Source organism: Octopus sinensis, linkage group LG22, assembly GCF_006345805.1.
Source record: "Octopus sinensis linkage group LG22, ASM634580v1, whole genome shotgun sequence".
Lineage (NCBI taxonomy): Eukaryota > Metazoa > Mollusca > Cephalopoda > Octopoda > Octopodidae > Octopus > Octopus sinensis.
In genome coordinates this window covers 14,518,947-14,576,446 of record NC_043018.1, presented here as the reverse complement: position 1 = coordinate 14,576,446, position 57,500 = coordinate 14,518,947, and the positions used below count along the sequence as shown (strand labels likewise).

At 38.9% G+C, this 57,500-nt stretch overlaps 2 protein-coding genes across 4 annotated transcripts; both read right to left on the bottom strand.

Moving 5' to 3' along the window:
- Positions 1-4,891: 4,891 nt before the first annotated feature.
- On the bottom strand, positions 4,892-25,177 carry LOC115223146 (TATA box-binding protein-associated factor RNA polymerase I subunit B). 2 transcript variants are annotated; one of them, XM_036512143.1, is made up of 13 exons: positions 25,018-25,056; positions 22,971-23,053; positions 21,473-21,554; positions 20,687-20,790; positions 19,259-19,368; positions 17,658-17,870; positions 15,660-15,759; positions 12,907-13,036; positions 11,771-11,933; positions 10,603-10,646; positions 8,363-8,453; positions 6,981-7,072; positions 4,892-6,103 (listed from the first exon to the last, which is right to left on the bottom strand). In XM_036512143.1, exons 1-13 carry the CDS (start codon positions 25,028-25,030, stop codon positions 5,433-5,435), a joined length of 1,896 nt encoding a protein of 631 aa, XP_036368036.1. In that variant the 5' UTR covers positions 25,031-25,056; the 3' UTR covers positions 4,892-5,432. The 2 variants fall into 2 exon arrangements, with proteins under 2 accessions (XP_036368036.1, XP_029649429.1); XM_029793569.2 differs by having other exon boundaries at positions 4,893-6,103; positions 22,971-23,059; positions 25,018-25,177.
- Positions 25,178-28,001: 2,824 nt separating this feature from the next.
- LOC115223148 (leucine-rich repeat-containing protein 27-like) lies at positions 28,002-43,823 on the bottom strand. 2 transcript variants are annotated; one of them, XM_029793571.2, is made up of 10 exons: positions 42,912-43,823; positions 41,055-41,247; positions 40,404-40,535; positions 37,929-38,235; positions 35,576-35,725; positions 34,398-34,471; positions 32,527-32,609; positions 31,640-31,710; positions 29,257-29,383; positions 28,002-28,241 (listed from the first exon to the last, which is right to left on the bottom strand). In XM_029793571.2, the coding sequence occupies exons 1-10, from the start codon at positions 43,269-43,271 to the stop codon at positions 28,161-28,163; spliced, it is 1,578 nt and encodes a 525-aa protein (XP_029649431.1). In that variant the 5' UTR covers positions 43,272-43,823; the 3' UTR covers positions 28,002-28,160. The 2 variants fall into 2 exon arrangements, with proteins under 2 accessions (XP_029649431.1, XP_029649432.1); XM_029793572.2 differs by having other exon boundaries at positions 35,612-35,725; positions 42,912-43,821.
- Between the last annotated feature and the right edge of the window lie 13,677 nt (positions 43,824-57,500).

Below are 57,500 nucleotides of genomic sequence, written 5' to 3'. Positions count from 1 at the left end.
CAGTGAACTGTAATGGTTTAATGAAACTTGGTTATTATTATACAACCAGGTTGAACGATCATGTAGGAAATACGACCGTATGTGGAGGTTGGCGACGTAGGTAAGTCACGCGGTCACATCCCTAACGAAATAAGATAAGCCATAAATACAATTTATACAATGCAGTGCCAACAGAATATAGATGAAAGACGACAAGCCGTTCCACTGTTTGAGAGATAGATAAGATTTTATTTACAATGGTGTTAAGGTTAGAGGGTTGTGAGTGCTAGCAAGTGTTGTGTATGTGTGCATGCAACGCGTGTTTGTGTCTGTGTGTTCGTGTGTGTGACAGATACAATAAGGGTGAATGCGTGTGACATAGAAGATACAGAGCATAGAGCTAATAATGGAAATTGGTTTACAGTTCATGAGGTACACGAAATGTAAGAGTTCAATATCAAGATGTGTCTCGGGCGGAGACCGGTTGGGCGAATTATTGTCGAGCCGCGGTCGTGGTCTCAATCGCCGAGCTGGTTCTCTTAATATAGAATTCTTCAGATGGACTGTTTCTACTTGGTGAAGGGATTCACTCTAACAGCGTGGATCTGTAAAGTTGGTGTGTACACGTCTGAAGTGGACGATGGTGATGGCGACGATGGTAGAGACGACTTGAAGTTGGTACAATGATGGTGACGACGGCGGCGGAGATAGAAGGCGTTCTGTTGCGGGTGTACATTAGCGTCGTCGTGGCTGATTGTCTGTCGCTGTGACTGAAACATGTTGAGTAGCTCTGAGGTCAGAGGTTAGTCCTTAGAAGGACTAGAACCAAAGACCCAAGTATACTGAGAACACTCCTTTATATACAAGTAAGGTGGCTCAACAGAGCCTAGGAAAAAGGGACCTTAACCAAAGGCCGTGATTGGTTGGCTTTGGCCAGTGGCGCGAAATAAGTAGAGACAAATCGCGCTACATGTCAACCAATCAGGTCAGTGGTCACAACAGGAACAACTCGACCAAAGATGGCTGTAATCTCAAACGAGATCATTCCTGCCGTGTCTCTCAAACAGTGAGGATATCAGAGACCGCTACAATCATATTGACGGAGCTTTCATTCTTGCTTGCGTCTTACAACACCAAGCAGAGAACATTTTTGTGACCTTAGAGGTAATTATCCTCTAATCCGGATTAAGAGTCCTCTTGTTATCAGTATAAATTTTCAGTCCTTCAAGGACAACTAATCCGGACTAGTAATCTGGTTTCGTGGTCCTCTTTTTTATCAGTATAGACTTTCAGTCCATCAAAGACATTGCTTTTCCCGATGATGAAATTCTGATTTTAAAATATGAATTTTCGTGACACATTAAATTTAGTTAGCGTCAGGATTAACATAATTTAATAATCACCAATCAGGTGTCTAAATTAATTTCGCGACTTCAATTTTGCGATTTTCAGCAACACACTAAAAGCCTGGAAAGCTTTGATCAAAGGGTAACGCTGCTGTTGTTTAACCCGGGACCAACCCGTATCAATCAAACCACAAAAATCTCATCTTTTGCAACATTATTGATTGTGTTGTTTTCATTTTTTAAAGAGAGTAGGGTCTACGATTCAAAAGAATTATGATTTGAGGGAGATTTACCTGCTATTTCTGGCAGTAATATCTACCACGCTGAGTCTCTCTCGTTCGTTTCAGAATGTGATGTTGCTTAACAAGAGATACATTAGTGCGGTTGGGAATCAAGCTAAACCAACGGTTGTTTTGGTTTGTAAGAGTTGGGTGAGGAAATTGCATAGAAGACACCCACGTGCAAAGAGGCTGTGTGTGTGTGTGTGTGATACAGCCGGCTTCAAGCTATACCGACACACAGACACAACAGAAAGAAGCAATGGATGTTAAACAAAGGCCCATTAGGTCCATACAGTTATTTACACAGGTTCGCCTTGAAATGTCATAAAGCATTTGGTAAGGTGATGCTACACCCGACGGCAGTGGTTCACGTGAAGTTGTGATAGGTGTTCCCCTATGGGCAACAAGGGGAAGGGAAGGGAAGGTGGCGGGTTAAGAAAACCGCGCGTAACACATCCACAACTACGCGCTGCCCCATTCGCTGTTATTTCAAACATCATCACTATCGTCACTACTAGCACAACAATGCCGTCGCCACCGCCTTCGAAAATTCTATCACTGCCTCTACAAATACTGGTATCACCACCCCACCATTACCAACATCTCTACCACCGTTGCCTCCATCACCACCACTGTCAGCTCTGGCAATACTACAAACATCACTGTGAGTGTGATGGATCAAATAACGAAACTTTAACATTTCACTAATTTCCAAGATAACTACATATACATCCATGCATACATACACACACACACACATACATACATACGTACGTACGTACGTGTGTGTATGTGTGTGTAGAAGGTTGAAAAGGAACACACGAGTTGATATATATGTGGAAAAAAAGTCAAGGTAGAAAATGCTAAAATAATTTTATAAAAAAACATTTCAGTACCGGTTTCGGCCATTGAGACTTTTTCAACTGTTAGTATGGAAAGAAATTCAATTTTGGAAAAATTAAATGAAGTTTTTTAAAAGAACATTTGCATATTATAAATTTTCCTTGTTTCTGCCTGTCTCTGTCTCTCTTGTTAGAGAGACAGAAACAAGGAATACACCATTTGTATTTGAATACTATGCAAATATTCTTTTAAAAACTTTTCATTTAATTTTTCCAAAATTTAATTGTTTTCCAAATTTAAATCTGAAAAAGTCTTAATGACTGAAAACGGTACTGAAACGTTTTTCATAAAATTATTTTAGAATTTTCTACCTTGACTTTTTTCCATATATATATATATATATATATATATATATATATATATACTCTGTTACTTGTTTCAGTCATTTGACTGTGGCCATGCTGGAGCACCGCCTTTAATCGAGCAACTCGACCCTGGGACTTATTCTTTTGTAAGCCCAGTACTTATTCTATCGGTCTCTTTTGCCGAACCACTAAGTAACGGGAACATTAACACACCAGCATCGGTTGTCAAGCAATGCTAGGGGATATATATATATATATATATATATATACATATATACGACGGGCTTCTTTCAGTTTCGTCTACCAAATCCACTCACAAGGCTTTGGTCGGCCTGAGGCTATAGTAGAAGACACATGCCAAGGGTTGTCAATTAAGCTAGTTGTATTAAGATATAAGGATGGCGATATAATGGAGAATGAGAAAACAAATGATGGAAGGCAATCAACATCTCATCAGTAAACATTGTATTTATTATTCACTTTTACACTTTTCATAGAAATTTCCTTTCTTTCAAACACACTCTAAATCACTTCATTTATTCCTCCTCCACCGCTTTCATCCGGCTGTATTCGGCCCATTACTTACGAATATGACACTATTTCTTTTCCACTTCACCTCCATTGTCTAATAAACACTACGTTTAATGTAGTTTGATGATGATATAATCTGTCTGTATATGTTGCCAAAGATCTTTTAAAATTCTTTCCAACCGCCAGAATGTTTTTCCAAAATTTTTACCAGATTTGTTTTAATGTTCTACATCAATGTACTTTTGCATTCGTTTCTCTAGTAATTAATAAGTAGAAAAGTTACAAGCCTGTAAAATCATGAAATTTTAACCAATCGAAAGCCTATATTGCCAACATACTGGAATTGCAATAAGAAAATGAAAACTTTACGGAACATTGATTTTTTTTTTCAAATGAAAAGAATTTAATGAAAAAAGTAATGTAGCAATTCTCTTGTGGTTTGATGATATAATCTGGCTGTGTGTTTTCTAACATAATAATATGCATTTAGAAGAAAAGATTAAATCAGATCGAACTAGCCAAAAGTGAGTATGTTCTTGGGTTATATAAAACGCTGGGCCAGATTGGAGCAATCTCGAGTATAACCAGCCGAAATTGCAAAGATAATCTTTAACTCGACTGAGGAAAGAAAACTCCGAATGGCCCGTCCTTGTTTTCTTTGTATCGTCTGTCTGGATGTTTTGTTGTCCCTTTTTTGTATCACATGTCTGGATGTTTTATGTTCTTGTCCCATTTTGTATTATAACTACTGAAGTCACTCCAGTTGGCAAAAATGCCTGTTGCCATCCAAAGGATCATAAAGACTAGGCCCACAATCCTCACACCTGTAACTGAAAATGGAACAATTATCTCTGATGTTATATTCCAACAAGAATATTCCAAGGTGAGAATCTGAGCTTCTTTTTTTTTCCTTATTTTAGCCTTAAATCCACTGTCATTTCTTCTATGAACACTTTTGGTTATGTCCTAAAGTCTACAACAGCAAAAGATACGAATATAAACCATAATTTCTTTGTGGATGTTCTAAAGATCTATGCCTGAAATACTTACAATGCTGAAAAACAGCTGGATTTAATCATATCTTCCACTGACATATAAAGTTTAAAGGCACAGGAGTAGCTGTGTGGTAAGTAGCTTGCATACCAACCACATGGTTCTGGGTTCAGTCCCACTGCATGGCACCTTGGGCAAGTGTCTTCTACTATAGCCTCGGGCCAACCAAAGCCTTGTGAGTGGATTTGGTAGACGGAAACTTAAAGAAGCCCGTCGTGTGTATATATATATAAATATGTTTGTGTGTCTGGGTGACAAACACACACACATACATATGTATATACGACATGCTTCTTTCAGTTTCCATCTACCAAATCCACTCACAAGGCTTTGGTCGGCCCAAGGCTATGGCAGAAGACACTTGCCCAAGGTGCCACAAGAAAAGTATGAATGGCAAAAAAAAAGGTTTACTTATCCATTGAGAAAAGCAAGTAAACTAACTGGTAACAGATCCAATGTCACCATACACCTGTTCAGTTTAATTAAAAAAAACTCGTCACTGCATTTCAGACAATGCACATTCCAATTTTTGTTATCAAATGTGTAGGAAATCCTTCCTTGCAATCATCATCATCACCACACATCCTCAGTAGTCACAGCCCATGTCTCACTGCCATATAGCAAAGCTGTTTGTACACAAGCATCATACAATCTGCCTTTCGCTCTGAAGGAGAGGCCCTTCATTACCAACAGAGGTAGCAGCTCTCAGAACTTTGCCCAGCTTATTCTTATTCTAGCAGCTATGCTTTCAGAACAACCTCCATCACTGCTCACTTGGTCACCTAAGTTAGAAACTGTCCACTACTTCTAAGTATCCCCACTGACATTTGAGGGAGTCAATTTTTTTGTACATTTCTGGTTTTTAATGAAAAGAAAATTAGGAAAAGAAAAAAAAGTTGTTTCTAAAGCCTTGTAAGACGATGTTTTAATTTTTTATTTGTTTTGGCCCACAAGGACATAGAAACATATCTATCAGGCCCTCCTCCAAAAAAAACTTTACCAACCCCCTGCTCTACATTTTTAATTTTGTTCATTCACTGGCTTCTGGCCTTCTCGAAATACTGATAAATATTTATCAATGAAGCCTTTCTGGATCTCGAATAGGGTTGCAATTTAAGAAGGCACTCAAGGTTGCAGACTTGGTTGTTGAGAGCAAGCTTATTCTCTTCAATGAGATAACTACAAACTGAAACCAGCCATAGGTACGTCCGATCTGGGTATTCTGTAAACGTTGCAGGGTCAGCTGGTAAGTATGAGTTGTCGATGTTGAGTGACTCCAATTTCCTTTGTAAGTATTTGCAATTGCTTGTATCGATTGATCTTCTCCTGCCTTGCTTCAGAGTGTTTGCCACAACTTTGCAGGCAAGGAGTCGAGGTTTCTTCTGGACAGGTTCCGTGGTAAAAAGATCCATCTGACTGGACGGAATCTCAGTATCCTCATCGCTGCTTTCGTATTCTGTTGCTGACTGAATGGTAGAGTCTGATAATTTGTAACGGTTTTGGTGAAGAAAGACTTTGGGTTGCGTTCTGTAAGTGATGGAGCTTTGCCGAAATTTTAGTTTGTGATTAACAGGAATGCTGAAAGGCTCTGAGGAAAGAGAAAGATCTTTTGAAAGGCCAGAATCCAGATCAGAGACCGACTCTTTCCAGTGGTCAGTAATATTGAGGAAAAGACTATTTATAGACTGGTGCAGATCCGTTTTCCCTGTAAGAAAAAAAAAAAAAGACTTAGAGAATGAGATTACAGCGAAAGGTGAAATAAAAATTTAAAATGGCACAGGAGTGGCTGTGTGGTAAGTAGCTTGCTTACCAACCACATGGTTCCGGGTTCAGTCCCATTGCGTGGCATCTTGGGCAAGTGTCTTCTGCTATAGCCTCGGGCCGACCAATGCCTTGTGAGTGGATTTGGTAGACGGAAACTGAAAGAAGCCTGTTGTATATATGTATATATAAATATATGTGTGTGTATATGTTTGTGTATCTGTGTTTGTCCCCCAACATCGCTTGACAACCGATGGTGGTGTGTTTACATCCCCGTAACTTAGCAGTTTGGCAAAAGTGACCGATAGAATAAGTACGAGGCTTACAAAGAATAAGTCTTGGGGTCGATTTGCTGGACTAAAGGCGGTGCTCCAGCATGGCCGCAGTCAAATGACTAAAACAAGTAAGAGAGTAAAAAGAGAGTACCCAGGCTCTCACACCTACTCTACAATGTTATTCTCCATTAAACCATCACACCATCAAAATCTCAAAGCTACGAGATAATCTATGATTAATTCAAAACAATGTGAATCAATAAGCATTGTGCTGGTGGCACATAAAAAGCGCCCCCTACACTCGCGGAGTGGTTGGCGTTAGGAAGGGCATCCAGCTGTAGAAACACTGCCAGATCAGACTGGAGCCTGGTGCAGCCTCCTGGTTTCCCAAACACCAGTCGAACCGTCCAACCCATGCTAGCATGGAAAGCGGACGCTAAACGATGATGATGATGATGATGAATAATCAAACTAAAGGTTTAAAACCAAGTTTGATTTCGGTCTAAACAAGAAGAATAAAAGAAAGTGGAAAACCTTGGAACTTACTGTTTGAGTTGAAAGACATCCGGGTTTTATAAAAAGATGTTTCTTTGCAGTGATCCAAAAAGTGTTCTAAATCTTGGATGATAGTCGTAGCACTAAAAAAGAAACAAAAACATCATTGATGGTTATCTAAAAAGTGGGACATAAATACAACAAACTAAGTGGCTTGTTATTGTTTAGTTCACCTGGTCAACCAAGATCAAACAGGCCTATGGACAAAAACACTCTACTCCAGACCAATCCATTGTTTTTCTTATGTAGAGTACAGAACTCAGGACTACATCATTCAATGTATCAGCTTTCCTAGAGAGTAACATGTGAGTTAAGAGTGATTTAGCTGGAATATGTAACAGAGTGAACTCATAGGGGCTCCTTCGCAAGATAAAAAAACAAAATAGCAACATCAAAAAATAAAAGTTATATTTGAGGGTCAAGTGCATTTGGGCTTAATAAACTGAAATGCCAACCGCACAACTGTAAATTCAGACCTTACTACTACATGGAACAAGGGAAGGAAAACCTCTACATGGAAACTCAACATGCTAGAAGTAGCAGCTAAATGCCCACCCTACCACCTTAAAAAAGGGAATGACATATTTTAACAATATGGATCTAAATACACAATGTCTGGGGGAAAAAAAAATGGGGTGGTCATGGTTCGAATACCTTTGTTAGGGGACCTGTCCAATCAGTGCTGAACAGAGACTAAACAACAAGACCTAACTATGTTAACTAATAAGAAAACCTCCAGGCAGTTGCTTAATCTCTAGGAAAAGTAGTCAAATAAATTTTACATCTCAAATCATACCTGATTATTTATTAAAAAAAAAAATCTCACTGGACAATGTAGTCACTTGAGTAATAAAATTTTACAGAATGGTCATAAGTGGAGTGGTCAGGATTGACCAAGGACAACAATAAAATATGCCACTGTTTGTTCCAGTTCATTGAATTGACACACAAAACAAATTTCACCTTTTAACATCAAGACTGATTAACCACGGGTCTTTTAAGCATCGTTATCATATCAATGCAGACCATTTAATTGTTAAGAGTTGGTTGTAACTTTTACAGAAGTCTTATTATTGATTTCTAGCGATAGGAGGTGAGACTTGTAGTCAAAGAATGCACAGAATGGAACAGACACTACAGGCATCCCATCCAAAGCTCTCAGTTCCACCAATTGATCTTACCCTAGATTGGTAATATTTTTTTTTTATCAACAACTGCAAAAGACGAAAGAACAAAGTGGATATTTGAATCCAGAACAAATCTGGCGCAGAGAGGAGAAAAGCAGAAAGAGATGGAAAAGAAAACATTAAGAAGACTGGAGGAGGAGTTAAGACGATACACAGAAGAAAACTGAGTGAAATAAGTTCCGTTACCATGGTTTGTGGGTTTCTTGTTGCAGTTTTAAATTGTTTGCAACTGCAGTCAGGTGATTCGCCCAGTTTTCCCAAATGAATATATTATCATCTGAAAATGTGAAAACAAGTTTAAACGTCTCTAAAAAGAAAACAGAACATTAGATGTCAAGAGTGAGGGTGGGCGTGTGTGCAATGTGGGGTGTTGATTGTTTAACACCAAGTCAGACCTGATCATCATCATCGTTTAACGTCTGCTTTCCATGCTGTCATGGGTTGGATGGTTTGACATGGAGCTGGCCAGCAGAGAGCTGTCCTGACTCCAACTGTCTGTTGTGGCATGGTTTCTACAGCTAGATGCCCTTCCTAATGCCAACCCCATAAGAGAGTGTGCTGAGTACACTTTATGTACCACCGACACAGGTGCTTTTACAAAGCACTGGTACAGGTGCTTTTTCAGTGGCCCCAGCACCTGAAGGACATACCTGTATGTGTGGAAGACAGCAATTTTATTTAGCTTGATGGGTCTTATCAAGTAAAGCAAATCCCCTCATCTCCCGGTCCCTTGTCATTTCCTCAGCGAGGCCCAGCATCTGAAGATCCTTTCTCACCACTTCATCCCACATCTTCCTGGGTCTACCCTGATTTAAGGCGGCGAGCTGGCAGAAACGTTAGCACGCTGGGCGAAATGCATAGCCATATTTCATCTGCTGTTACGTTCTGAGTTCAAATTCCGCCGAGGTCAACTTTGCCTTCCATCCTTACGGGGTCGATAAATTAAGTACCAGTTATGCACTGGGGTCGATATAATCGACTTAATCCGTTTGTCTGTCCTTGTTTGTCCCCTCTATGTTTAGCCCCTTGTGGGTAGTAAAGAAATGGGTCTACCCTGATATTATATGAATAAGGTTGCAGATACAGTAATTACAACAAAAAAGATTGGATGTTTTGTATTATCTCATCTTTTTCTCAGAATTACTGTAACTACAACCTTATTTTTTAAAAAATGTGTTCCTTGATTTTGTAAGATGTTGTGGTGTCATTTGAGGAGAATTTGGCTTCTATTTCAAGCAGGATGGTAGACTTAATCCATCAATTGTTTTAATACCTCTACTAAGCACTTTCTTTTCCAAGTTTTTATTTTCAGGTCAGGAGGAAGAACAATACCTGTGACTCTGAAACAGGTAGGAGAATGGTAGTCGCAACCAGAGGTCAAAGTATTTACAACAAAGCGAACTCTACAAAAGGCATCTAGAAACCAGGCGGTGCTTTTTAATTTGGGAACTTTAAGAACTTTATTTTATGTAAGAGAAAAAAAAATAAAGTTAAATATGCACGTTATTTAGTTTAACCTAAAAGTAATTAATTAAAAATTAAATAAATATGGTCTTTCATTCCACCTAGAAGTAATTCTCTCCCCTTAATAGTAAATTCACCAGAGGCAAACCCACGTATTTGTAATGAGTTACAATTATAATGAGTTACAATTATAATTAAGCTATTAACCACCTCTTTCAGTGCTTTTCAATATTTACATTTACAAAATCATAAGAGAAATGGACCAGATACCTGGTAATTTTTAGTTACAGCCCTTATTCTTAGTAAGCCTAGTACTTATTCTATCGGTCTCTTTTGCTGAACCGCTAAGTTACAAGGATGTAAACACACCAGCATCGGTTGTCAAGCGACGTCGGGGAGACAAACACACACACACACACACATATATATATATGACGGGTTGTTTCTTTCAGTTTCCATTTACCAAATCCACCCACAAGGCATTGGTCAGCCCAAGGCTATAGTAGAAGACACTTGCCCAAGGTGCCACGCAGTGGGACTGAACCCAGAACCATGTGGTTGGTAAGCAAGCTACTTACCACACAGCCACTCCAACGCCTATATATACATATATTTATTGAAGGAAGTTAGGGTAACTCCCAGCTGTTTCCTTATGAAGCACATCTGCTTATTCCACTATTGTAATCCAACATGTAGACTCAGTTGCTGTTGTAAGTTAGTGTAAAATACATATCAAAATTAAGAATTATGGAAATATTATTTGCAATAAAATAGGAAATTTTCTGGCATTATTTATTCACCACTATTAATGAATAATACCAAAAACTTTCAAATTTCCTCTCTCTCTCTTTCTCCCTCTCTCTGTACACATGCACGTGCACACACACACACACACACATTGTATTGTAGCTCTAAAACTGAAGTTAACCTTCGAGACATTTTAAGTATTTCAAAACCCTTACCTTCTACTAGTTTGGCATATTCTGCAGCAAAACTGGACACTTTCCTAAATTTGATGTGAGAAAAAAAAAGAAAATAAGCAATTATTCAACAGTCTGAAAGTCAGAACCCTTCTTCCTTGTGGTGGTCACAGGGTGATAATGAAAGGATTGGAGACCCCAATGAAAACACTCATCTTTTAGCTTCTTTACATAGGTGAGAGAGAGAGAGGGGGAATCTAGCACATCATCATTAGCACCATTTAAGTGAAAGACCGATATTGTTTATTCTCTCTCCAGTAAACAAATGTTCCAGAGTACAGCAGACTTGTGGTGGAATGAAAAAATGCCTTAGTTGGAAAACAAGAAGGACCGACAACAGTAAGAGCATGAGGCCACACAGAATCTGCCTTTGTAGAGTTTCACTTGACCGATGCCAGCATGGAAAAAAGTTGGACGTAAAAAGTAATGATAATGATGAACAACGGAAGAGAATTAGTGTATAGAGTATATCCCAAAGGTAAACTGCAAAATTAAGAATGCAGTCTATAGAGCAGTGGTTTTCAATCAGGGTTCCGCGGAACCTTAGGGTTCCGCCAGTACAGTCCAGGGATTCCACAAGAAGTTACAAAACTGCTAAAATCGGCAGTAATTTTTAAGTCTCCTGTGCAGATATGTGTGCATAAGACTATTAAATTATTGCACAGGGGTTCCTCGAGCCAGTGGAATGTTTCCTTGGGGTTCCGCTCCAGCAAAAAGTTTGAAAAGCACTGCTATAGAGTAAGGTGAACAGAGGGACAGTGTGGAAAGAAGAGAACAATGCACATTAGAGAGACAGTTCATAGGATAGGAGAGAGGGTAAGTGGACACTGGCAGTAATATGAGGAGAAAAGCTCAGCAGTGCTAAAATAGAAGATGGGGAATTGAGACACAACACCCAGAGATTATGGAAGTCACACACATAATAGAAAATAGACCGAGCCTCAACAGTAAATGTGACTGGAGTTATAACACCTTCTGTCTCCACCCTGTAACCTGATGACTGAAAAATAGGAAAAGAAAAAAGACACGGGTGCAAATGGGGTAATACAGAAATCTATACACACGCTTGCAAGACATGCATCCAAACACATCGACACATTATTATTATTATTGAAAAAAACAAAAAATAAATTCTTTTAAAGACACTTACCTTTCGTTGATTCCATCGAGACGAAATAAGATTTTTATAAGGATAATCACATAAGCCATTGCAAAGAGTTCCATTGGAGGTAAAGATTGCAAAGATTTGTGATTAATCCGGAAAAATTGTGTCCTTTGAGAGATTATATTCCCAGCCAAACCATGAAAATGTCCTGTAATGAAAGTAGGAAAGATAAGAGAGATGGGGTGGGGGAAGGAGACGAACAACAAGAAGCAGGCAGTCATTGAAGTTTTATCAAAAAACAAGAATGGAAACAGCAGCAACATTTTAAGTCTTCAGAAGGCTGACCTCATAATTACACCTGAAAAATTCCTTTCCAAAGTGAAGGCCTACTCTTTTACTCTGTCTCTCTCTCTCTTTACTCTTTTACTTGTTTCAGTCATTTGACTGTGGCCATGCTGGAGCACCGCCTTTAGTCGAGCAAATCAACCCCGGGACTTATTCTTTGTAAGCCTAGTACTTTTTCCATCGGTCTCTTTTGCCGAACCACTAAGTCACAGGGACATAAACACACCAGTATCGGTTGTCAAGCAATGCTGGGGGGGGGGTCAAACAAAGACATACATACGCACATATATATACATATATACGATGGGCTTCTTTCAGTTTCCATCTACCAAATCCACTCACAAAGCTTTGGTCGGCCCAAGGCTATAGTAGAAGACACTTGCCCAAGATGCCACGCAGTGGGACTGAACCCGGGACCATGTGGCTGGTAAGCAAGCTACTTACCACACAGAAACACTAGCAGTTGTGCATTCAGGCAAATCTTGACACGAGTAATTTTTCCCCCAACAGTAAGGCAGAGTTGATGCAGCTTGGTACCAGTGATACTGCAAGGCATTTGCAGTCAGACTGCAGAGAACCAGAACAAATAGTCAAAGGCAGCTTTACAGATGCTCTACTAATTTTGCCAATCCACTGTCCTGGACTGGTACCTTTTTTTTCTCCTTAAAAGATTAAAAAATAAAGGGTCAGATATCAGTAGTTCCCTGTATTCGACTGTTTCATTTCATTTCATTCCGTTTTGCATTTCTTTTGTTTTCCATGCATAAAACCCTTCTGTTTTACCCTGTGTGCAGCAAAAAAAATAAATCCTTATAATTGTTATGAAATATACGCACCTGGCAAATGTAACCGACAAATGCATTTGTGGACTAATTTCAAAACTGGTATCCTTGGAATATCACTAAGTTTCAAAAAGTAAATCAGCCGACCACACAACAAACGAATTCTTTTTGTGCTTGGAATATTCTAGAAAGAAAGAGAAGAGGTTGATAAATATGGAGACCTGAGGGTGGAGATTGCTAAGATATGGCAGCTACGAGAGTCGAACATAAAAGTTATCCCTATTGTCATCAGAGCATTGGGTTCGATACCACCCAACCCGAAAAGACATCTGAAAACCTTAGAAATACGTTACAATCTAGGTGTATTGCAAAAGTCAGCATTACTTCGAACTGCACGCATATTGCGTAAAGTACTGTCAGTCTGAAGTCCTTGTTGTGACTTGATAAACATTACAAACCCCATCGGCAGACACAATATCTTCAATCAACAACATCACGATATTGTATACTGTGCGACATCTATAATAATAATAATAATAATATCAATCTAAATGAAGTAGATTGACAGATTTATTTTTTCAACCAGTTGAAGACACACATCATCATCATCATCATCATCATTTAACGTCCATTTTCCATGCTAGCATGGGTTGGACGGTTCAACTGGGGTCTGGGAAGCCAGAAGGCTGCACCAGGCCAGTCAGATCTGGCGATGTTTCTACAGCTGGATACCCTTCCTAACGCCAACCACTCCGTGAGTGTAGTGGGTGCTTTTTATGTGCCACCGACACAGGTGCCAGATGTCAAAATATCATTCACTAGATAACAATGGCACTCTTCTTTTAATTTTGACTCTATATCTTCAGGAGGAGTTACCTCAATCCTTTCTATATTAATAATAATAATAATAATAATAATAATAATAATAATAATAATCCTTTCTACTATAGGCACCAGATCTGAAACTTTGGTGGGAGAGAGCAAGTCGATTAGATCAACCCCAGTGCATAACTGGTACTTATTTCATCAACCCCCAAAAGGATGAAAGGCCAAGTCAACCTCTAACAGAATCTGAATCCAGAACATAGAGATGGACGAAATGCTGCTAAGCATTTTGCCCAGCATTCTAATGATTCTGCCAGTTCACCATCTTAATATTAATCATAATAATTACATGGTCAGTTCCACTGTGAAAGTAACAAGTTAATAATAAAACAGGAAGCATCTGAGCTCAGAAGACTGAAAACCTAATCATTGCTGCCCAAGACCAGGCATTGAACACCAACTGAGTGAAAAGGGATATATACGACACAAGTGCAACGAACCTCTGCAGAACGTATGGGAAGAAGGTTGAAAGCATGGCTCACATTGGCAGTGCTTGTGAAAACCTTGTGCAGAAAGAATACTAGTGCAGACTCAACAAGGTAGTCCAAAACCTTCACTGGCTACTATGCCGGAAGTATGGATACAAGGGAACAGGCGCTTGGTACCAACATACACTGGAAAAGGTAATGGACGAAAAGGGGAAGGCAAAGATCCTCTGGGACTTTGACTTCCAGACTGACAAGGAGTTAGAACACTGATGGCTAGATATAGTAACCTTTCTCTGTCAAAAAAAATTGGTACGACCACAAACCAGCACTCAGAATGTAAAGACCAACGAAATGCTTTTGGCCCAAGGTGCTAATGATTCACTTTTTATCCAGCCTGAAATAAACTACATCAGAATAACAGTTGGGATTGTCCTAGCTGGAGTGTCTTCAATCATAAGTTTAATGAATCAGTGCTGATAAGGGACTAGACAACAACACAGAGTAGAAGGTTAAAAGCAACATTCACTCAAAGATTAACCCTTTCATTACCAACCTGGCTGAAACCGGCTCTGGCTCTGAATACAAATGTTTTGTTTTCATAAGTTCTGAATTAAAATCTTCCACCAAACCTTAGTCACAATTTATGTTCCTAACACTAGCTTAATGATAACGAAGTTATTTTAGTAAATTCTTTGTTATATTTAAAGTAACTGAAAGAAACACAGCAATATGGTAACAAAATGGTTATAATATATAATAGAGAAACAATTCTTAACCCTTTTGATACCAACCCGGCTGAAACCACCTCTGGCTCTGTAGTACAAATGTCTTGTTTTCATAAGTTCTGAATTAAAATCTTCCACCAAAACCTTAGTCGCAATTTATGTTCCTAACACTAGCTGAATGATAATGAAGTTATTATACTAAATTCTTTGTTATATTTAAAGTAACTGAAAGAAACACAGCAATATGGTAACAAAATGGTTATAATATATAATAGAGAAACAATTCTTAACCCTTTTGATACCAACCCGGCTGAAACCACCTCTGGCTCTGTAGTACAAATGTCTTGTTTTCATAAGTTCTGAATTAAAATCTTCCACCAAAACCTTAGTCGCAATTTATGTTCCTAACACTAGCTGAATGATAACGAAGTTATTTTACTAAATTCTTTGTTATATTTAAAGTAACTGAAAGAAACACAGCAATATGGTAACAAAATGGTTATAATATATAATAGAGAAACAATTCTTAACCCTTTTGATACCAACCCGGCTGAAACCACCTCTGGCTCTGTAGTACAAATGTCTTGTTTTCATAAGTTCTGAATTAAAATCTTCCACCAAAACCTTAGTCGCAATTTATGTTCCTAACACTAGCTGAATGATAATGAAGTTATTATACTAAATTCTTTGTTATATTTAAAGTAACTGAAAGAAACACAGAGCATCTCAACAGAAATAGGGTAACAAAAGGGATGACAGTGATACTCACAGGAGGGTTAAAAGTGACAGTGTCTTCTGCAAAAAACTTGAATCTTTCAGGAAACTGAGAAGACACGTGTAAGTAAGGAACTTTACCATTCTGAATCCACCTAAGATAAAACATTGGTAATTTATCAACATGACATTTTAAGTGCAAGTTTCAATTGAAATAATTTTTAAACACAAAGTTTGTAATGAAAAAAATCAAAATCAGTCTCATAGGCGCAGGAGTGGCTGTGTGGTAAGTAGCTTGCTAACCAACCACATGGTTCCGGGTTCGGTCCCACTGCGTGTCATCTTGGGCAAGTGTCTTCTGCTATAGCCCCGGGCCGACCAATGCCTTGTGAGTGGATTTGGTAGACGGAAACTGAAAGAAGCCTGTCGTATATATGTATATATATATATGTGTGTGTGTATATGTTTGTATGTCTGTGTTTGTCCCCCTAGCATTGCTTGACAACCAATGCTGGTGTGTTTACGTCCCCGTTACTTAGCGGTTCGGCAAAAGAGACCAATAGAATGAGTACTGGGCTTACAAAGAATAAGTCCCAGGGTCGATTTGCTCGACTAAAAGGCGGTGCTCCAGCATGGCCGCAGTCAAATGATTGAAACAAGTAAAAGAGTAAAAGAGTATACAGGTTAGTATCAAAAGGATTAACAGCAAAAAGAAAATAAGATCTGATGAAAGATATTAATATTGAAGAGAGTGATTATTCCCCCTGGTGAATTTGTAGCAGTAGCTAGGTAATTGAATAGCTCGCTCTCTCCCTCTCTCTGCAGTTATTCATCTTTGAATAAGTTAAAACGTATGACTAATATCATTTCCAAAGAGGACAAGAGTGTGGGTGGCTGTGGCTTCAGTAATTTAAAACAACTGAATCATTGAACGTTTCAAAAGATACAGTCTCTAACATATTGGCATTCCAAAACCAAAGTCTGGCAAGTATAATTCTGGATGGAAGGCAAAGCTTGGGGGGTAGGGGTCTGTGTCGCTTCATCTTCACATCATATGATAGTCGTAAATGATTGTCCCTGTCACACAAGCAGTGTCATTCATTTCCAATATTCTACAGGAACGTGTTCAAGCCACTGGGAAATATTACCTGGTTTGGAAACAGGTGAGGATTAGCAACAGGAAGGCCATTCAGCAGGAGAAAACCTGCCTCAGTAAACTCTGTCCAAGCCATACGAGCATGGAAAAGTTGAAGTTATGATGATGATGATGATGATATCTCACATCTGCTATGAAGTCCCAAACTAAAGTCCTCACATCAAAGTAGAACTAACATTGAATTTCTGGGGAAGGCAACAACAATAAAAAGACAAAAACATACTATATAAAAACAAAGAACACTCGTCATCAGTTACCCATTAAAATATCTACATACTTTGAAACATACATATAAGTTCATAACTGCCTTTACATACAAAGAGAGGATGGTGATGACAGGAATGTCTTTAACCGTAGATCTACTCCAACAGTTCTGACCGTGCAGTTATACAACAGCAGCAGGAGGCGCAATGGCCCAGTGGTTAGGGCAGCAAACTTGCGGTCGGAGGATCGCGGTTTCAATTCCCAGACCAGGCATTGTGTGTTTATTGAGCGAAGCGAAAACACCTAATGCTCCATGAGGCTCCGGCAGGGAGTGGTGGCGACCCCTGTTGTACTCTCTTGCTCCAACTTTCTCTCACTCTTTCTTCCTGTTTCTTGTCCCCGACTTCCTACGTAACCGCTGAGCCTAGATGCGCATTTATCCATCCGTCGATGCTCTCGGTGTCGGGGGTTGACCTGATTTCTCTTCTGCGGGTCTTACGAATAGCAAAGGACCACGTTTCGGACTTCTCTCACTACTTGCGAGTTCTGGGATGAAGACTGCTTTGCTCAACAAACAAACCAACAAACAAGCAGCAACAACAAAAACAACAGCAGTAACAATAACAACAATGTTCTTTCCATTTTCTCTTTCATATTCAGAAGGTAAAAAAGAAATTCAAAAGACAAACTAACCTGACAATATCAGAGGGCATTGTGAGATCGTTGGTATAGAGAAGGCCCACGTAACAGAAAGCAATAGTTTTCGCCATAGACATCCGCTCAATATTGCTGTATGTACTTTTGGTGAACCGGTGAGAACAGAACCTTTGTGAAGACTCAGGGGTCTCCTTGCTTTGAGACATGTGCTTCACAACCGGTGATCCACCTTTGGTCTGTACCACATCTCTGAAATTGTAAAAGTTTGCACAATGGGTTATATATCAAACGACGGTGCCCCAGCATGGCCGCAGCTCTGAGCTGAAACTGCAAAAGAACAAAAAAAAGAATACATATCATCACCATCATTATCATCATCGTTTGACATCCATTTGCCATGCTGGCATGGGCTGGACAGTTTGACAGGAGCTGGCCAACCAGAGAGCTGACCAGATTCCAATTGTCTGTTTTGGTATGGTTTCGATGGCTGGGTACCCTTCCTAATGCCAACCACTTTACAGAGTGGACTGGGTGCATTTTACATGACACATTCTGTTATTGGAACCAGCACAATTGCTTTTTATGTGGCATCAGCACTTGTATCAATTCCGCTGTGGCAGATGGGATCTTCTTGAGTACAACAATGCACCGGATATCTCGAGGAAAAAAGAAGATGCTTTCTGTGTTAGGAAGTTATTTGAAGAAGATTTGTACATTACATGAGGCAGCTTGGCTGGATACGATAAGGTTTCCTTTCTTGACTGTATGACATACACTAGGGAGTTTATAGAGGCAGACATAGCTGCTATATTGACATTCCCTTTCTTGAGTGTATGGTCTGCAGCAAGAAGTTAAACCCTTTTGATACTAAACCGCCTGAAACCGGCTCTGGTTCTGTAGTACAAATGTCTTATTTTAATAAGTTTTGAATTAAAATCTTCCACCAAACCTTAGTCACAATTTATGTTCCTAACACTAGCTGAATGATAACCAAGTTATTTTACTAAATTCTTTGTTATATTTAAAATTAATTGAAAGAAACACTGAGCATCTCAAAATAAATACGGTAACGAAAGGGTTAATAACAGAGGTCTAGAGGAAAGGTATGTCACAAATCTAATAAAGGTTCCTTGTTCAAATCCTGTCTGGTATGATGTACATATCCAGAAATAAGATTTGTCTGAAAGTGGTGGAGGAAGAAAGGCAGCCTCGAACAAGAGATCTAAACTAAATGCTTAAAACCGATTGGAACCTGCTAAAAGTACCCAAAATGCCAGGTGATGGTTTTGAACCAGGTTATGGATTAAGTTTACCAACCAAGTAGGTCATAATGGGATTTGAATGCAGAATGCTGAAACAAATACCAGAAGCATTGGCACTTTTCTCTCAACCCAAAATAATATAAAAGATAAAGTTGACCCTGATGGGGTTTGAACAGAGAACCAGAACAAATACTAAGAGGCATTATATCAGATGTTCTAAGGACTTGGCCAGTTTACTGGCTTCAGAGCACATTCCGATGGCTGTCAGTTATTCAAACCAATTGAAATATAGATGAAAATACTGGAAAATCTTTCGTCTCTTTCGTTTAATTAGTAAATTAAGTTTCAAAATTTATAATTTTATTTAGCACTTACCGAGATCTTGTTGGAAATTTTATAATGAAAGGCTTCTCTTCCTGGGTATTGTTATGGAATGCAACTTTGACCTTGGTCAGGTACTTAACCCACAAATCGAAGACTACTTCCTAAAAGTGAAGAGAAACAGTTTTTTAAAAATAAGAATTCTTCACAACTGAGCATCACAAATGCTGGCATGGGTTGGACAGTTTGACTGAGGACTGGCAAGCTGGGAGGTCGTACCAGGCACCAATCTATTTGGCAAGATTTCTATAGCTGGATGCCCTTCCTAATGCCAACCACTCTGAGTGTAGTGGGTGCTTTTTACGTGCTACTGGCACGGGGGCCAGTCAGGCAACACCAGCATCATGTGTGTGTGTGTGTGTGTGTGTGTGTGTGTGTGTGTGTGTATGTATGTATGTATGTATGTATGTATGTATGTATGTATGTATGTATGTGTGTGTCTGTGTTGGTGTGTTTACGTCCCTGTAAGTTACTGGTTTGGCAAAAGAGACCGATAGAATAAGTACTAGGATTACAAAGAATAAATTTTGGGGTCAGCTTCATCGGCTAAAAATCCTTTAAGGTGGTGCTCCAGCATAGCCACTGTCAAAAGAATAAAAGAATACATATATATACCATAAATCCTCGAGTATAGTCCGCCCTTGAGTATAATATGCAGGGGATTTTAATGGGGCTGTACCTCTGAAAAACCTAAACCTTGTGTATAATACGCACCCCTTCTCTAACTTGAGTCAAGGAGGTCTATATAACGTCCTTGGTTTGTAAAATTGTAAACGGTAACGCCCTTCATTATTATTGTATATATAACATAATGCAAACGTGAAGCTTTTTTGTGCATTTTGTTTGCAGAAGATAAAGAAATAACAGTAATAACGTTTAATGAATGTTGCTTATTGCAAGTTATGGATGATTCTTTTATGACTTCATTGCTTTCAGGCTTAGCTTAAGGTATTTTCGCGCCTGACATCACAAAATGCGTCTGAATAAACATTGCCGGACAGCAAATAGAAACTCAGACATTGCTTAGAAAATATTTTTCATTTTTAATCTCGTATATAGTACGCACTAGGGATTTTGACCTTTAAATTTTTGGGGGGAAAATGCGGATTATACTCAAGGGTTTATGGTATATAAATCCTCATCATCATTTTAATATCCATGTCCAATCAAAATTCAATCAAAATGGATAAAAACGGATTTTCTGTAGCCTGGTGCCTTTCCTGTTGCAAATCCTCGTTTGTTTCCCAGACCCAAAAAGACAGTGTGATCAAGGCTGAAATGTCTTTGATCCAAGGATGTACTTGATTTAGCACTGATTGAGGATTAAACAAGAACAATAATAAGCATTTAAGATGCATCACATGACAATAATACAAAATTTCTTTTACACCTTTACTTTGGTTTGGATATGTAGATAGATACCTTTAGTCTGGGGTCAGCTCCTAATGCTATCAAGGCCTTCACTTGCTCCTTTATGACAAACTGGAAACCTTCGATAGTTGACCATTTGCAACCATATTTGTCAACTGGAAGAAAAAAAAGTGGAAATGGAAAATCAATTGAATAATTATGTGAAGGGAGAATATTTTGAACCCTTTTGCACTCAGAATACTCTGTGAAATGTGATGCTAATTTATTCACACTGATTTGAATTAGTCCTGCATTATCTTGTAGCTTTGAGATTTTAACAAAGTGATTGTTTATTTCTAGAACAATATTGTAGGGTAAGTGTGAGAGGCCAGATGTGGCCAGCTTGAACATGAAAAAAAACAGGCAGAATATTTTGGCCAGATATGGCTGGTTTAAATACTAAAGGGTTAATGTGGTTGAATATCAAATCTAATTAGGATTCTAAATTTGAAATCAAAGCCTTGTGAGTGGATTTGGTAGACGGAAACTGAAAGAAGTCGGTCGTATATATGTATATATATATGTACATGTGTGTATATGTTTGTGTGTCTGTGTTTGTCCCCCCCCCCAACATCGCTTGACAACCAATGCTGGTGTGTTTACGTCCCCATAACTTAGCAGTTCAGAGAAAGCTAGAGCACTGCCTTTAGTCTAGCAAATCAACCCCAGGACTTAGAATAAGTACTAGGCATACAAATAATAAGTCCTGGGGTCGATTTGCTCGACTAAAGGCAGTGCTCCAGCATGGCCACAGTGTCAAATGACCGAAACAAGTAAAAGAGAGTAAAGAGTACATACCGTCAGCCTGTGATTTCTTAAGCTTAGATGAAAACAGGTAATTCTCTTGGCCATAATTCTCAACTTCCGTATCAAAGACTTTCTGCAAAGAAACAAAAGAAAGACAAAATGGAGATAAGAGCAAGCGTTTATTGCACGGTTAAGAAGTGAAGTTTTCTGTTTTTTGAGGTCACTCAACCAAGGCAACGTGCAACACTGAGCAAGTGCCTTCTGGCATAGCTTCAGGCTGACCAGTGCGTCATTTAACGTCTGCTGTCCATGCTGGCATGGGTTGCATGGTGTGACCAGAGCTGGCAAGCTGCACCAGACTCCAGTCGGATTTGGCATGGCTGGATACCCTTCTTTGCACCAACCCAGAAACTATGTCAAAGCTCACAATCCCACCACCAGCTCTCTCTCTGGTTGGATGATTTGACAGGGTTTGATGAGTCCAATAACCACATAGGGCTCCAATGTCTTCTCTAAATGGATGCTCTCCTTAATATCAACTACTTTATAGCAGGTACAGGGTGTTTCTTATTTCTTTATTGCCCACGAGGGGCTAAACATAGAGGGGACAAACAAGGACAGCCAAACGGATTAAGTCGATTACATTGACCCCCAGTGCATAACTGGTACTTAATTTATCGACCCCGAAAGGATGAAAGGCAAAGTTGACCTTGGTGGAATTTGAACTCACAACGTAACGGCAGACGAAATACCGCTAAGCATTTCGCCCAGCATGCTAACGTTTCTTATTTCTTTATTGCCCATAAGGGGCTAAACATTAGAGGGGACAAACAAGGAGAGACGAAGGGATTAAGTTGATTACATTGACCCCAGTGTGTAACTGGTACTTAATTTATCGACCCCAAAAGGATGAAAGGCAAAGTTGACCTCGGCAGGATTTGAACTCAGAACATAGCAGCAGCCGAAGTACCGCTAAGCATTTCGCCCAGCGTGCTAACGTTTCTGCCAGCTTGCCGTCTTTTAGCAGGGTACAGGGTGTTTCTTTTGTACCTCCAGCATTAGTGAGATTGCCATGCAGCCTGCAAGACTGCAAACACTGAGAGGGGCAGTTTCACGCTAAGGTTAAAGTACAACCAAAGGACCAAGTGCAAAACCGTTTTCTTGTTGTAGAGGAACATGGGGGGGGGTGATCAAATTGGATTGGAAAAGATATAAAAATAGTGGTGACAAGGTATGTGTGTGTGCGTGGACTCTCAAGGTACAAGGTGAAGAGAAGTGAATGGGGAAAGAATAACTGGAAATGTGGATGAGCAGAGAGTGTGAGAGGGTATGGGGAAGTGAGAGATAGGGAATGGGTGAAGAAGTGAATATCATCATCATCAGCAGCAGCAACATCAGCATTTAATGTTTCTTGACCATGGCAGGATTTGAACTCAAAATGTAAAGAGTTGTAACTAAATCCTGCCAGGTATTTTGTTTAATGTTCTAACAATTCTACAAACCAACTGCTTTAATAAAATGAAAATGGTAACACCATTAAGTAACTTACCGGTATTTGACTACAGCAGGTCAAACAGTAATACATTCCATCGATATTTTCAAACTCCGTTTCATCACATACCGGACACTTTGGTACTGCTGAATAAATGGAAAACAGGCAAACATTTCAGTCATGTGATACATGAAGTTTTTGTCCTTCCCTTATTTTTTGATAATAATAATAATAACAAAAATCCTTGAATGGAATTTATAAACACTTAATGCATCACTACACGCATTTCCACAAATCAAGTGTTTCTTAAGATCATAGTCCATATTCCTGGGATGATTACAACGTAGTCTGTAGTATCCATGGGCATCAGGTAAGATCACCTTCATGGATTCATTTCTTCAGGTGATATAACATTAATGGATGTTTAACAGGGGGCTGTTTATCCGTTTTGTGCAGCAGTGTGAAGGTTGACTGAGTTATGCAGGTATTTGGTGGGGAAGAGGGGAAGGTGATGGAAAGAGAGTAGAGGAATGGTAGGTATACGGAGATGGAGGTGTGTGCGGTGATGTTGCACTTATTTTGCTATTCAATCTGCAGGTGTCGGGGAGGGTTGGTACATTCCTTTGTTCGGTCTCATTTAAGGCATGACTATCTTCAATGAAAACTGAAATAAAACAGGTCTGCCATCAGTTGTTGGAGTTCATCATCATCATCATCGTTTAACGTCCACTTTCCATGCCGGCATGGGTTGGACGATTTGACTGAAGACTGGCGAACCAGATGGCTGCACCAGACTCCAATCTGATCTGGCAGAGTTTCTACAGCTGGATGTCCTCCTAACGCCAACCACTCCGAGAGTATAGTGGGTACTTTTACATGCCACCAGCATGAGGGCCAATCAGGCGGTACTGGCAGCGGCGTTCATTGTCTGAATTGATAAATGATACTTTCTTTAGGTGACCATTTAATTATTTCTGGACTGTGACCTTAGGGGACGTGTGATTCGTGAAAATGTGCATAGAAATGCATTAAATGTTTAGGAATTCCATCCAAGAATTATTGCTTTTCTTACTATACTTTATCCTACATCATACTGGTACAACTTGATGCAACCCCCAAAACCAGTCAGCATCATTAGACTGAGGCCAGCATAATGGAATAGAAGCTTTATTTGCATATTCAAAACGTTTGCCGTAGACAAATTTAAAAGATATATATTTTCTTTTTAATATTTATGCGCCCTTTTCAAGCCTAGCCATTCATCTGATCAAGGTGTCCGTCCAGTCCAACATAAACGGTGCCTATACACCATCGCCTTGATGCTCAGCACATCGGCTCCACCTAACAGCCCTATGTCTGGAGTCCGCAGGGACGACCGACATTCGGAATGTGTCTCAGACACTGATGGAGACGTTCAAGGACCCTTACATGCCTGTAAAGGGTCCCTAGCTTACCCAGAGCGGGCTCAAGGTACCAGCAACTCGGGCAGTCGCGCAGGGCGCCATGTGCTAAGGGATGCCAAGGAGAGCGTGACAAAGACAAGGAAATTCCCACGACTGTCAGCTTGTACACGCCGAAGTTTAGCTTGGCCGGGGCGCCAACAACCCCAGGGCTGACCCTGATCTTATCTGAGTAAAAGAGCGACATCATCAGACACACACACACACACACCGTACACAGAAACTTTTCTTCGTCTGTGATGCTCCGTTGGTACCAGACATGAGATGCAAACATATACACACATGTGTATATATGTGTGTTCATACATAAACACGTGTCTGTGAATGAGTGCAGGAGACGGACAGACAGACAGACATGGCTTCGTGCGAACATTCGGAGACGTCGCTACCATTTTTAACAGTGAGATGCAGATTAAGGAATGCAATCGCTTTTTCGAAACAACAACCCCCGTCGAGATCACTTCGCAGACTTTCGAGGTAAATAAACCCTAAAGATGCCCCCCCCCCCACATGTTCAAAGAACCACCTCCAAAATTCTATAGAAAAAGAAAAAGACATGGAAAATCTAATTGCACAACAATGCTAATTAAAACAGAAAGATAAAAACGAATCTTTTGTAAATAAAATGAAAGAAAACTTCTTACTTTGTTCGGACATAATACGAAGCAATGAAACCTAATCAGCTCCGCAGTGAAACGGTGTAGAAGGAACGGTGTAAGTGGAATTAGGGTGGAGCATGTATAGATTATCCGAGGAGCATAATTGTGATGTTTTTGGTAAAGACTTCCTACGTTTCTAGGTTCTTTCTTACTTCTTTTCGTTCATAAATTTCATGAATTATTAATAACCATAAATCTAATAATAATTATTATTATTATTTGATATTCTTATCATAATTATACACAATTATATACGTACATATATACCCAAATATTTATAGACAGACAGACAGATAGCTATCTAGCTATCTGACAGTCTGTCTGTCTGTCTGACTATCATCTATCTATGTATCTATCTATGTATCTATCTACCTATCTATCTATCTATCTATCTATTTATCTATCTATCTATCTATCTATCTATCTATCTATTTATCTATCTATCTATCTATCTATCTATTTATCTATTTATCTATCTATCTATCTATCTATCTATCTATCTATCTATCTATCCTTCTATCTATTTATCTACTAGTCAGGTTTTAGAGTCAAGTTTTGGCTGCTATTTACAGCCAATCCTAACCAATCAGATTACTGGACACAATGTGATCCAAATAGTGGCCAAAGGCTAGCCATTCCCTGTTACATTCAAATGCACATATCTCTATATATATAAATGGCAAAATGTCTGTGTGTGTGTCCTTTATACAAATCCACAATTTTTCAGTTAGAGGGCTCGCACTTTCTATGGTCATTCAAAACCGTCCAAGGGTGGTCGTGCACATCTTTACATTTCCCCAGTCACCCTGCAAAGCCATTAAAAAAATCAATACAAGTGACTTTTTTGTGAATTTTCTATCCAAAACCCAATCAAAATGCCCAAAACTTGATACGCCAATTGAATGCCAGCTAGCTGTATGTGATTGGTCGGAGACTTGGACAGTACTCGCGTGTATGTGCACACGCACACAGCTGTATATGCATGCACTAGCACTATGACCCAGCGTTGCCAGATCATAGTGCTAGTATATAATAAATGGGTGAGAGGAATTTCACCCGAGTCTATGCTACCTAATGTTGAAAAACAGAGAGAACAACATCCTGAAAGTTGGCAGTGCACCCCTCAAGTACTGTCATAAAACTCCAAAATAGTTGGACTAACATCATTATCATCATCATCATCGTCGTCGTTTAGCGTCCGCTTTCCATGCTAGCATGGGTTGGATGGTTCAACTGGGGTCTGGGAAGCCAGAAGGCTGCACCAGGCCTAGTTTGATCTGGCAATGTTTCTACGGCTGGATGCCCTTCCTAACGCCAACCACTCCATGAGTGTAGTGGGTGCTTTTTACATGCCACCGGCACAGGTGCCAGACGAGCATAACTCAAAGAAAACCTGCCTCATCACATTATTCTGCTAGATGCTTTTTTTTTTCCCTCTTTCAGTAGCTTCTGTAGTGACACCATCTTGGAAATCTCCAGCACGCATGCACAGGGTTGGTATCTTCCGGAAGGCCTGCCGGAAGTTCCCTCATACGCATGCACAGAAAACTAACAGCAGCGAAATTCTCTTGTATCACTCTCTTGGACGCCAGCAGCTGAACAAGACAGACGTGTCTGCATCAGCTCTCTCCAGCTGCTACCTAGTGGCACATCTCCGCTATGCTTGAACTGGCAGGATTGACTCACTCCTCTTGACTACTGCAGATAAGCTCCAAGGTTGCCAATTCGCTCAGAGGAAGGAAATGTTCATATTGCAAATCAAAGAATAAATGTTTCTACTGTTGAAGTTAACGGAAAATCTTGACTCTTTCATCGATTAATATTTAATGTAAAGGATGCGGGCTGCACCCATCCAGTGCGGGAATCTCTCATCCTGTTACACTTCTTTATTAGATGTCTGATACAAACTGAAGCTGATGTAAAAGGGCAAAATGAATGACCATGGGATTGCATCTAGAAAGTTACCCTCTGAGGCAGAAGTTCAGGTAAGGTTGTTTATGGAAGACCAGCAGTCACCCATGCATACCGGCATTTCCTCTCCAAGCCACCAATGTTGTCCAAGGGAAAGGCAAAAGTTGATACAGCTTGGCACCAGTGATGTTGCAACTCATTTCTACAACTGGGTGAACTCGAGCAATGTGAAATATAGTTTCTTGCTCAAGAACACAACACAGTCCAGTCCAGGAATCGAACTCACTACCTCATGATTGTGAGCTCAATGCTCAAATCACTGAGTCATGTGCCTTCACTGATGTACACACAATATAAAACAGTTTACTTTGAGAGATCTTTTCTTTTATTTGTTCAGAGTTACTCTTTTTTTACTCTTTTACTTGTTTCAGTCATTTGACTGTGGCCATGCTAGAGCACTGCCTTTAATTGAGCAACTCGACCCCGGCACTTATTCTTTGTAAGCCCAGTACTTATTCTATCGGTCTGTTTTGCCGAACCGCTAAGTGACGGGGACGTAAACACACCAGCATCGGTTGTCAAACAATGCTAGGGGGACAAACACAGACACACAAACACACATACATATATATATATATATATATATATATATATATACATATATACGACGGGCTTCTTTCAGTTTCCGTCTACCAAATCCACTCACAAGGCTTTGGTCGGCATGAGGCTATAGTAGAAGACACTTGCCCAAGGTGCCACGCAGTGGGACTGAGCCCGGAACCATGTGGTTGGTAAACAAGCTACTTACCACACAGCCACTCCTGTGCCTCTTTTTCTTTTTAACAATACTTTTTATAGTTTTCATATCCATTATAGTATATAAATATCATTAAAATATGTTCCTATCTTTTTGTCTGTTTTTGTTTTAAACTCAAATATAAAGAGTGTAATTGTTTTTGTTTTATATTTGAATTGGATATAAATTCTACAAACAAATGAGAAACAAGTTCAAGCAGTTTTTATCAAAACACTTTTAATATCATTAAAATATGTTCATATCTTTAAATGCATTTTTTATTTAAATTTAAATATAAAGAGTTTGTTTTTGTTGTAATTTGAATTGGATAACAATTCTCCAAATAAGTGAGAAACAATCTTAAGCTTATCAATACACTTTTCAAAAACTTTTAAACATATCAGTAACGGGCATAGATAACTCATGAGTCAGCAGTGAATGCTTTGAAACGGTACTCTAGATTCTGGCGCTGCTCTTCAAGTTCAAGCTGTAAATTTATTGCCTGAAATTTTGAAACAAGATGGAATAATGAAAATTAATTCGTTTCTATTCGTTTGCAGAGATTTTTAAAAACTCCAAATTTTAACCCTTTCGTTACCGTATTTATTTTGGGATGCTCTGTGTCTCTTTCAATTATTTTAAATATAACAAAGAATTTAGTAAAATAATTTAGTCATCATTCAGCTAGTGTTGGGAACATAAATTGGGACTAAGGTTTGGTGTGAGCCAAATCCAGTCTCTTTCCTACATCCCTCTTTCTTCTTCAACTCATGGATTATGGATCGTCCACCCTTCAGCACTCTTAGATTTTAGTCTACTACCCCATCCCCTCATCTTCTCCCATACAATCTTGCAAACTACCCATCCTGCCACCCACTTCTACTCACCTTGTGCCTTTTGGGGCCACCTCGGCACCTCATTGCCACCATCTCTTCTCAGCCCCTACTGATCATTTCTCTTTTCTTTCTCCCCTTCCTCTATCAAAATTCAAGAGGCCATGCTGACCTGCAACAAGGACCTGCTTTGATGCCTCACCTCTTCTCATAATTTAACCCCTTGTTCCCCAGAATGAAGATATCACCCTACCCTAAGGTTCATAGTCCTGTGAGCTGCATAGTAACCTTAATAGTGCAGGTGGCATATAAAAAAAAGCACCCAGTGCAAACTGTAATGTGATCGACATTAGAAATAGAACTCAACCATGCCAAAAGAGACATTGGCCTACAGAGCAATCCTTGGATTCATTGGATTCTGTCAAACCAGTATGAAATATGGTCATTAAATGATGACGATGATGCAGCACGGATTTTTGTCAGTGAACAGGTCGCGGTCTTAAAGCGAAGAAAATATTTTGACAAATTAAACTTAAATGTTGAAGTGAATTGAACGGCTTTTGCGTGTTTCTTAAATGGCTTACAAACACCTTCCACGCTGCAATTGCTTTCGTTCCAGCACACAATCTCAGATCAAATCACTTGCTATGCGAGTACATCCCCGATGATAATTAAAGCACTTACGATATTCATGTATTCTTTCGTAGCTTCCACCTCTTCAGCGATCGTCCCTTTTGGCTTTTTACGTCTCTCATGCATCCTGATATAATGGGACCTAATTTTCTGCTCCAGTTCCAAAATCTTCTCCGATCTCAAAAAAATAAAGAAACAATTTTAAGCTTCCTTATCATCATCATCATTGCCATCATCATCATCATCACCAGCATCACTGTCACCATTAACAACAGCATTATCAATAGCATCCAAATGAAGAAGCCTCTTGATAACAGCTCAACTTGTTAGAAATAGCAGTCAATGTCTCCTAATGATATATCCTGCTGTCTTTAAAAAATGACATGTTGGTTAATGGAGTCTTCGATAAATCATTTGAAAAGAAGATGGGATGGTCATGGATGGAACATTTTTGAAAATAACTATAACAATACTTTAAATCAAACCATTAAAGAAGCCTCTATGCGATTGATTGACCTGCTAGAAATATCAGTCACATCTATTGTATCTCACCTTGCTATCATTAAAGGAGAGGAGGATCACATAAGATGATAGTCCTATATGCACACTGAGAAGTAGGGACCTGTGTATGTCCTGCAGCATGAAAATCAGAGGCGTGAGGGGTTCAGGATCACAAGACAGCGTCAGATGTCATTGGTGAGAAGTGTATGAGTATAATGAAGGCAAACTCACAATCGATATGGAAGACGAGAGGGTGGTGTGGGTTTCCTTTAGTGAGAGGCTGTGGAATGGGGAGAAAACCTAGGATAAACAGGGATTACCTTATGCTGACTCTACTCAGAGATCAGCAATTCAAGTTAACAACAGCATGGTAAGTAAGGTGGTCAAGAACACAATCAGAGGGAAAGTTGCAAGTCCAACAGGGACGGAGGCAGAGGCACTCAAAGTATCCAGTGACATAATAAGGTAAATGGTCACCACCTGGAGAGTTAATCAAGTTATACAAGAAAGACTCAAGACTCAATGACTAGCAAAGCAGTAATATTGTAAACTACTACAAATCGATCAATGGAAATTGCAGCTGAGTTACCAGTGCCGGTGGCACGTAAGAGAACCATCTGAACGTGGCCATTGCCAGCGCCGCCCTGACAGGCCTCGTGCCGGTGGAACATAAAAAGCACCATCCGTTCATGGCCGTTGCCAGCCTCGCCTGGACCCCGTGCCGGTGTCATGTAAAAAGCACCATCCGTTCATGGCCGTTTGCCAGACTCGTCTGGCACCTGTGCCAGTGGCACGTAAAAAGCTCCCAATACACTCATGGAGTGGTTGGCATTAGGAAGGGCATCCAGCTGTAGAAACATTGCCAGATCAGACTGGGTCTGGTGCAGCCTTCTGACTTCCCAGACCCCAGTTGAACTGTCCAACCCATGCTAGCATGGAAAGCGGACGCTAAACGATGATGATGATGATGATGATGACTACAAAGGCAAAGGAGATGCCTTAGAGGGAGCAACACTAGAGAAATCAAACTCCTGGATCAGGCTACAAAGGTCAAAGAGAAAGCCATAGCATGATTGATCCCATGAAAAAGTAGACCTAAATGAAATACAGTTTGGTTTTGTGCCAGGAAGAGGTTCTGCAGATGCAATGTTTCTAGTGAGACAACTGCAGGAAAAAATACATTGTTGCTGGTTTGCATTGACTTGGAGAAGGCATTTGACAGGATACCACATACGGTAAACTGGTGCTCACTAGCTGAACTAGGCACTGATGAGTGGCTGGTGAGAACTGCACATGCCGTGGACAAAGATACAGCAAGTGAGATTCATCTAAGTGAGATCCATTTAAGACTGGCAATCTATGGGAAGGAATTATAGAGGAAGTTCTGAGCGTGAGAGCTAAATGCAGAATCGTGAGGTCCTCCGGTAAACTTAACAAAGATAGAAATTTTTTGATATGTAGGTAAAAAGAGAGGACCCTGGTACTTCCAGTGAAATGACCTTACTGAATATGCAGGAAAGGAGTGGGTATAAACACCATACACTGAACTCAATGCTATGGACAAAAGAAATGTAATGGAATCACAAGAAGACTAGCAGAAAACAAGTGTATACGTGATAGATGGACTGGAGCAGTACATCCAAGGAACATCCTGGAAACTGACTCTCTTGAATGCCTAGATGACTCACTAGAAGTTCATAGCTTTTGTTACCTAGGCGATATAATTAGCAAAGTGAAGTACAGCTAGTGTGCATGTTTTAATTGGCAGTATGAACCTCCCAAATTACAATTTTTGTTTCAGCACATGATATCATACCAAGAATCTCGTAATAACAAACACAATAATGATATACATGTGTGTGTGTGAGTGTGTGTGCATGTGTGTGTGTGGTGGGCGTAAACACAGTGTGATATCTATGTACACATGACTCACTTCTCCTTAGACATCAGCTTTTTAATTTCAATTGGGACCAGCTTTGGAAGTGGTTTTGTCAATACTGGTTCCTGAAAATAATGAGCAAAGAAAAAGGGATTTATAATAAAGACAGTATAAAACAACAAATTTTCCAGTTAGGGGAAGCGTGTAGACAGGATGGCCAGGCTAAATTTTTCAGGAATGGCTTGGTGAACTGCATTGGAAAGCATAAAGATTAAAGTTGTAGGTGAGAAAAAATTAGCTGCCACAGAGGACTGGAAACCGTTTGGGTAGAGGGAAAAAGTTCATTATTTACATTCGATGGACATTTGTCCTCATCTTGTTTGTTGTTAACACAATATTTCGGCTGATATACCCTCCAGCCTTCTTCAGGTGTCTTGTGGAAATTTCGAACCTGGGTTCTCATTCCTAAGGTATTTGTTGTTGTTGTTGTAATTGTTCAGGTCACTGCTTGCAATTGAACCCGGAATCTTGGGGTTAGTAGCCAGTGCTCTTAACCACTTGGATCTAGGTTAGAAACCGGCACCTTCTCTATTGGCAGGAAATCTTGAAATAAAACTGACTGACTTGCTCACTCACTGACTCACAGACAGACAGACAGGCAGGCTCGCTTGCTCACTTACAAAGAGTAAGTCCTAGGGTCAATTTCTTCAACTAAAACTCTTCAAGGAAGTGCTCCAACCTGGCCATAATCAAATGACTGAAACAAGTAAAAGGATAAAAGAACATATGTTCCAAATTTCATATATGGGGACAAAGGGAGAATTACTGCTTTGTGCCTCAGAAGCATTTACTTCAAAAGGAATCTTTTAGGAAAAAAAGGAGAGAAAACATGTAAAGAAATAAAGTGAAGAACTGTGGTGTTGGTGGTGTAAATTATTTACCTTAGTAGCTTCTTCACGGGACATCATTTTCATGTATTCCCCATAAACTCCAAATGGGGCATCACCTGTGGTGTTGGGGATTTCTAAGAAAAAGAAAAGAAAATGTAATTTACAAAAAAATTATACCATCATTTGGTCATGGAAACTTCTACACAGTCACTGCTAGAAATAGCAGCTAATTCTCCCTGAAACCATACCTGGTCTACTTAAAAATGTAGCCAATATCCAGAAATAGCAATCAAGCACTGCATCCTTGAAAACTTCCATGCTTCCTGAGATTTGCCAACACTACACCTGATTTTCTCCTCCATACACACACAAGCATGTATCTGACTCATATATATTTCTTTACTACCCACAAGGGGCTAAACATAGAGGGGACAAACAAGGACAGACAAACGGATTAAGTCGATTACATCGACCCCAGTGTATAACTGGTACTTAATTTATCGACCCCAAAAGGATGAAAGGCAAAGTCGACCTCGGCGGAATTTGAACTCAGAACGTAAGGGCAGACGAAATAACACTAAGCATTTCGCCCGGCGTGCTAACGACTCTGCCAGCTCGCCGCCCTTATCTGACTCATATACTGTTCACTTCCCAGACATTTGTACATTACTGCATATGCTTTATACGCACTTTTGACAAGTTATGGTGCACCTGAGCACTGTATGCAATAATTTCATTATTATTATTATTATTATTATTATTATCAAATCCTTTTGAAATCACATGATGTTCAAAAAAATAAGGAGACACAGTAGTTTTAGAATGTAGTTTTCGATGTACAGAATAACAAGCATTTGACTTGAGGGCTGAACAAAAACAATTGTGTTGTGTCAAGGCAACAAGAAAACTACAATGCAGTCATTCGACCAGCTAGAAATAGTGCCTAACCACCCCTCAGATCACATCCTCATGTCTTTAAAATGGTAAACATATGAGATAATGAAGTCCTGGTATACTGTATTTAGGATTATATAACTTAGAGCAGGATTGTCAGGAATCAACCACTTTTCTGTTATGAGAATTTCCAAAAGAAACTGCAAAAGTAATTTTCTTTTGTCAAAAACACCATCCGAGCGTGGCCGTCTGCCAGCCTCGTCTGGCCCCTGTGTAGGTGGCACATAAAAAACACCATCCGAGCGTGACCGTCTGCCAGCCTCGTCTGGCACCTGTGTCGGTGGCACATAAAATCACCCACTACACTCTCGGAGTGGTTGGCGTTAGGAAGGGCATCCAGCTGTAGAAACACTGCCAGATCTGACTGGCCTGGTGCAGCCTTCGGGCTTGCCAGACCCCAATCAAACCGTCCAACCCATGCTAGCATGGAGAGCGGACGTTAAACGATGATGATGATGATGATGATGAATTAGATACTAACAACTTGGTCGTGCACCTGCCTAGGCTCAGAGAATGTAAAAATTAGAATAAACACCACAAGGCATTTTGGTCTCACAATTTTAGCAAATGACCATTTTAGATTGGTACTTGGATCTATTGGCAGCGGAACACCGAAAAGCCATGTTAACCTTCATAGAATTTGAGCTCAAGATTAACCCTTTAGCATTCAGATTAATTTATCAAATGTAATGTTCATGTATCCATATTTTAAAAAATTAATTACGTATTATCTTGTAGCTTCAAGATTTTGAAGATGTAATCATTTAATTTTAGAATGACATTGTAGGGTAGGTGGGAGAGACTGGATCTGGCCAGTTTGAACATGAAACAGGTAGACCATTTGGGCCGGATATGGCCGGTTTAAATGTTAAAGGGTTAAACTGGGCCTAAACAACAACAAAGAAACATAAATCATAAAAATTTAGAGTAAAAAAAAAAAGTCCTTTCTCATTTAATCTTCAACTTACCGTTCACGGAAACTGTTAACAATTTTTGCTTGAGTTTAGTCTCCTGTCTGAATTTTTTCAGTGAGTCTTCATCTCTGAAACCCACAACAGACTATTGATGATTAGAGGAGGAGGAGGAAATGTTGTTCACAAAATACGGCAGATATTGTATTCACCTCAATAGACGTCATTGATTGGTTAAAATTGCCGAAATGCAAGAAATTAAACAACAAATAGCTTACAAACTACAGAATTTTCTCAAGAAAGCCAAGAGAAAAAGATGTTTTATGTAACACATTCTACCAGTATACGAAGTTTAAAAGTGTTTAGTTACAAAGAAATTATTTTAAAAATCTGCCGGTCAAAGTGAAAAGATCCCAATTCTCTTACAAGACAATGCTTGACCACATGTTGCACAAAGAATGCTACGCAAGTTACAGGAACTGAACTTGGATGTACTCTGTCATCCACCATATTCCCCAGACCTTGCACCAACTGACCATCACATTTTCCAGGCATTAGACAACTTTTTTCAAGGAAAAAACTTCAAATCTGAAGAAGATGCGAAAACACCCTTTTATGATTTCATCACCTCTTGCTCTCCAGAATTCTTTGCTGCCAGCATTAACAAGCTACCGATAAAATGGCAAAATTGTGTCAATAATTTAGGTGCATACCTTGATTAACTGCATTGGTTTTTGTTGAGATAAAGTAAAATAAACTTTCAGTTCAAAATCAAACATTTCATTCTTAAAGACCTGATATAAACATTGCTTGACAAGAACCAATAAATTGGTCTTTTGAACAGAAATACCTTTAGGTATATATATATATATATATATATATATATATATATATATATATATATATAAATATATATATTAAATTAGAGATAAAACCACTATTAGACAAATCAAACAGTGCAAATCATAAACCAATACATAGAAATAAAGTTAATTAATGAAAAATACATAAAATGAAATTCAAAATTTAAAATATTTAAATTAAAGTTAAATTTTAAAAAAGTATTTAAATTAATAATTTGTACCTATAAATTTATATATACATATATATATATATCCTGCCTGAGTTGGACAGGCATTTCTTTGTCACTCTTAGCACTATAAATGAAGTGAAATTGGGGATCCATGAGAATCTGGAAGCAACAAAACCATCTTATAAAATAAGATAAAACATACTCTACACTGTACAAGTTGGCACAAGAAGTTACGTACTTCCTCTTCTGTAAAATGTATTCTATCTTTGCATTCTTTTGACGTGCCAATATTTTTGATTCATATTCTCGAAATTTCTTCATATCTTTCTTGTGTTTCTTTGGAATATTCTCACTAAAATTATATATAAAACAAGAAATATATAAAATAAAACAAATTCATAAACATAAAGAGAATATCTACGAGTAGAGGATTGGACATGAATCTAAAGACTTTTCTTTGTAACATTTGCTCAATTTCCTCCTCAAGTGTTCCCTATCACCCACCATTTCTGATCCCTTCATTACTTTCTTAATTGCAGTTTCAACAGCTGTCTGTGGGTATGAGATGAACCAGCAGAGGGGCCCTACCAGAAGAGGATGAGTAAGAGGGGTCATTTGGGCAGAAGTAGGACTAGCATGGGTCTCTCCACTTCAGGGCGGTCATAGCAGACAGACACACAGACATATCCTATCCTATCCTATATTCCATATCCTCATCATCTTTTTATATCTGCTTTTCAATGCTGGTGTAAGTTTGATGGCCAAATAGAAACTGAGCCAGTTCTTGTTCAGAATTACTGAGTTAGAATTTCTGTTAACCCTTTAGCATTCAGCTTACTCTGTCCAAAGCTTATTTATTCAAACTGCTTTGAATTTATTATGCATTTTCCCATAGCTTTGATATTTTAATGACGTGATTAATTACTTTTAGAATGAGGTTGTAGGGGAAATGTGAGAGGCTGAGTCCTACCAGTTCAAACATAAAACAGGTAGATTGTTTTGGTTGGACATGACTAGTTTAAGTGCTAAAGTGTTAGAGACAGCTCCAGATTTGCAGAGATCTGTGAGTTATCGCTTCTTGGTGAATCAATACAAATCTTTATATATAAAAGTGAAGTTGTGTGTCTGTCTCCTATGATTTAGATTCCTAACTACTGCCACATTTTGCGGTGCAGTGTAACCAAAAGCGGGTATCTTATAGTTGTGATTCATATCGAGCCCTTCTGGGTACGATTTTAAAAATAATTTACCATCATTTTTTTCGCTATTATATAAGGGGAGTAACTCTCTAAAAATGTCTACGATGAGTCAACGATTTAAAAAAAAATTTACCATAATTTTTTTTCCATTTTTAATGCATTTTTTGCTATTTTTTGGCTATAACTCTCTAAAAATGTTTATATAGTTATTTCCCTTACAAACCCAAGCACCGCCGGGCGATACTGCTAGTTAATGATAATGGTAATATTGTTAGTGTTTCATCAGTTGGCTACATAACAGGTCCAAGAGAGATATTCAGGGTAAATGAAAGGATCATCAGACAACCAAAATGCACACTTGTTGCCCTTTTGGAAGTGTTTGCTTCCACTTATAGGAACATGTTTATGTAAATCTGAAGGCACATGGCCTAGTGGTTAGGCTGCTGCGCTCATGATTGCCAGATTGTGGGTTCAATTCCTAGAATGGGTGGCACATTGTGTTCTTGAGCAAAACACTTTATTTCACGTTGCTCCGGTCCCCCTTTCGATCAGTGGGGATTGTTGTCCTGCTCACCTAGCCAGCGGGGTTGTGTCATTTGAAGGCTAAAACAATGCAAAAGTACATTGTGACCAGCGATGTGTAACAACATCTGATAACCTGGTCAGTCATGTGATCACGTGATTTATGTAAGTGTATACACCTATGATGATGATGATGCAGGTATTGGTTTTGTTGTGATCATTGCTTTTTCTATTTTTCATAATTGGTGAGGTAGACCCAGGAAGACATGGGACAAGGTGGTGAAGCATGATCTTCGGATGTTGGGCCTCATGGAGGCAATGGCAAGTGACTGAGACTTTTGGCAATATGCCACGCTTGAGAAGACTCATCAAGCTAAATGAAATTGTAGTTGTGGCTGATGCCAGTGTCTCGTAACTGGCACCCGTGCCAGTGGCACATAACAGCACCTGTGCTGGTGACACATAACTGGTACCCATGCCAGTGGCACATAATAGCACCTGTGTTGGTGACACATTACTGGCACCCATGCTGGTGGCACATAATAGCACCTGTGTTGGTGACACATAACTGGCACCCATGCTGGTGGCGCATAGAAGTACCTATGCCAGTGACATGAAAAAAAGGCACCCATAACACTCTTGGAGTGGTTGGCATTAAGAAAAGGCATCCAGCTGTAGAAACCATGCCAAATCAGATTGGAACTTGGTGCAGCTCTCGGGATTACCAGTTCCAGACAAACCATCTAATCCATGCTGGCATGGAAAGCAGATGCTAAATGATGATGATGATGATGATGATGATGTGATTTGTGCTTCCCCTCTCATCATTCTAACCTTTGTAACTCTGAATTCTGCTCCATATTGGCATTCGTCTCCTCTTTCAGGTCACTCAGATGAAATAACTGCTGCTGCTGTTCTTCATCTTGCCGCTGCTGCTGTGGTAGATCTGGTCCCTGCTGCTGTGGTAGGTCTTGTTGCTGTTGTTGTTGTTGTTGCTGCTGCTCTTCGAGACCAATTTCATGGACCCTACTCTTTGACTCGACATCCTCCTCCTCCCCCTCCTCCTCCTGCTCCTTACCATCATCTTCGACACCAATTTCCAAGGCAGTTTCTTCCACAGCTTCACTGGATTGCTTGGATGCTGACAAAACAAGAGAATAACATTGTTGTTGATGTTGTTGTTACATTTTTCTTTTTCGTACATTTATTCATATTTTCAAAAATAGACTTTTTTCTTAATATTTTTTTTTTTCTTCTTCAGCCTTTTTGATGAGGACTGAATAAATTGTGCCTTTGATCTTCCCAAGCCCTTCTCTAATTGATAAGATTGATGTGATTGATGTTCAGGTAAAACTCTTTCGACTAACACCGCTGGTCAACCAGTCATTTCCCCCACTTATTGCTCCATTCATCTAACTGAAGAAATATACACACACGTGGAACCTAAAAAGACACAAAAATTAAGCCTAAAGACTTAACAAACATTTTTCCTTTTTCTCCTATCTATATTCCTTCAATAAACTCTAAATCATTCTGACAATGTTTGTTAAATGGAATGAGATAAGTGCAAATTTACTTCAAAATAACAAACTGAAACAGCTGTAAATGTTCTGGAACTACAATTAAACTCTGACCTTTTAATACCAATGATCAGCTTCTAATTGTTAATTGTTGCTCCATTTCTCTTCTTATCTATACACACACACACACACACACACACACACACACACACACATACATACATACATACTATGTCATTTCTATAATGAATTTCCAGACATTAAAGGTGGACTATATAGAGATGATGCACTATTTTTGATTGATAGTCAATCCAACAGAAAAATAAACCTATATATGAAAAAATTCGATAACTTTTTAAAAAGATTTGGTATATCTAGCTCAATAGAAAATGAACATGATTCAGTTGATAAGCTGGATGTTAATCTGAACCTTGTTACTGGTCTTTACACTCTGTATCATAAACCCAACAATAATTTGAAATATGTTTATTTAACTTAGTGATTTTTAGAATAATATTTATTATAATATATTTAAAATCTATCTATATGGTTTATTATAGATAATATCTTTCACTATTAATTGAATTACTTAATAGAGGTTTTGTCTCTTAATTATTTATATTTATTATATATATCATCATCGTCCTCATCATCGTTTAGCGTCCACTTTCCATGCTAGCATGGGTTGGACGGTTCAACTGGGGTCTGGGAAGCCAGAAGGCTGCACCAGGCCCAGTTTGATCTGGCAATGTTTCTACGGCTGGATGCCCTTCCTAACGCCAACCACTCCGTGAGTGTAGTGGGTGCTTTTTATGTGCCACCGGCGCAGGTGCCAGGGGAGGCTGGCAACGGCCACGATTGGATGGTGCTTTTTATGTGCCACCGGGACGGGGGGCCAGGCGAAGCTGGCAATGACCACGAACGGATGGTGCTTTTTACATGCCACCGGCATATATATATATATATATATCAAGCCTAATTGTGTTTATCTACATTACTGCTACACAGATGTGTGTGTGTGTGTGTGTGTGTGTGTGAAAAATAGACATGGATATGGCTGTGTGTTTAGAAAATTTGCAATTTCCTTCACAACACTTGCGGTCACAAATTTGATATTATTGTGTGGCATTTGGAGCAAGTGTCTTTACCGTAGACTTGGATTCATCCAAGCCTTGTGACAGAAACCAGAAACTAGATAGAGAAGAACTGCCAGATAGATAGTAATAATAATAATAATAATAATGAAATTATTGTATACAGTGCTCAGGTGCACCACAACTTGTCAGAAAGTGCATATAAGGTACATGCAGTAATGTAGAAATGTCTGGAAAGTGAACATGTTTGTGTGTGTATGGAGGGGAGAAAATCAAGTGTAGTGTTGGCGAATCTCAGGAAGCATGGAAGTCTTGAAGGATGCAGTGCTCCGACAACTAACAACCGATGCCGGCAGTTTGTTCCACGCTTCAGCAACTCTCAGCGTGAAAAAATGTTTCCTGAAGTCATGGGAGCTGTGCTGTTTTCTTACTTTGTAAATATGTCCACGGGTGTTAGACGGGTGGAGTTTGAAGAGGTGCTCAGTGTTATTGTTTGTGCGATGGTTGATAATTTTATGGGTGTCTGCCTGAAAATTACATTAAGGGTACAAGTTTCTGTAGGATATCCGACCACCCACATGTTAATTCAAGGAACGGGTAATTTATATGATTGAACAATGAATATGCTTGTTGAAACTGATGGGGAGTCATTATTTTATGAATGGAAAAAAGTATATAAAACTCTACAATCAGACCTTGTGTTTGCTCTTGATATTTCTCCCTTAAGTATCTCAGTATTTCTTCAACTCCTTGCTCTATAATATGTTCTGGGGGCATCTCCAATGGATTGTCTCTGACATTAAGTCCATGCAAAGTATGGACATAACCTATTGAAATACACGGTAAAATAAATGTTATTTATAGACATACATATATACATGCTGACAGCTTGATAATAATGGTGAAACTGTGAAAAACAAATTGATGTTCATAAAGAATTTGGGGTTTATAAAGAACTTTGAAGGAAATTAGTACGCTTGTTTCATGCAACTCCATTTAATTGAACAATGCAATCATTTCATTACATCAATTTAAAATAGTTGTAACTCTGATGTTGCTGGTAAAACATGTTCTTTGTCTATCTCCTTAACGTCTTGGAGATCTTAGGTAAAATTATACTAATGTGTCCTTCTTTTCTAATTTAATTAAATTCTATGTCTTTGTGCAGCTGAAGAGTGCTCTACATTTTAAATTGATGTAATGAAATGATTGCATTGTTCAATTAAATGGAGTTGCATGAAACGATCGTACTACATTACCTCTGGATATCATTGTTGCTTATTTTGATATATATATATATATATATATATATATATATATATATATACACACACATACATACTTACCTAACTCTATTGGTAGTTTCATTATGTTGTTACCTTCCAGCAGTAGACAATGCAAGCTGTGACTCTTGTCAATATCCGGACCAGGGAGTGAAGTGAGGTTGTTGTAGCGAAGGTCAAGCCACTGTAGTGCTGGGAAGTGGTTGAAGAAATGGTCTGGCAGCTGGCAGAGTTTGTTATTCGCCAAGTACAAGTACTGGGGAATAGAAAAATGAAAAAAAAGTGGGTTTTTTTTTTTTAATATTTTACTTGATTCAGTCATTAGACTGTGGCCACGCTAAGGCAGAGCCTTGAATTTTTGTCAAACAAATCGACCCCAATACTTAATTTATAAAGCATAGTACTTATTCTACTGATCTCTTTTGCTGAACAACTAAGTTAAGGGGACGCAAACACACCAACACAAGGTGTCAGGCAGCGGGGTTGACAAATACACACACACACACACATATTGGGTTGTCCGAAAAGTTTGTGCCAATTTTTAAAGGAAAGAAAAAGGTCAATAAATACTTGCCATTACATTGTTAATCAACCAAATCTGAACCATTTTGTTGCACAATGCATCTCCATCTTTCCTTTCACTTGAAAATAGCCTCTTCCCAGAATTGAGGTGGTTTCATGGCAAAGAATTCATCAAGGTATCTTTTTACGTCATCCAAGGAATTGAAATTTTTACCATTAAGACTATTCTGCAGAGACCTGAATAAGTGGAAATCCGAAGGAGCAATACCTGGTGAATATGGAAGGTGAGGTAACACATCCCAGCCAAGCTGCAGCAATTTTTGTCTGGTTCCCAAAGCATCAAGTGCTGAAAATGAACTTTTTTATCTTCCATTTTAAAGGGTTAGAAAATTAACACATGTTATAAGAACATAAACCTTCTTCCACGAAAAGATAGCTTAAACTGTGCTCTAAATGGAGGTGTAGTCAAATCCTATTTTATGGACTCAACCATGTTCTAAAATAAGTTGAAAAGTAAGAAACTATAAATTGGCACGAACTTTTCGAACAACCCAATATATATATATATATATATATACATATATATATATATATACATATATACACATATATATATATAGGCTAATAGATTTAATGATATGCTGTAAACTAAGCACTTTATGGATGTGAAATCCAGGGTAATCCCATAGACTGTCCTTATCTAACTTTACCTAAATATATATTGGTAAAAACGGTAAGATAACAAAAGAAAGAGACCTCAATATTGGCCGGATAACCGAAGAGATGGTATTGTGGATTTCCACCTCGGCATCGAAACTCAGAGTTTTATCTTGGCTATTGAATAATTGTCACATATTATTTTACAGATATACATATATATATATATATATATATATAACAGGCCTCTCTCAGCCTGGGGCTGTAGTAGAAGACACTTGCCCAAGGTGCCATGCAGTGGGACTGAACCTAGAATTACGTGATTAGGAGCACATCTCTCCCTGGATCTAAACACAGTCAATGTCTTCAAGAGAAAAAGTGTAAGAGTGAGAGAGGAAAAATTGGCCCCAGTACCGGGCTAGTACTTTAAACTTCTCCTCCCTACTTTCTTATATCTGCAATCATATAAACTACAACATTGAGGAGCCCCTGTGTGGTGGCTCATCTAGCTAGAAATGACAGATAAATCTTCCTCATGGCACTGAAAATCAAAATTAAAAAAGTGGAAAATGAAAAAAAGAAAAACACATTGAACAATGGTGTTTTTGGTAAACTGAAGGATAAAGGAGATGGAATGGTCATGGCTAGAATGGTTTTTAATCATTGGTCAGTTCTACCAACATCAAAAACATACAACAAAATCAAAGCTAACAAAATGAAAGAAAATATAAGTCAACATACCACAAGGTTGTTCAGAGACATCACATTGTTAGGAACGATGGTCAGCTTTCTGGAGCTGAGATCAAGTAAAGTCAGATGGCTTGAGAAAACTTCTTTGTTAAGCATATCTCTATTCTCTGGCTCTGCATATGGGGCATTGTTTCCAAAGTTTGGGGGCCCATCGAAACCTTTTATGGAATTACTCCCAGCTGCATTCCAGACAGTACCATTTTCTCCAGGCATCGCGTCGAACAAATGGTGACTGGTGACAGGTTTCACTTCATCTTTTTGCGTGTGGTTGCTACGAGGGACACCTTCTTCTTCGGCAAGGTTAAGTGGTGGCAGGTCAAAGTTCATGAGGTCACTATTTGAGTCTTTCATCACATGTAGGGGCAAGCAACACACTGAAATAGTCAATGGATTTTCCAATGCATGTGTGTGTGTGAAAGATTGTATGTGCAGCGACTCTGAACGAAATGTGTGTGTTTGTGTGTGCAACTGTATGTATGTGTGTATGTATGTATGTATCGCTAGCTATATCTGTCGATCTATTTAAGATAAAATTTACGTGTGTTTATTTATGTATGTTTGAAAATTGCGTGCATATTTATGATTATGTGAGATTGTATAAAAATTTGTAAAATAATGCAACTGTATTCGTCTATAAACGCATTTATGCGTGTATAAATGTTATGTCTGAGCAAGTGAAGATATATGGACTAATACAAGCGTGTATGTTTACAGTATTGCATCAACATGCATGCGTTTATATTTATATCTGTGAAGACTGCCGTACGTATGTGTATAGAAAACATATAGTTGTTGGAGGGGGGCGTGTTTGGGTAGAGTCTATTGTTATATTCAAATGCTGATGTTTTACTAGTACACACATAGAAACATGTATGCATGTATTATGTATATATATATATATATATATATGTATGTATGTATGTATGTATGTATGTATGTTTGTATGTATGTATGTATGTATTATGTATTATGTATATATATATATATATATATATATGTATGTATTAGGTATGTATGTATGTATGTATGTATGTATGTATGTATGTATGTATATACGTAAGCAGACTTATCTATTCACGCATACATATATATATATGTATGTATTATGTGTATATATATGCATGTAAACATAGGAGCAAGTTTACACTAATTAAGTGAAGAGCTGTGTCCACCATTATGTTTGTATTGTTACTTCCGCCCTGTTGTCATGGTGACGTAATCACATGACCAGTTAAAAGTCCGTCTCCGAAAGAACGCTGATGAGGGCGTGTAAGTGGTCTCCCCAAAATGATGCTAGAAATAGCAACCAAATTATTCGTTAACAGTACCCAAGCGAATTGGCAGACTGAGTAGAGCGGCGGAAAATATCCTATGCTTCGCAGTATTTAGTTACGGTCATTTACATTCAAATTTCACAGAGGTTAACTTTGGCTTTCGTGCTTCCACGCCTCGATAAAGTACCAGTCATTCTCTCGTCATTCCTTTCCAATCTAATCTTTTTCTCTCTTCCTCTTATTCCCCCCCACACACACACACTGACCTTCCATCTGTACTCACCTTTATAATGTGGGATAACCTTAGACCTTCCTGTACAACCCACACTGTCACCTTTTCTTTTCGTCCCCGCTTTTCTCAATAAACCCCTAACTCCAATCCCTTCCATTTCCCCCTGTTCTCTGCTAAACACTGTCCCCTTTGTATGTCATTGTTCAGTTTTATCGAGGCGCCGAAGAACGACAGTCAAAGCTAACTTCAGTGGAACTTGAATGTGAATGACCGCAACTAAATATTCTGCGAAGCATATTTTCCGCCGCTCTATTCCTTCGGCCAATCTGCCTAAGTACGATTAAGGAATAATTTGGTTGCTATTTCTAGCATCATGTATGTATGTATGTATGTATATATGTATGTATGGATGTATGGATGGATGGATGGACGGACGGACGGACGGACGGGCGGGCGGACGTAGGCTCTACCGCTCAATCTTGCTCAGATGGTTTTCAATTTTGGTGTATCGATGCAACTCTGAATTTTGGTTACGATCAACCAATTATTTTATCTCGTAAATTAAAGAATCTGATGTTATTTGGAATTAAAGTTGGGACATTTGGGTAATTTTAGCCAATCAACAGACAGCGTGGCATTAGCAGCTAGTTACCATGACAACCACACGCTGTGTTGTGGTTTACTGTTTGTGCTGCTGTTCTCTGTTGATTCTTCACACCACAAGATTCTTTTCAACCACGTGTTTTATTTTAATTTTACTGTGTATTAGTATATTACATTGTTCGCTTTCCAGACATTTGTACATTACTGCATACACTTTATACGCACTTTCTGACAAGTTGTGATGCACCTGAGCACTGTATACAATATTATTTAATTATTATTATTATTATTATTATTACATATTTTTGACCAGTGTTATTCTTATCGTAGTTTTACCAATCCAAGCATGAAAACGTTTCTCAACTTTGGAGTTTTGGAGACAGACGCTCCCTCCACACACACACATGAATGCATAAATGTAGATATAAAATTATATACGAATACATACATTCACGTGCACTTATATATTAATGATATACACAAATACACGACAGGTGTACATAAATAAAGTAAACACATGCAAACAAATATGTTAATATAACAAATTTTAAAAGATAATAAAACCATAACAATTAATGAAGAGACAAAAGAAAGAGTAACACATGTTGAATTTGTAAGGAATTTCTGTTTACTTAGAAACCTACAAGGAACGGGTCAGACGCTAAACTCAATTTCACCACACAGCTCCGCTAAACGCAGAAAGTCTCTCTCGCTATTGGCTAAAAATATACCGGGGTTTTTTTTTTCGATTTTTAAACCTCTATAACATTTTTTCTCCAATTTTTTTTTCTCCACGTCATGCCTATTTCTTTACTGCCCACAAGGGGCTAAACACAGAGGGGACAAACAAGGACAGACAAACGGATTAAGTCAATTATATCGACCCCAGTGCGTAACTGGTACTTAATTTATCGACCCCGAAAGGATGAAAGGCAAAGTCGACCTCGGCGGAATTTGAACTCAGAACGTAACGGCAGCAGAGGAAATACCTATTTCTTTACTACCCACAAGGGGCTAAACACAGAGAGGACAAACAAGGACAGACAAACGGATTAAGTCAATTATATCGACCCCAGTGCGTAACTGGTACTTAATTTATCGACCCCGAAAGGATGAAAGGCAAAGTCGACCTCGGCGGAATTTGAACTCAGAACGTAACGGCAGCAGAGGAAATACCTATTTCTTTAATACCCACAAGGGGCTAAACACAGAGAGGACAAACAAGGACAGACAAACGGATTAAGTCAATTATATCGACCCCAGTGCGTAACTGGTACTTAATTTATCGACCCCGAAAGGATGAAAGGCAAAGTCGACCTCGGCGGAATTTGAACTCAGAACGTAACGGCAGCAGAGGAAATACCTATTTCTTTACTACCCACAAGGGGCTAAACACAGAGAGGACAAACAAGGACAGACAAACGGATTAAGTCAATTATATCGACCCCAGTGCGTAACTGGTACTTAATTTATCGACCCCGAAAGGATGAAAGGCAAAGTCAACCTCGGCGGAATTCGAACTCAGAACGTAACGGCAGACGAAATACCGCTAAGCATTTCGCCCGGCCTGCTAACGTTTCTACCAGCTCGCTGCATTTTTTCTCCACATTATACCTTCAAAGCCAAGAGACAGGAAGGCTACATCATTATTAGAGCCGATTTTCGGATTTTTATTGTCTTTTTTTTTAAATGCATATTTTGCGAATGAAGAATACTAGATCCGATATTTTACTGTCTTTTAAGAAATGCATATTTTTCAAATGAAAAAAAAAAACAAACTAGATCCTGTATATATGTATGGATGGAGGGATGGAATGCAAGTGTTTAATTATGCAATTCCTGGACATGAAAGTCAATAGGTGTGTGTGAGTGAACACAAATACATAATCATCATCATTGTTCGACCGTGGTCGAGACAATGGAATTTACCATGTTACACCAGACTTCACGGTCCATCATAGCATTACGGAGGTCCTGTTTCTGGATGCCTGTATCCCTGGAGATTACATCAGGGTAGGAGAGTGTGCGCCCTCTGGTATTGCGAGTAGATGGCTTCCAGAGGAGAAGAGTAGAAATTACCTCGCTTTCAGCTCTACAACAATGTCCAGCAAACTGGACTCTCCTACCTTTCACAAAAGATGACACAGGTGGTAGTTTCTCATATATTTGCATTTTGGTTGGATGGCGCTTCCACGAGAGATTTTGAGCTCTCATAAGGAGGCGGGTGTAGGTTCCATCCAACCGCCTCTCAAGCTTCTTTGATAACGTCCAAATACATAAAGCTGAACACGCTCGCACACACAGCCATTATCTTTGATATATATATGTACATACATACAAAAACTGATGTATGTATATGTATTTATATATGTACGTTCATATGAAAGATAATGGGGAGTGCGCGCGCGAATGTGTTTCACCTTTCAACTTGTGGAAAGTCAATGGGAAAATGTGTGCGGGTGTGTGTTTCACTTTTCACCTCCCTCGTCGACTTCAATGCAAATATCGGCTTCAACAGAACACGAAAACAAAAGTAGAATCTATCAGGCTGAGTAAAAAGCAAGCAACGTTTTGAAACATAAAATTCATCACAATATATTTCAACAATGCGGAAATTTTATTCATCAAAGTTAAGTACCATTACAATCAACACATTTTTGCCAACAAATTACAAGTTTGTTTATTCGGGTAACATAAAAATCTAGAGTTCTGGAACTAATGGACTCTTTGAACGCACTTGCAGCATCGGTTTGATTTTGAACTCCTTCTCTCGCAGATAACCATCAAGGTACTTGAAAAAGTAGTAGTCGGTAGGAGAAAGGTCTGGGAAATAAGCTGGGTGGAGAAGAACTTCGTAGCCTGATTCCCTCGACTTCTGGAATTTTCCTTAGAACTCCATGAATGATTGGTCCTCTTCTGTTGACTGGGACAGAGGAGTAACAGTTTTTCGTTCATTTTGGCAATATGTTTCTGTAGTAATGGTTTTTCCAGGTTTTAAGAAGTTATAGTGAATGAGTCCAGCAGCACACCGCCAAACAGCTACTGTAAGCTTCTTTTTGAAGAGCTCAGGTTTAGGGAAGGTTTTCGATTCTTCATTTTGGTCCAACCACTGCGAAGAACCTTTTTTTAATATTGTACAGGAACCACTTTTCGTCGCAAGTTACAATACGGTCGAGAAATGGATCGGTCTGGTTACGGAGAAAAAGCGACGAGCAAATTTAATACCTACGGATTTTCTGATTTTCATTCAAATCGTGTGGTACCCATTTGCCGAGCTTTTTTGATTTTCCAATTGCATGCAAATAGGTTCTGGCAGTTTTCTAACTATCTAATCGGTACTATTTTATCAACCTCGGAAAGATGAAAGCAAAGTTTGTGTGCGTATCTGTCACTCTCTGAAGCACAGTATACTTCAGAGAAAAATCTCAGGAAGTGTCTTACATACTAAATTCAAATACGGTAGCATCTTAAATACTCAATGTCGTAAGTTGAACCAATTGAAAGTATTTAATCAATTAAAGGACAAAACCATCTTCCTCTCCGAGTGTTTAAACGCACATTTAAATAATGTAAGGAAGATAACTCCAATTAAATTTATCAATTTTTTTCCCCATAACGTATCCAATTTAAATTTGACTGGATTTGGTCGTTAAAACCAACTGATAAAAGTTACAGACATGTTTGGATTTTATGAATATCAACAACATTCCGGCTCTTTATGTTCTGAGTTCAAATCTCACTTTGGTCAATCTTGTCTTTTACCCCTCCGGGGCCATTTAAATCAATCTTAAGGTCGATGATATCGACTAACCCTATCCTCTCAAAATTGTTGGCCTCGTGCCTGAAGCAGAAACCAAGGCTGGTGGAACGGCTGACTCATTGAGGCATTGGGAAAATGCCTCGTGGTGTTTCTTTATGCATTCTGAGTTCAAATCCCACCATTGCTTTTATTTTATCAAATCTTCTAAAATAAAAAAAAATAATAAATCCTGGCCTTGTACCTAAATCAAAAACCATTATAAATATCAGCAATCAGGGTGATGGACAAAATGTCTTGCGGTAGGCATTTGTTCCGAATCTTTACATTCTAAGTTCAAACAGCGCCAAGGTTAACTTTACTTTTTATCCCTCGGGGTTTTATTGATGAATAAAAATACCAGTCAAGTACTGCGATCGTTTTAATCGCTGACCTTCTGTCTAAATTAGTAATTCTTAAGAATATCGACAATACGCCCGGGGAGCAGGGGAGTCGGTAGATGACAAAACAAAGTAGTTATCTCCCTTGCTTCTTTTATTTCCAGCTGTGGTTCTTGACCGTTTTATGCCAATGGTCCCCCTTGATTCCCATTTTATTCTACTCAACCTCCATAATCATTCATTATATATATCTATATATATAGGCGCAGGAGTGGTTGTGTGGTAAGTAGCTTGCTAACCAACCACATGATTCCGAGTTCAGTCCCACTGCGTGGCATCTTGGGCAAGTGTCTTCTGCTATAGCCCCAGGCTGACCAATGCCTTGTGAGTGGATTTGGTAGACGGAAACTGAAAGAAGCCTGTCGTATATATGTATATATATTTATATATGTATGTGTTTGTGTGTCTGTGTTTGTACCCCTAGTATTGCTTGGCAACCGATGCTGGTGTGTTTACGTCCCCGTCACTTAGCGGTTCGGCAAAAAGAGACCGATAGAATAAATACTGGGCTTACAAAGAATAAGTCCCGGGGTCGAGTTGCTCAATTAAAGGCGGTGCTCCAGCATGGCCGCAGTCAAATGACTGAAACAAGTAAAAGAGTATATAAAGTTCTTACTGTGTTTTTATAAATAATATTTCATGTATCGTAAAATTATGACCACTTTATGGTACATAAATTTTAACATCAAAATATATGAATCCCCTCCTTAGGGTCATTTGGACCTCAGTTGAGAAGCAGTGTGCAAAATTTTCACACACCGTAAATCCTCGTGTATAGTCCGCCCTTGAGTATAATACACAGGGGAGTTTTAGGGGGCTGTCCCTCTGAAAAACCTAAACCTTGTGTATAATACGCACCCCTTCTCTAACTTGAGTCGTGCGTAATTAAGCCAGCAGCACCTAGTCGAACAAACACTTCCGCGCATGTGTAATACAATAATGATGATGTTCTTAACTGTTATATGGGAATGTAAATATGTTTTCAAATTGTTTTTTTTACATGTTATTCTGTGTTCTGAATACTTTTATTTTAATAAATGTTGCTTACTGCAAGTTATGGATGATTCTTTTATGACTTCATTGCTTTCAGGCTTAGCTTAAGGTATTTTCGCACCCGACATCACAAAATGCCTCTGAATAAACATTGCCGGACAGCAAATAGAGATTCGGACATTGCTTAGAAAATAATTTTCATTTTTAACCTCGTATATAGTACGCACTAGGGATTTTGACCTTTAAATTTTTTGGGGAAAAATGCGGATTATACTCAAGGATTTACGGTTGCTGTAGTGGGAGTTTTACTTACTAATTACTTGGGTAATGTCAGTTGGTTGAAGCTGGTTGTTGTAATTAATATAATCGACTGTGTGTTTGTGGATTATCTGAATTGATTGGTGTAAGGATGTGTGTTGTGTGCATATGCAAACAAACTTGCACTTGCGAGTGTGTGCATCACATTACAACATAAGGTGTGCTTCGTCATTGTCTGTGTGCCTAAACAAAACACATACAGTATGTATGTTGACATTATTATGATGTTTACATTATTAGAGTTGATTATAATTCCAAATTTTCATCATCATCATCATCATCATCATCATTTCACATCTGCTTTCTAGGCTGGCATGGTTGGATGGTTTGACAGGAGCTGGCAAGCCCAGGAACCACCCCATGTTCCATAGTCTGTTTTGGCATAGTTCCTGCAGTAGGATTCCCTTCCTAATGCCAACCACTTTACAGAGTGCACTGGGTGCATTTTACATAGTACCAACACCAAAGCTTTTTACATGGCACCAACTATATATATATATTTTAGAGAGAGAGAGAGAGAGAAATAGAGAGAAAGAAAGAGAGAGAGAGAAAGAGAGGTATGTATATGTGTGTATGTCAGTATTTGTGTTTGTTCTTGACATTGCATATTGTAAACATCCAGCTACAGAGGAAAAAATACCTTACTTGAAAATAGGTGAAGATTAGCAACAGGAAGGGCATCTGGTCGTAGAAAATTTGCCTCAACAAATTCCACCAAACTTATGCAAGAACTGAAAAGCAGACGCTAAAATGATGTTACAGTTTGATCACAAATTGGCTACTATTTCTAGCAGATCAAACAATAACATAGAGCCTCCTTCGTTGGTGTGTTTTATCAACCTCTGTGACTGCAATGATAAAACAATTTTTGAATCCAATGGTTATTCAGTGTAAAGGTTGACCTTCCAGAAATTCTAAAGATATCAAGTAACAGTGATTCAGCACTTTTATGATATAATTTATGTAATCTTATGAATGTGAGTGTATACAGGTGTATATAAATGCTTGTGTGTATAGTGTACCTTTTTTTTATTATTAGTCAATTGGTTAAATATCCAACTAACCAATTTGTTGTGTTTTTACTTGTCAAAGCTTTTCCATTGTTATTTGCGACCTTTTCAGTAACTATTGACTCAGTCCATTATGGAGGTTGCATTTGTCTGTTTGAGATTTGTCGTGAGTGTGTGTGTGTGTGGCAGCATGAGTGTGTGCTTGTGTATGTAAGTACATATGTATGTATTCTGCATATTCGCGTGTTTGTGCGTGTTTGTGTATGCTTGTTTCTTTGTGTATGTATGTATGTGTATGTGTGTGTGTATCTCTGCTTCCTTGTATGTGCATGTTTGAATGTGTCTATGCATATAAGTTTGAGTGAGGATGCACGTGTCTGTTGTGTATACAAGTGTGCCTGTATGTGCCTTTGTGTGTATGCATGTGTGTGTGTGTGTGTATATATACATACATATATATATATATATATATATATATATTTATATATGTATATGACAGGTTCTTTTTCAGTTGCCATCTACCAAATCCACTCACAAGGTTCAGTTGGCCTGGGGCTACAGTAGAATATGCATACTCAAGGTGCCATGCAGTGGATTGAACCCAGAACCATGAGGATAGGAAGTAAGCTTTTTACCACACAGCCACTTTACTGGGTTTTTTTTTTATATTAGATCATTTGAAACAAATGATATTAGTCCTTTCGTTACCATATTTATGGTGTGGTGATGATAACTCCCAATCAACAGGTCCCCAGTTTGGAGACAGGGGAGCGACCTGTAGATATACTGGTCAGCTGCAAATACTCAGTAAGCAGTCATCACCATCATCATCATTTAACGTCCTCCTTCCATGCTGGCATGGGCTGGACAGTTTGACAGGAGCTGACCAGGCAGAAGATTGCATCCTAGGCGAGGTCAGTTTTGGCATGGCTTTTACAACTGGATGTCCTTCCAATTGCCAACTACTTTACGGTGTGAAGTGGGTGTTTTTTAAGTGGCACCAACACTGTTAGGGTCACCAAGTAACTTGCAAGACAAGGAATCTTTGAAAGGGGGTATTGGAGGAGGTGATCTGGTGTCAGATGATGAATGGTTAGAGTGTGACAGAGATGGAAACAGGTGTCTTGCTGTAGAGGAGGTACATGGTTACCAAGCCAGAGAGAGAGAGAGGTGAAAAAGAGAGAGAAAATCTTGGGTTACTCTTTGGCAAGATATAGCACCTGTTGGCCACCCAACCAAAGTCAGTATGAAATCCTGAAGCCCTGAAAAGAGCTGAAATTCCATCATTGGAAAGTGGGATAGTAGTAAAGAATGAAATGCAAGAGTTGGCAGATGCACATAAAGACATGTGCTGAGTGGGAATTTCCAAAGTGTCAAAGTTCTGGTAAGGAAGAATTTGACAGAATGTAGTGTAGGGTCTAAGATGAACACAATATGGGGTATGAGAGTAGGAGAGACAAAACAGACACAGAAGTCTGGAACAGTCTCCTGCCTGGACAGCTCCTGTCAAACCTTCCAACCTATGCCAACATGGAAGGTGGACATTAGATGATGACGATGATGATGATGATCACGATGATGATGAGACATTCAAAGATGTCTGACCAAGCTTGACCAGATGATGATAATGTTACCGTTACCATATTTGTCAAAATGAACCACTTTTGTTTTAATTAATTTTGGAAATAATGAAGAATTTGGTCAAATTACTTTGTCATTATTAAGTTGGTGTAAGAGAGTGAGCTGGCAGAATTGTTAGCATGCTGGGCAAGATACTTCAAGGCCCTTTTGTCCATCATTACATTTTGAGTTTGTAATGACGCCAGGTTTTAGACGCCATTTGGGATGTCCATCTGTGCATGCGCAGTAATCAGGAGCAGTTAGTCTTTCCTGCTATTCCAACTCTCTTGGCTCTTGGCGGTTGATGAATTAAGACGTGTCCTGACAAGGTTCCAAGCGAAGGGGCAAACCAGACTCGAACGGCAAACCAGACTCAAAGGGCGAACCAGACTCAAAGAGCGGTGAAGATTGTTTTAACCATGGTGATTTAATCCGGCTCTGCTGCCTTTCCTAACCCAGGCGTTTATGCTACCAATGATCAGCGATGAAGTATCTCCTTCTGTGAAATAATAAGCTGTGATTGTTATTTGTTCAGCTATTTGTGTTCCTGCCATTTTATTCCCTTCTACAACATTGTAGGGAGATGTGTGAGGCACCCTACAAGCACAGATTTCACACAGAGATAGATAACAAAAATCCTACAAGTTCAAATTGTGAGGTCAAATTTACCTTTCATCCTTTCAGGGGTCAATAAAATGAGTACCAGATGAGCACGGGGTTTGATGTGATTAACTTAACCCTTCTCCCAAAATTAGAAGCAGTCGTGAAGCTGGGGCTTGGAATATAAGTTAACATGAAATTTTGATGGAAGTTTTTAATTTTGATCCCTTTTGTAGTGAAAATGACCGTACGTAAGGAGCTGGTGACAGAAATGACCCCTTTTAAACGCCGCACGGTCGACCCGCAAAAGAATAAGCCATTTACATGATATAAAGAATATGTGCCAAACGGAATAATGAGGACGACAATGATGATGGTGTCGGCGCTGCTGGAGCAGGAACATGGCTGGGTCGCTGGAGCTAGCTGGGTGGGTCGTCGCTGGAACATGGAACTGGTTAAGTCGCTCTGTGGTCAGAGGTTAGTCCTGAAAAGGACTAGAACCTAAGATGAGAAATAGTGATTTGCTGGTGCCTTTTATAACCGAAGGTGGACTCAAGCAAGGCATAGGAAAAACAGTGTCACGGGACCTTATCGGAAGGTTATGATTGGTTGGTTTACACATTGGTGCAAAGTCAAGAGACAAACTGCACCAATGCCAACCAATCAGAGCAGTGGACACAACAGGGTCCAGATAGCCGAAGATGGTTGTTATCTAACACAAGACCATTTCTAATATATGTCTCAAACAGTGAGGATGTCAGCTACGCTACACTTAAAAACAAAGAATTTGTATCATAGAACCAAAGGTGTTTAATGGTGTTCATGTTTTGCTTGCATCACTCCAAGCGTAGCACAGAAAACATGTGCCAAGTGGGAATTTCCTGATAAGGAAGAATTTGACAGAGTGTTTAGTGTAGAGTTTAAGATGAACACAATATGGGGTACGAGTACTAGAGACAAGTGTATTGGGAGTACCTCGAGAGGAGGCAGTAGAGTACCAGATAGTTCTGTGAAGCAGAAACCATTGTAGTAGCAACAGAAAAGGTAGAGAGGATACAGCACATCAGTGGATCAGGGGGTTGAAGTATTTTGGTGAGCAACGACGATAAATGTTTGTTTATTGGCCGGACATGTAAACTTATAAACAAGCTAATGAGAAACCCTCTACAAGGTTATCCGACCTGCTAGAAATAACAGCAAAATTCCACTTAAATAATATACCATCACAGTTCCAAAAAGGAGTCACATGGAAGAATATAATCCCAGATAGACTATATCCGATGGATATTCATGATTGGAACGCCTTTGGTCAGGACGAAGCTGGAGCTAATCAATAACAAAAGTTATATATATTTTTTATTTAAAAAATGTGTTTTTTGGCGGTGTACACTGTTTACAAATGATGCCAAGAGGCTAGCAACCATTTCCATGGTACCTTTCGTCCGTTTGTCGTTTAGAACGCTGGTGTCACTTCCGTAAATTACCGGAGAATTCCGAAAACTGTCATCAACCATCAAATTCGATTGGAATTCTTATGACCATCGTTATTTTGTTAATATTATGCCTTACCCTTGGCCCTTCCATCGGCAGTATCTAAGAAAGACACAAGCATGCTGCACTGAATGCCTTGAGAAGTTTAGCTACAATTCTTTACGTTCTGAGTTCAAAACCCATTGAAGTCGACCTTGCCTTGAAGCCCTCCGAGGGTCTTCTGTTGTAAATCGGCGGAGTTTTTGAACAGTTCTCCCTACTTTATTGGGAAAGAAAAAAGGTTCGTAATTAGGTGGGTGAGACATATTAAAAATATTGAAATTTTGGGGGAGAAAACGTAATTCTTTTCCCGAATCCCTAAGTTCTGCTGTATGAAGCACAAGGATCTTTAAAAAGAAGAGAGACTGGGTGGGAGACTCTATTCAATCCCTGAGATTTTTTCCCCCTGAGTCAACAATAGCTATTGCCAAACTCCACCCGATCCAATAGTGGTACAATTGCTTTGTCGACTCCTGAAGCAAAATAAAACTCACCCCGACGGGATATGAAGTTTTAGAAGGTCGTCATTTCGCTCTACAACACTGATTGATAGAACCACACAAAAAAAGCATGAAATAGCGATGCTCTCTGAGTTTCAAATTATAGAACTTGGGACCACGGACGCATTATTATTGCACAATCACGATTGACAAAGTCGAAGTCTGCAATACAGAGAGAAAGAATGTATTTCTCTGTATTTTTAAAAGTGCACCAACCTTTGTTCACCGTTGGTTTATGATGACAAATTGAAAGAAGAAAAATGTAAGCAATCAGGCATTATAGGAGAATAGAGTCGGAAATTATCTAATGGGACCCAAAGTAGTAATGTTTTGGAGTGTGTATTTTTTTAAGCATTGCATAAGTTTTAAATGTCCATAATTACGATTCCTCAAAAATATGCGTAACTTTTTAGAGTACAAATCTGAAAAAAAAATTAAAATAAAAACAAAATCTGACTCTAGTCTCTACGGATATAAAATTCGTAAAATTAAACTACGTTTAAGTTACGAATTACAATTTTGTTTTCAATTTTGTTTAACAAAAATTTTTTTCTTTTGACACATTCTACCAGTATACGAAGTTTCAAATTTTTTAGTTAACTAGAAAATTCCGTCTATCAAACAGAAAAGATTCCAGCAGTGTAATTTTAAAAAAGAATCTTGTAATTTTAACAAAAAAAAAAAAAGCATTTTCATAATTAAAATCTCTGTAATTTTAAAAGGGGTATCCGCGCCCCCCTAACTTAATAACGAAAAAAAAAAACTGATTAGGAGTAGATTTAAAAAAAATACAAAAGGTTTATTTTTATTTATTTAATGTTTTTCTAACTCGACAGGCTTCATACAGTTCCCGTTTACTAAATCCATTTACAAGGCTTTGATCGGTCAAGTGCTACAGTGAAAAAACACTCAATATATACCCCGCTGTGGTATTGAACTCGGAACCATGCGGTTGGCGACTGAACTTCAAAACGACGACACTGCGCCTTTTATTTATGTTTCTGTCTGCTTCTTTTGTCACTCACGCGACCTGTCTTCCCCTCTCTCTCTCTCTCCCCCCCCCTTTCTGCTTTCCTTCCGACTTACTCCCTCACTCTTTAATCGTTTTTAATCTTTGTACACTTGAGTGTTTCTTGGTATCTATATTGCTTTTCTTTTCTTTTACCTCTCCTCCCCCGCAATTCCTTTGATCTAAACTCCATCCCGCATTATTCCACAGCTTCACTTTTCCCCCATTTCATCCCCTTTTCTTGTTGCTTTTATCCTTATTTCTTTATTCTTTCTTTGTTTCGATTTATTTCTACTTCATTTCTCTCTCTCATTATTCATTATTGGCCCGGATTCAACTCTGCCCTTCTCTCAATCTTATCTTCCTCCTCTCTCTCTCTCTCTCTCTGCAACATCCTCAACTCTTTTCAATTCTCCTCCTCCAGAAAAGGGAGGAGAGGGTTTATACACTTTTTCTTTTGTTGCTTTCATCCTCCTCCCTCTCTCTGTCTATTTTATACGTTTTCTTTTTGCTCCCTCCTCTCTCTCTCATCAACATCCTCAACTCTTTAAATTCCTTCTCCCCCGTCTTCGCTCTTACTCTTTCTCCCTCTTCGCTCTTACTCTTCTCTCCCTCTCTCTGTCTCTCTTGTCTACTGTACCATACACGCTCTCTCTCTTCTCTCTCTACTCTACACACTCTTCTCCCCTCTTTT

Excerpts from the sequence above, each read along its gene's own strand:
- LOC115223148 (XM_029793571.2), bottom strand. The coding sequence starts at position 43,271 with ATGAAAGACTCAAATAGTGACCTCATGAACTTTGACCTGCCACCACTT. Across the intron at positions 41,248-42,911 it reads TGTCTCTGAACAACCTTGTG|TACTTGTACTTGGCGAATAA; the intron begins GTATGTTGACTT and ends TCTATTCCCCAG. Across the intron at positions 28,242-29,256 it reads CGAAAGAATACATGAATATC|GCAATAAATTTACAGCTTGA; the intron begins GTAAGTGCTTTA and ends TCAAAATTTCAG.
- LOC115223146 (XM_029793569.2), bottom strand. Across the intron at positions 21,555-22,970 it reads CCTGCTGTAGTCAAATACCG|AAAGTCTTTGATACGGAAGT; the intron begins GTAAGTTACTTA and ends GTTTCTTTGCAG. Across the intron at positions 17,871-19,258 it reads AAATTTCCAACAAGATCTCG|AGATGTGGTACAGACCAAAG; the intron begins GTAAGTGCTAAA and ends TTACAATTTCAG.